This window comes from Coffea arabica, chromosome 11c, assembly GCF_036785885.1.
Source record: "Coffea arabica cultivar ET-39 chromosome 11c, Coffea Arabica ET-39 HiFi, whole genome shotgun sequence".
Lineage (NCBI taxonomy): Eukaryota > Viridiplantae > Streptophyta > Magnoliopsida > Gentianales > Rubiaceae > Coffea > Coffea arabica.
Window position 1 is genome coordinate 2,719,361 of NC_092330.1, and position 55,866 is coordinate 2,775,226.

Below are 55,866 nucleotides of genomic sequence, written 5' to 3' on the forward strand. Positions count from 1 at the left end.
CACGCAAAATTTTCAAAAACGTACTGTAATAAAAATAATAAAAATATACTGCAATAATAAAATAAGAAAATAAAAAAAATAATAGAAAGAAATTGAGGCAGGCGCGTGCATACGAAACCAGTGGTGCGATGAAGGTGGTGGCTGTGAGAGAGAAGAGTTTGCGGCAGCTGGATCTGGTGGTGCTCAGCGACTGCGGGTGGTGGGCGACGGGTTGGGTAGCGCGCGCGAGGGAGCGGCGGGCTCCAGGTGGCGCGCGCGAGGGAGCGGCGGTGGCGTCGGTGGAGCAGGAGGAAGGGAGGAGACCTGGGGTGGCGGCGGTGGGCGGCGGTGGGGTGAGGTTCGCAGCCGAAGAAGAAAGAAAAAGAAAGGGACAGCGGGAAGAGAAGAAAGAAAAGAAGAAGAAAGAAAGAAAGAAAAAGAAAAGAAAGAAAAGAGAAAAAGAAAGGAAAAAAAATAGTTTTTGATCTTACAGTTTTTTTTTTTTTTTTTTTTTAGTTCGTCAAACATGGCATGGGCATGCCAAGATTAGAAAACATTCTCTGACCTTGAAGTTGGAACTTGTAAGATTAATGCGTGCCCTCTCCGCGCGGGCACGCCATGATTACCTGTCCTGATCATAGTAGAGAAAATATTAAATTTAAGCAATACCCAGATGAGAAACGACATATTTAACGAATTGAACAACAAAAACCAACAAAATCAAAAATTGGGTTGCCTCCCAAAAGCGCCTTTCTTTAACGTCTTTGGCTAGACGGAGTCCAGAATTTGCTTAAACTAAGCAAATCGAGTCTTCCAGTTGCATCATCTCCACCCGTTCAATTGAAAATCCTTCATAATACGGCTTGAGACGGTGACCATTCACCACAAATTTCTTCTCCGTTTTCAAACTTTGGATCTCTACTGCACCAAAATGAAAGACATTAGTCACAACAAAAGGGCCAATCCAACGAGAACGTAATTTACCTGGAAATAGTTTCAATTTGGAGTGGTATAGTAAAACTTTTTGCCCGCAGACGAATATCTTCCTAGAGATCTGTTGGTCATGAAAGATCCGATTCTTCTCTTTATAGATCACTGCATTCTCGTATGCTTCATTTCGGATTTCTTCCAACTCTTGTAATTGCAACTTCCTTTGAATTCCGCCCTCCTCGATATCCATATTGCATTGCTTGACCGCCCAAAACGCTCTATGCTCAAACTCTACCGGGAGATGACATGGCTTTCCAAATACCAATCGGTAAGGGGACATGCCAATAGGTGTCTTGTATGCCGTCCTATATGCCCATAGTGCATCCTCTAGTCTCACACTCCAATCCTTCCTATCGGGTCGGACCATCTTTTCTAGAATTGATTTGATCTCTCGGTTCGATGCTTCCGCCTGACCATTTGTCTGAGGATGGTAGGATGTAGAGACTTTGTGCAAGACACCGTATCTCCTAAAAATTGCAGCGATCGTTTTGTTGCAGAAATGAGTACCCCGATCACTTACAATTGCTTGTGGCATCCCAAAGCGAACAAAAATATTAGACTTAACGAATTCTGCAACCACTTTGGAATCATTAGTACGGGTGGCCTTTGCTTCTACCCACTTCGAAACATAATCTACAGCAAGCAATATATACAAAAAACCAAAGGACGAAGGAAAAGGACCCATAAAATCAATGCCCCAAACGTCAAAAATTTCAACAAAAATCATTGGGGTTTGAGTCATTTGATCCCTACGAGAGATATTACCCACTCTTTGACACTTATCACATGACTTACAAAATGAGTAGGCATCCTTGAATAGAGTTGGCCAATAGAATCCACTCTCTAGCACCTTACGAGCCGTTCTCTTCGGTCCAAAGTGACCTCCACATGCAAAAGAGTGACAATATGCTAGAATAGATTGAAATTCAACTTCACTTACACATCTACGGATGATTTGATCGGCACCCCGCTTTCAGAGGTAAGGATCATCCCAAATGTAGAACTTTGCATCGCTCCTCAACTTGTCTCTCTTTGCCTTAGGCCATCCTGTAGGAAATTTGTCAGTGACTATAAAATTAACAATATCTGCATACCAAGGCAAGAATGAATTAATAGAAAATAAATGCTCCTCGGGAAATGCTTCTCTCAATGGGAGGTCCTTTTCGACGACTTGTACTCGACTCAAATGATCTGCTACTAGGTTCTCTGCCCCTTTCTTATCTCGGATCTCCAGGTTGAACTCTTGTAACAACAATATCCACCGTATCAATCGCGGTTTTGCCTCTTTCTTGGTCAATAAATACCGTAAAGCTGCATGATCAGAAAAAATAATAACTTTAGCACCAAGTAAATAAGACCGAAATTTTTCTAAGGCAAAAACAACTGCTAAAAGCTCCTTTTCGGTGGTTGAATAGTTCAATTGAGCTCCGTTCAAGGCTCGAGATGCGTAGTAGATAGCATGAGCTGCCTTTCCTACTCTTTGACCCAATACCGCACCCACTGCATGGTCGCTGGCGTCACACATGATCTCGAATGGGAGGTTCCAGTCAGGGGGTTGGATAATAGGTGAGGTGGTCAATAACTCCTTTAACTTATTGAATGCCCCCTTACATGTTTCATCAAATTCGAAAGATACATCTTTTTGCAAAAGTTGGAACAAGGGTGCTCCAATTTTCGAGAAGTCCTTGATGAACCTTCTATGGAAACCTGCGTGACCCAAGAAGGAACGAACTTCCCGCACACTCGCGGGGTAAGGTAAAGTAGATATAACATCTATTTTTGCCTTATCAACCTCAATACCTGTAGATGATACAACATGACCCAAAAACTATCCCGTGTTCAACCATAAAATGACATTTTTTCCAATTAAGCACGAGATTAGTTTCTATACACCTTACTAAGATCAATTTCAGGTTATCTAGACAGTTTTCAAAACTTTCACCAAATACACTGAAATCGTCCATGAAAACCTCAATAATCTTCTCAACATATTCTGAAAAGATACTTACCGTGCATCTTTGGAAGGTAGCAGGTGCATTGCACAATCCAAATGGCATCCTTCGGTATGCAAATGTTCCAAATGGTCAGGTGAAAGTAGTCTTCTCTTGGTCTTCGGGTGCGATGGCAATTTGAAAATAACCTGAAAATCCATCCAAGAAACAATAGTAAGCTCGACATGCTAATCGCTCCACCATTTGGTCAATGAAAGGGAGGGGGAAATGGTCCTTTTTCGTGACGGCATTTAGCTTTCGGTAATCGATACACTGTCGCCATCCGGTGGGCTTTCGAATTGGTACGAGCTCACCCTTTTGGTTTGATTCCACTGTCACCCCTGCCTTCTTCGGGACCACCTGTACTGGACTTACCCATGGGCTGTCTGATAGTGCAAATATAATTCCAACGTCCAGCAGCTTTAAAATCTCTTTCTTTACGACCTCCATCATGAGAGGATTTAATCTCCGTTGAGCTTGTCGTATAGGTTTAGCATTCTTCTCGAGTCGAATTCGGTGCATACACACCGCGGGGCTAATTCCCTTGATATCGGCGATGGTCCATCCTATCGCCTGCTTATGTTCCCTAAGAACTCGAAGTAGTTTCTCTTCTTGAACCTTTGATAAACCCGCGGAGATGATCACTGGAAGTGTCTCCCCTTCACCTAAGTATATATACTTTAGGTGTTTCGGCAGTGGTTTTAGTTCCAAAACAGGTGCCTGCACCACAGATGGAAGTAACCTTTTGTGAGGTTCAGGTATAAAAATGGGTGCGAGGTCATACCTTGTCTTCGTGGTTGGTAACGTTTGCAACGATCCAATCACGCATTTAAGCTCTTCACTCAACTCTACTCCAGATGTCGTTTCGGACTCGAAGTGCTTGGTCAGAACGACCTCTAACTCATCTCTGCCTTCAATTTCAAAAACCTCCTGTATAGCAGGGTCAATAACATTTACCGAGAAAACAGAGCCAACATTTGAATCGGATGGATATTTCATGGTCTCAAAGATGTTAAAGTGAACAATCTCACCATCAAATTCCATAGACAAAATACCCTTATTAACATCAATTTTGGTTCGGGCTGTGCTCAAAAAGGGTCTACCTAACAATAGAGGTGACGGACCACGGGAGTGTTCATCCTCCATGTCGAGCACATAAAAATCAGCTGGAAAAACCAATTCATTAATTTTTACCAAAACATCTTCAATCAACCCGTCAGGGTATGCATTGGTCCTGTCAGCTAATTGGATTATTATCCCAATTTCTTTCAAAGGGCCTAAGTTCAAAGAAGCATAAATAGATTTCGGCATGACATTAATCGATGCTCCTAGATCTAACATGGCCTTTCCAATCAAAATATTACCTATCCTACAAGGAATAGTAAACATACCTGGATCTCCGCATTTCGGTGGAAGCTTTCTTTGTAGAATTGCTGAAACATTCTCCCCAACTATAACTCGTTCATCTCCCTTCAATCGCTTGCGGTTGGCACACAGGTCCCTCAAAAATTTTGCGTACCTGGGTACTTGTTTAATCGCATCCAGCAGGGGTATGTTGATCTCCACCTTGCGAAAGATCTCCAAGATCTCTTTTTCCTTGTCTTGCTTCTTTGGTTTCTCTAACCTGCTAGGAAAGGGAGGTGGATTAGTTTTAGCTGTAGGAATTGGGTTCGAGGGTACCTTTGCATTTTTGTTGTCTCTGCCCTCCTCTTCCAAATCTTTCTCAATCCGTTCCTCGTCCTTGTCTTTAGGAATCACCGGTTCGGGTCCTTGAACTTCCTTGCCACTCCTCAAGGTCATTGCGCTTACATTCTTTGGATTTGCCTCAGGTTGAGATGGCAACTTTCCTTGAACTTGGGACTCCAAACGATTGATTGTTATAGCCATTTGATTCATTTGATTTTGCAATGATTGCACCTGTCCCAATTGATTTCTCATGCTTTGCAGGTCTGAATCCGTCTTTTGTTGATTAGCAAGTAATTGCTTCATCATCTCTTCCATGGACGGACTTGAATTTGAAGGGGGTGGTGGTGGTGGTGGGCGAGGATGGTACTGCTGTTGGTGTCCTTGCTGTCTATTTGGCACAAAGTTAGACTGCCTATTTCCTCCATAGCTAAGGTTGGGGTGATCCCTCCAACCAGGATTGTAGGTGTTTGAGTATGGATCATACGGCTTTCTTGGCGTGGGCGCGTGGCCAGCCATGTTCACCTGTTCTGCAGTTTCTTCTTGAACCAGTGGACACATTTCCGTAGGATGACCTACGGCAGTGCACACCCCACACACTTTGGCTTGCGAGGCACTTCCCACAGCTAATTGTCTGACGAAAGATGTTAATTCGGAGATCTGCTGTTGGATAGAGGACGTTTCTACCTTATTCACCCTACGCGTCGGGATGTCCTCTCTTGAACCAAACTGCTGTGAGTTCTCAGCCATTCCTTCAATCAGCTCCCATGCTCCTCGAGGAGTTTTGTTCACCAACGCCCCTCCACTTGCAGCATCGATTATGCTTCTGTCCCTGAAAAGCAACCCTTCATAGAAATATTGAATGAGCAGTTGCTCACTTATCTGATGCTGAGGGCATTTGGTGCATAGTTTCTTAAACCTCTCCCAGTACTCATAGAGTGACTCGCCTGGGTGTTGTTTGATGCCACATATCTCCTTCCTTAGACTTGCAGCTCGAGATGCCGGAAAGTATTTGTCCAGAAATTTTTTCTTCAATTGATCCCACGTGGTGATACTACCAGGCGGTAGGTAGTAGAGCCAGTCTTTTGCGGAGTCCTTCAAAGAGAAGGGGAAAGCCCTCATCTTTATTTGCTCTTCTGTAATTCCCGGAGGCTTCATACTGTTGCAAACGACGTCAAACTCTTGCAAGTGCTTGTAGGGCTCCTCACCTGGTAGACCATGGAAAGATGGCAAGAGATGAATTAAACCAGATTTTAGTTCAAAGGGAGTGTCATCATTTAAATTTGGAAAAGTAATGCACAAGGGCTGCTGATTTAAATCAGGAGCAGCCAACTCCCTTAATGTTCGTGTATTTGCCATAGTGACTTCCTCTTGGTCTGAATCACTCGAATTGTCACCAGACAAATTTATCGGCTCAACCTCTGGATCTAGTCCCTGAGGTGCAATACCGTATTGCTCTTCTCTGAGCCGCCTGGTTTCTTTCCTCGTTCTACGCGCGGTCTTCTCTACTTCAGGGTCGAAAACTAATTCGCCTGTACGAGAAGAGCGAGGCATAAACTAGAAAAAAATACCAGAAAATTAGAACAAAAATGAACTTAAAAAGAAACAAATAATTAACGCCAATCCCCGACAACGGCGCCAAAAATTGACAGGTGTCGAGCCTGTGCAATAATAAATATCTACTCGAGAAAAATGAATTTTCTGTGTATAGTAGTGAGTAGGGTCGAATCCACAGGGATTGGAAAAAATTCGATTCTTTTCAAGTTCGGGACACGGGGGATTTTTATCAGATAAAACTAAAAATAAATAATTAAACAATTTAACTAAAAATAATTAAACAATTTAACCAAAGATAAATAATTAATTAATACAATTGTAAATAGCAATTAAATAAATGATAAATAAATTCTAGCCAAGGATACAACTACGCAGACACAGTCCATTCATCCGATCATTGATGCAAAGAAGATTCACTTAATTTAATTAATAGGCTAGTTATAGTCGCCGATAAACTCTAACGACCAGTTTTTCCTTAATTTATTGATAACCAAGGTACGACCATTGATTACCCCTAACCAGGAAATACTCCTAGGTACGACCGTAGGAATTAATTTCCTAATTGCATTAAAAACTAGAAAAGCCTAATCCAAATTAATAACACGCTACGAGGGTTATTTAAATCAGATTGCATGTTCTCCTAGTATGTGAAAATACTAGTTGTCACTAATATTAACCAACTAAACAATTAAGGATTTAATTGATTAATTTGACAAGAGATTAATAAGTCAAATTGCACATCGGTCCCTTGATATCCAATTAACAAAATAATCCCATGGAAATTAAAATAGAAAACATGCAAATATTAACAAATTAAGGAACACGTAAAATTAATTAGATCTCACAGATATTTGGGACTGCGTCTTCGCGTTGATCCTTGACTAGAGGAGAAAATTAGCCACGCCTCATAAGAAAATTCCCACGCAATTTAATTGAACTCAAAGACATTTATCTCTTACTAATAATTAAAAATAAGAATTGTATTCTCTGTAGTCTAATACAATAAAAATAGTCTCATGGAAGAGACGGAAGAAAACAAGACACACGAGAAATCTTCACCCCCAAAACTAAAAACTTCTCTTCCCAGACAGAAGAGAAGAAGAAAAACTGATTCTGTAAAATGTCCGGCCCTCTCTCATTCTCCTCTGCACTAGTTTTATATGAGAACTAGTTACGTAGGAAGCAAATAGAAAAGCTACTTTCATCATCAAAGTCCACCTATGGCTAATGAGTACATCTCCCAAAAGAAGAACACATTTTCTAAATCAATGTTACGTGGTCCCTGCAGAATTCTCTCCTTTTGACTTCTTATTGCTAGTGGACTTGTCAGGACTTAATAATAGGAAGGCAACTCTTCATCAGCAATTCCGTTGGTTTGCACAATTTGGGCTGATTGTGGAAAGCTTTTAGAAGCTTTCACGTGTGGAGAGATCTTCTCAAGAAGGTTCCCTTTTAGCACTTTTCTGCTCCACTTTCTGAAATTATATCCAAATACCAAATATAAATATATATTGACAATTAAAGCAATATTTGGCAAGGATAAAGAGGAGAATTAACAATAAAATTACTAACAATTAACATCCTATCAGTAATGTATCAGTAAACTGGCATTTTACTGTATCAGTAATCTTCCATGTTTTAATGCTTCTTTTGAAATGCAATGTAAGGTTATTCCCTGTTTTCTCCAGTATTATCTTCTTGAAGAATTTATCGGTCTTTGCTACAACTATTTCTGCAGCAATGGATAAGTTTTAGTTGCTTTCAATTACTTTGTGAAATTACGTCAGAAGCCACGGGTGATGAATCCAAAAAGATATAGCATCAACTTACAAGGTTTCAACCTGCAAGTTATTAGGTTTTCTGAAAATATAGAGAATACCTCGCTTTTATAGTTTGTGATTTTACTATCCAGTGCAGCAGCCAGGTACATTATCATCATCGTTGCCAAATTCATGTAATGCAATGGATTTGAAGTCTTTGCATTGTCTTGAAGTTTAATGGACTTTTGGATTATCAACCTTAATCTATATAGCTCAGTGATATTTTTCCCTCTGTCAACTGCCATGCATATTCATACTGATATACAAAAAAAAAAAAAAAAAAAGAGGATTTGCATGCAATGTTGCATAAAAGAAGAATGCACCAAAATTCAATCACTCCCTTAATCCACATATTTGACAAGGCATATTACCTTTAGTCACCTACGTGCATCGCGCGTTTTATACCTCCTAGTCTTCTCTTAAGATGTGAAACCCAAGATTCTGATATAAGATTGGGCATCATAAAGAAAATGACCACCATCTTCATCTCTCTATCTCACAGTTTCACATGCACACTGCAAGCTGCCCAACCTTGAAAATCTTGATTTTATATGAGACAGACTGTGATTCTCAAGATTCAAAGATACCTGCTCAAGATGCAACTTTGGCAACCAAAAGGGAATTCAGATCTGAACTAAAGTGGTAGGAAATCCATTTATCAAGGTATTTTTTTTTATTTGCTCATTTCCTCCACCTCCATAAACTTTCAGCAGGTTTTCACTGATAGATTAGATGAACAATCTAGAAGCATGAATTGTTTCAAAGAAAAAGTTCGGAAAGATTCTATCAAAGATACACAACAGGAGTAGTCATTCAAACCATATGAAGTGGGTGAGCTTCAAGAAATGAAGAAAACATTCTAACCACAACTTTTGAAAATTTTTTACTTTGGCTTATTTATGCACATCAAAATGTCAGAACAAGATGGCTAATGGTCAAGTCTAAAGCACAAGAAGGGTACAAAGTTTTCAACAATCTACAAAAACATTGCGTAACAAAATCTGCCCAAAAGCTGAGATAAGCGGGAACAAGCTCATCTATTAAACATAGAAGACAAAACTTAAGCTAAGATCCAATCGCAAAATTTGAGGTCATTGGGACCTCAAGATGACGGACAAGCATGTCGCTCTCTCATGTTGAATTTGCAGAGGGCCGTTTACGCTGATTGTGATCAGAACTACAAGAGAACTGAAGCAAGAAAAGAAAATCAGGAAAATATAGGGAAGCTGAAACTTTACAAATAGCAGATCCCATACCTTACCAAATTGAATCACAGCTTTGGTGTGTTTCTGCATATATTTATACATAAGTGCTTGTGCAGAAGTATCATACAAGATCTGCCACGGCACAAAAAGTATGTCTCAGTACACAATTGTAAACTCAGCCAGACATTGAACGAAAAAAACGTTTTAGGAACAGAGTCTGATACGAAAAAACAAAATGTTGACTTCCATTGTGCTTGACAGTTCGTGTCACTGCAATCTTGAAGCTATAGCATCAAATCCAAACCAAAGCATTGAGAAACTAGAAGAATTGTTTTGACAAATTTGAATAACTTAATTAATGAATTCAGTCAACAGATAATATTAGTACTGTACTACTATATCTAACCTAAATTGCAGAATCCCAACCTCCGTTGACTCTCTTCTGCATCTACCAGCACAGAATAGAGGTGAACGGTTCACCATTTTAACATGTGATAAGGAAATCAACTCTCTCCTTCCCCTCTCATTGTCAAGATAACATCCAAATCTCATTGCATTTTCACTCCATGGCTGTCTGGATCACTCGCAATGACATGAGAGCGCCAATTCTTTTAAATTCAGGGGGAAAGTTAAAACCAAACTCACGTACAGAAAACTGAACCAATTTGAGTGATTCCAGTTGACTCAGAAAATCCAGCTTGATAATTTTATTGCAACTCCTCCTGATCATGTTCCAAAAGCGTTCCACGGTATCTCCTCCACCAATTTCTCACATACAGATCAAAAGTCTTTATAAGTCCTACCCTGTCTAATGTCGCTCTTTAACATCCCTATTTAATTCCTTAATATAGCATCATCTGCAGGTCATCATTTAACAGGTTGAAGCCAACCTGAATGGTTACTAAAGACTAGCAGAATGCTATTGCACTCCGCTCCTAAATTTTTCTTCAGACAAGCATGCTATATGTGTACTTACCGTGAGGAAATTTTTGGGCTTGTGCACGAGGACTATCTGGAGTTTATATTTGTATCTTACCTTCATCGATCTTCAGAAACCAGAGTGTTATTAATTGGTGCAGGTATTATGTATTAATTATACAAGCTTTTGACCTTTTTTGTGAGTTATTAAAACGAAAGATGCTGTAGTTAGTTCTTCTAAGTGTGTTACTTCGAGTTCTGAATTGGCAACTATCTCAATATCAAATGAATCTTAGAAGCATAATCATATGGTAGCTAGACACTACCAACTGTAAGCCTATAATGTTGCAGACATTTGGGTTGAACTGTTGTCAGTTGACTGACTATATTATTATGAACTGATGTTGTACATTGAGGAGATGAGTCCATTATCTTGAGTAATCTAATAAATTTTGATACATAAATGTCAAAAAATGGGGATGCATTTTTAGCTGAGGGCCTGAAGGCTTTGTAACTTACAATAATGACAAATTCAAAACAAACATCTACCACCGCCTTTCTTCTAAATTAGTAGCAGTTCTCCATTCTCTGTTTTTTTTTTTTTGGGGGGGGGGGGTAAAGATTTGGTAGTGCCGTAAGGCTGCAATTTTGATGAGGCAATTCAAAATGTGAATTATTTTCCAGAGCCATTACAATAGGATATCAAATCCGTAACTTAAAAAAAAAAAAAAGGAAGATTACTGCAGTGTAAATATTGAACTAATCTAAGATCCATGAAGCACCATAAATGAACAAAATGAACTTCAATCAATTTATCGGAGATGTCAAAGTAAAAGGTAGACAAGCCAGAAGTAAATGGGCATCAGAGGTTGAAATGAGAAAGAGACATTTTTCATGATTGATGGCTAGCATTACAATTTCCTTCAATCAAAACAGGATTTTTCTTAAGACATAGTATGAATAGAAAGTTCAACCATTTCGTAGAACATATGCAAAATGAGCAAAACACGGCTAAAGTCTCACATTTTCATTGTTCTGGATTGCTTGACATCATTGCACTAGTAATCTCTGTTATTGGCCATATTGGTTGCCTAATTTTGGTGGGCATGGCTACAGAGAAAAGAAGGGAAAATGGAAAACATTATTGTTCGGCTCAAGTTTGGGTAGTTTTAGTAATTAGGCAACGCTAATTCATCAAAATGAACTGACCTTATGAATTTTTGTGGAGAATTTTGGTTTAGTTATGGAGACTGGGGAGAAAGATGTAAAGAAAAAGAGTGAGGGAAAAAAGTGGGGAGGTGGACAATGTATAAAGTTTCCAACAGACTGTAAATTGTATATTATCATTGTAAAGTATTTTGAACAAATTGTAAATAATGAGCATTATCTTGTGAATGTTGTTGTTATCAGTATTATGCGAAATTATATTCATGTAACGAACAAAAACAGACACAAATACCATAAACAAGAACTAGAATTTTATCCTTCTTATACTTCTCAAATCTCCATCATGTATTCCAAGTTAAAGACTGAGGGGTACACACTATCCAATTCAATTCAGTATATACAGTTTTCCTTTTAAGAAAAAAAAAAACTTGCAATTCAAATATTTTTCACTTGATTACAAATTTACAACAATCATTTCCACTTCATTAACGGCAAATGAAATTTTTAGTGCTATTCTTGCAAGACTTGTTCCCCTTCCTGATGCAATTATTGAAGTAGGTTTCATCAGGGAATAACAATGGCTACTAGTGACAACTTTTTAAGATGATAATCAAGCTAGTGAGGTATGGTCCCAGAATCAAGGGATTACCTGTCAAGAACAATATCAAAAACAGGAAGGGCATGAAGGTTAAGTAGCTCATGCAAAGCCTCCAGTGGGTGATAAAATACTAGATGATCCATCCGCTGGAAATATTCAATTGAAGAACCTTGACAGCATCATAAATACTTGGCTGGTTAAGGCATTTGCTGCAGGCCAGTAGTGCATGAAGACTGTCAAGTCATTCATGCATGCTGCACTACTTTGTGGTTTTATTTAGGTTGTCCTTCTGTATATGTAGAACTCTGCTCCATTGGGTGATTGAATCAATCAAACAAACTAATAGAAGAAAAAAAATAGAGAATTGGAGCACATAAACCTGACAATTGCAGGCAAATAGCTTTGAGTATAGTTCCAATATCTGTTTAACGTCAGATGCTCATTCTTGGAGGACCTGCAAAAAAAAAATTGAATTCTATGTATATGCTGTTTTTGAGCTTTATGAGGAAATGGAACAACAGAGCAGAAAAATAAAGCCCACGAAAACCTTAAATTGGGAAAACTGTAAAGATATTTGGTAAATCACAAAGCTAACACTAAATTGGACCATCTGCTCTTGAGTATCGTCAGAAAAAAGGTAGGACTAGTACTTTTGGTCCTTCCAAATGTCTTTCAATTCTAAAGATGCAATTGTTGGAGAAGAACAGAGAGAACATATATTGACTGCAAAACACCAAGCAGGTGAAGTAAATTCCAGATTAAAGGCTAATGGAAGTATGAAGAACTACCTGAACGAATGGCTTTCATTACAATTTTCACAACAAAGCATAAGAATTAGACACGAACAAACCACTTTGGCTGTGCCAGTTTAGCATCAAATTATATTTACCCTTTGACCATTTCAGATCTTATATCAAATGGCACAAGACAAATTTTGACAGCATTGAGCATCAACTTCTTATATAGACAATGACTATCAGGCTATCTTCCAGATAACCCTCCTTTCCACTGACCGGCAAAAGATGAGAGAGAGTGAATAAGTAGATGCTGCACAAACATCTTTCATAGCCAATCCTAGAAGAGCGGAAGTTACGTGGATAATGCACAACTAGTATGAGCAACTTATAATCAATGATGTAGTTCGCCTTCTGAAGTGTTAGAAAACGACTTGTACAACAAACTTATCAATGCACCAACGCAGAATCATGGTAGAGGCATCATGGAATCATTAAATGCTAGTTTCACTTTCAGGCATCATTTGTCATAGCCATTTGCAGAGAGGTAGAGACCACTTTCCTGAGCTCACCCGTCCCATTCCAACAAGTATATATTAATGGATACTTCATCAAGATATTCATCCAGTTGGTACTCCTGCCTTTTGCTCATTTCCAATTTTCTCTAGCTGGCAGTTGATCTATGAGTCAGAAGTTAGGATATTTTTCTCTTCCATCTATTTCACCGTACTTTTTTCCCTTCTTGAAAGATCTTCTCTTCCCACTTTGATCAGCAACCAACAAATATTGGACCTCGAAAAATTTGAAGTGTTGATGCTGCTTATTCTTTCAAAAATGCAACAGAATTGCTCCTAGGATAAATCACAACAGATGTGCTTAAATTAAAGTGCAGAGATTAAATCAAAATGCTGCTTACATGATTTGTGGAAAAACTGAAAATGGTGATCATCTCTTTCACTCTCTCTCTCCCCCTCACCCAACCACACACGCACACGCACTCATTGAAACCGCCCGAGCCAAAGAAATTGATTCTAAATTAGACTCGTATTGATAGATTTAAGCCACTTGTTGAAGATGCAACTTACCAACAAATTGCAAATGGGGCATCAGAATGCATGCTAAGTCGGATGAAGAACATAGTAACAGTCTAAATACTTAGAATTTTCTGGTACTACATCCTTTCATCTAGTTTGAAATTCCACCACCCCCAGGACCTTTCAGCATCTTTTCGCTAAATCAGTGAGATGGGAAAACAAGAATCCATGAAAATATCTTCAAGCAAATTATTACTAAAGATTAAGTACACAGAAAATAGTATTTATTAGAACCATCTAACAGGGTTCATCTTCATGAAATAAAGAATATACTTACTTCAACATGTTAATTTCTTTTTGCCTACTGATCTTGGCTTCTTTATGCATATCAAGGTATCAAAAGAAGATGGATAAAGCACAACTAATTTATATACTTTAGAACATACTACAAGAACATAGTTTTTTTTTTTGTTTTAACTCTGGTAAATGCAGACATAAGCAGGAACAAGCTCATGTCTCTAGACGATAAAAAAAAAATAGAAAGACAAAACTGAAAAAGACAGATTCTCATGTTTGCCAAGCCGTCATTAACTATATACACATATTCTACCCAACAAGGTTGCAAACGCATACAGCATTCTTTGCATTAAAAAAAAAAGGAAAAAGAAAGTCTCAGGTCATTCAGCTATTTACTTCAAGAAAAGAAACCCACTCTGCATTACTTAAGCTGAAATGTATAGAAGAAATAAAAATGTGTACCTGACATTTATGCTTGTGCTCAGTTGGTTTGAAGGATCATACCAATCTGTAGCCATATTGAAGAGGATTTCAGAAATTAGATAGTTTTGATTATATAAACACATGACCATTCAAATCAAAGAACTGAAAACCTCCAGGAATTGCTTTGCGAAATATGAATGATTATATCATTGAACTGATCCAACATGTACAATTAGTACTATGGGAGTGGATCTAACCTCATGAGTGGAATTCTTCTCTGCTTTGACTCCCTTTCTGAGTAGATCTAATAATGACGCTCTTTAAGTCCTTGTTTCCCCATTCTCTCTGTTCTTGCAGAATTTGCTCCACAGAATTTACAGCAGACTCACTACACCTTTTCAACTCAATCATTTTAAGAGTGACGCTTTCCCCTAAACAAGGAGGGACCTCTTCCAGCTCCTCACAAAACTCCAAAACCAATTTCTCAAGACAGGAAAAATTATCAGAAGAGGCAGTCCACCTGCGAATGTACAACCCTGACAATTTCAAAAATCGGAGGTTACAGAATTCCCCTTCTGCCATTTCCCATTCTTCCTCCCGAACGGAACGATGGCATAATTTAAGCACTACAAGGTTGGGCAGCTTTCTTCCAATTGCAGAAATTTTACTCCACGGCCAATAATTATAGGAGAGAGTCAACTTTTTCAAATTCAAATTCAATGAGAATTCAAACTCATCTCTACTCATCCTGCTTATCTTAAGTGATTCTAGTCGACTCATGTAGTTCAGCATGAGAATCTCCCCGTGATTTCCACCAGATTCGATTGCTCGGTAACTTTCGTATGTCGCTATTGTTAGCCTGCGGGTGCTCTGTAACTTTGACAGTATCTTTTGTGCACTTTGAGAATAGGGATTCATTGCAAGACTTAAAGTGTCTAAATGTTTTAAATCAGGGGAGCCTTCAAGATTGTCCTTGGGAAATATGAAACCACAGGCGGGCAATGATGTGACAAGATGCCTCAATGTTTCAATGTTCCAGATAGTGTTTGGTAACACATAATCTTCAGCGCGTGCTTCTACTACAAAAGTTTCTAACCTTGAGAGGTTGGCTATTGCAGATGGGATATCCCCAGCAAACCTTCCAATTCTCAAGTACCTCAAGTGAACGAGGAATACTACTTCCCTTGGAAAATATGAAGTCGGATAAGAATTGTTCCAGAAATCCAGCACTCTAAGAAGTTTAGACAGCAGAAATTTGAATGAATTCTTATCCAGCTGTGTATGACTATCACCACAGAAGAGCAAACAACGCAAATTGGGAGAAAACAGTCTTGATTTTGTAGGCCCCATAGTCATGGTGGGGTGAATAGACAATCGATGGAGGTTACATGGTCCAGTAAAAGTTAAAAGGTTACCCACATGTAAAATCTGTAGAAAACTTTCTTCTTTAGCTTTCGCCACGCAAAACTCATGTACCAAATCATGGATTCGGCAAGCTTTGATCCCACCTGAAGATCTTTGTTGGGTAGCCATAACTAAACTTCTCCTAACCAGATCCATCAAATAGTCATCTGCCACATCCTCTAAGCTCTTTCCTTCAGTCTTTTGCACGAATCCTTCAGAGATCCAAATCCATAACAACCTTCGGATAGGAATTTCTTGGTCTTCTTGAAATGCACCGAAGTAAAGAAGGCATGGTTTCAAATAATCTGGTAAATTATTGTAACTTAATTCAATTGTCTTCATGCAATATTCATTGTCAACAAAAATGCTGGAAGTTAAATGTTTTACAACTTCTTCCCAGCAATCTTGCTCAGTAGTAGCAAGAATTCCGGCAACAAGGACAACTGTGAGAGGTAGGCCTTTACAGTTTTTTGCTGCATGCAGTAAAACATTACTTAATATTGGAGGACAATCTTCTTTGGCAAATAGCTTTTTCTGCAGCAATTCGCAGCTTTCATTATCTGTAAGTGGGCGAAGATGGTGAGGCTCACTATCAAGTTTAATTTGCAATGACAATTCCTGCAATCTACTGGTTAAGAGAATCCTGCTTCCATTGCAATCATCTGGCAGTGAGAGTTTCAATAAATCCCAACCCCGAATGTCCCAAACATCATCCAGAACTATGAGATACCTATTTCCCTTCAACAATTTGCGTAGCCTGTTAGCCATGTAATCTTCATCTCTCCGAAGATATCCAGCTGAGTTCCCACAATCGATATTACACAACATTTGAACTAACAAACTATGCTTGGTATATGCTCGAGAAAAACAACACCAAGAACGAATGTGAAAGTGGGACTTTACCAATGGATCACCATAAACTTTATTGGCTAATGTTGTCTTACCAAGACCAGGCATACCCACAATGGCAACAATATCCAACCGGCTTGGTCCCCTTACAAGTCCATCAATTATAATTTCCCCCTCATCATTGAGACCCACCACAGCTTCATTAAATATTGGAGCAGTAACTTGTGATGGCATGTGAATTGTAGTCTTGACAATACTCTGGGTTTCACAGTCAAATCGTATGTTATCATAAATCTCTTTGGCCTCAATCTTCATAAGCTTGATATCTCCAGCAATAACATCCAAACAATGTTGATGTTTGCCACCAAGTAGTGTAGAGTCAATGATTATTTCTGCCCTGTATGCCAGCTCACTAATACGACTCCAAAGAGCTTGGAGTTTTTCATTCCCCTTCCGCTGCTCTGCAATCTTGCCTAGGAAAGGTCTTAAGAAATCAAGATCTTCACGAACTGTGTGGATTTGATTATTTGGGAAAGCAATTGAATTAGCTGTAGAACTTTCAAGTTCCTCGAGAGTTTCTAAAAGAAAATCAATAGAGCCCAGCTCATTAGTCCTAGGGAAACTAATTGATGATGATGGTGGTTGTTGTGGACAAATCTGTTCAATTTCTGGAATAATGAGCTTGAGCAGTTCGAGCATATGAGAAGCCACAAGATCTATTTCCTTGGGCAAGCTTTCTGTCATTTCACTCTTATAAAGGGAGAAAATCACAATTCCAGCATCACAGAGTACAAATCCAATACGATCCTTCATTTCATCATTTAGCTTATCGAATTTCTCGTGCTGCTGGCTGAGAAGGACACTCAGGAATCTTGCTCCCTCATAAAGTTTTAGTAATTGATCCTTCACCGGAACCAAGAAACTGGTGTAAGATTCTGTTAGCTCCATAATAATATGTAAAAGATCATCAATAAATTCGGCCACTAGGTGCTTATTCTTCTCCAGGGCTAAAGTGTGTGATGATGGTGACAACTTGGACGCTGTCAAGACGTGGATATAAGTTTCTCGGACTTGGAGATCAACGGGATCAATCTTCTTTTGTATCAGTTGAGAAATTTCAGATTCCATCTCGTTGCACACCTTTTCATCATTTCTCTGAAACCAAGATGTAGAGATCAGGCTTGCAGCATTAATGGCCACAACTTCAATGTGAACTAACAGATCTACTAATTGCTGACCCTTAACACCATGTAATGTTGCAAAGCAAATGAAACTCTTCAAGAACATTAGCTTCTCTTGAAGGGTTCCCATTACACTTTGCAGAGCTCCATCATCCCTGTAATTTCTGGTGCAAAGATGCCTCAGATTCTCTAAAATGGAATCAGTGATATCCATAACCAGTTGGAAATCTCCAAGCAAGTAGTGAAGCAATAAACTACAGATGTTGGATTCCTTGATGTCTGAATCAAAAATCAACCGCATATTTTCCTCGAATCTGCCGAGCTTGCGTTTGGTGTCATCAAGCGATACTGCTGAGCCAAGTTCATGCTTTATTCCACTAACCAGATCCTGAATCCTGAAAGAGATACTGCTGAGCCTCAAACTGTCAGACTCAGCATCACCCCTGTCCTCCTTATCATATTCCAAACACATACACTCTTTGCTCCTCTTCCTCCTAAACTTTCTAATATACAGATCAAATGTTTCCAATAGACTTATCCCCATCTTCAGCTCCCAGATATGAGATTCGAACAGACATTTGGACGCACCGTCTAAGTCGTCCAGATACTCCCGAGCAACATCGAAGCAACTAGTGCTACTGCTGAAGGAGATGTTCGTCATGGTACCTGCTTTTCACTGAGAAATGAGATTTCTGCCTATTGTAGCCATTGATATTCAAGATCAACAACTTTCTAATGATCTAACAATATTCACAGTTTGCCGTCAAGACTCTTATCTCTCTGGTTTTTTTATTCTTTCTTCTTTTTTGTGTGTGGCAAGGTGGTGCTAAAATATTGCAAGACTTTACCTTCTTCCTCTCGAAACTTTGTCAAGGGAAGCTCGCATCGATACAACAGGCATAAGCTGTTGGGGTCCCCATATCAAAGATTAAAACATTAGAGATGCATTCAGCTGAGGCCTGATGGCTTTGTAATTTGCCACAACCTTTTTTACCGCAACAATATTTTTTACCACAAAACGTGAAAGGGAAAAAAATAGATGAAAGAAAATCAATATATAGTATTGTAGTTTCAATCAAATCCGCCAGCACTAAAAATGAACAAAATGAGAAATATCAATTAGGTTAGCGGTCAAAATAAACAATAGAAAAATCAGAAGAAAATGATCCATGGCTATTGTTTAAGAATGTATAACTAAATACATTTAAGGATTTTAGAGAAAATTGTTTTTTAATTGCTAATGTATGTGAGTGCTGATGTTTTAATGCTTCTTTTTTCTAATTTTTTAATTTGGCAACTTCTCCAAATTTAAAAAGTTGTATAATAAGAATAACAATTTTACTCCTTTTCCCGTGTGAGATAACTTGAGCCTGTAAACCATCTAAATCATTTTTTCTTTTTTTGGTTTTCTACATGCACCGAGAAATAATAACAACCTACAAGTACGAAAAATCTTGTGAAGTGAAAACAAATATTAATAGGGCACATTATAGTTTACCCTCCTGTGGTTTAGAGTTTTTTTACATAACCCTCCTATGATTTTAAAAGTTATGCATAACCCTCTCATGGTTTGGAGTAAAGTGTCAAAGTGACGGAAATTATCATTGTAATGGAACAACTAAAATATCAAAAATACTCTTATGTAAAATTAAAAAGTATTTATTAACCAAGGGGGTTATGTGTATATTTTGAAAACCATAAGAGTGTTATACGGTAAAGTATTAAACCATAAAGGGATTATATGGTAAAACATAAAAACTATATGAGATTAGTTTGTCATGTATTTATAAGGGTAATTTCGACATTTTTAAAAGCTACGAAGGACTATTTTAGTTATTTTGACACTTTAATTCAAACCATGAGAGAGTTATGTATAATTTTGAAATCATAGAGGGGTTATGTAGAAAAACATTAAACCATAGAAGGGTAAAGCATAATTGGCCCATATTAATATCATAGTTACTCATCATATAATAAATATCACATGAAATTCGTTCACATAATTGCTTCACCTAAAATCGATAGGTCAGGGGTTCAAATCATCAAGGATTAAGTGAGACACCACTATTAAATCCTCTTTTTTTTTTTTTTTTTTTTTAAAAAAAAAAAAAAGGCTTCAGTACTTTTAGCACTGTATGTATTCAAATCAAAATTTGATTTATCTAATGCTGAGTCAAATAAAAAAGCTGAAATTTCCTCCTATTACGTCCCAGGCATAAGTGAAGCGATGATATGCGAGTATGAAGTGTCAAGAACACATGGAAGCCATGTACATTTCAACCACAAAATAATAAATGTGTGGAAAAAAGAAAAGAAAAAGAAATTCAGCACTTACTTTGGAGAGAATGACCGCTATGGCAACAAGTGATCTGTTGAATCTGCAGAAATTCCATTTATATGGTGAAGCCACGTTTAAAAAGAAAAACTTTAAACTTAAAAAAAAAAACGAAATTCAGCACTCACTTGAGAGAAAATGAAATCCCTGGCAATAGCTGGTGATCTAGTGAATATGCAAAAAAATTCCCAGTATATCTTGCACCTACTCACTCAAAATTAAGTTCAAGAAAAAGAAGAACATTCCGAGGAAGATGATGATTTCAACCAAAATGAAAGAACTCGTACATGCAAGACTTTTTGCAGTGAGAAAGTAGTACTGGTAGCAGTCGGTAAGGGCTCACTATTTTGTTATAAGGAACTCTCTTTGATTTTTGCGCGTGTGGTGGGGACGAGGGATGGTGGGCGTGGCACTGATAAGTATTACAAGACTTTTCCTTCTTCTTCCGCGTGAAGCTTTATCCAGAGAAGATGCTGTGTTAATCAAGAATTTGGCAAGTGTGGCAGATGACTTTGACACGTGTGGTAGAATACGTGTTTGCTCTAAAATTTCCTTTATGTAATTCTTGGTCACTGGGTAGAACAAGCATGCTATATCAGTAGGCTCAGATTTCACGATAACTGTGGACAGATATTGAGTTAATCAATCTCAGAAATTTTGATGACCAAATGACTAGAAATTAGAGATGCAGCACAAGAAATGGCATGTTAAGTTATCGTAAAACGATCATTAGCATATTTGGTGTAAGTTTGTAGAGTTTTGATATAATTTTGAATTTTATACAAATTTAGTTATATGAGATGATAAATTTAAGGGTAAAAAATCTCAGCGGCCACTAAACTATTGGTCAGATCATATTTTGACTATCAAACTATTTTTCGTTAATAATTGGTCACTAAACAACTTAATCAGTAAACTCATGACATTTAGTCGATAATTGTTCTTAATCTGTAAAATTAGCAATTAATCTGTGAAATAGGATCGCATAATTATTGGACAAAATTACCCTGCACTTTGCCACGTATACAGCTAATTTCACATATTAAGAGCAATTATCGACTAAATGGTCACGGATTTACTGATTAAGTTGTTTAGTGGCCAATTACTAACGAAAAATAGTTTGATGGCCAAAACATGATCTGACCAATAGTTTAGTGGCCGCTGAGGATTTTTGCCCTAAATTTAAATTTACAACCGATTTGGACGATTTTACACCAAAAAGGGGAAGAACTAGACCAACCAGTTGGATTGGACAAATTCCAACTTATGAGACCAGAGACATATATGGTTTGACTAATTGTTACCTGTTGAATATCTGGTGAAAGGAGTCTCATGTGGTTTTTTAAAAAGTATAATTAATTTGAAAGAGTGCTTAAATGCAAAACATATAATAATTGGGATTGTGTAACGAATATCCATGCCGATTGGAAAAACAAAACCATATAACTATAAATATAAATAAATAAATAAATGATTGACTATATATATGTTTGTAGTAATATGTTTGGAAAAAAATCCAAATTCAAATTTATGCAACTTTCGTGTGATCTAACAACTATAACACATTGCCATCAAGATTCTCTTCTTTTGCATACACGCTGCCTGCAAGGATCTCTTTTTTGCTTGTGTGGTGGAGAGGGATGGTGGGGCATGGTACAGATAAATATAGCAAGAATTTTCCTTCTTTCACGTGAAATTTTTTGTGTATGTGGTGGGGAGGGAAGATGGTGGGGCATGGTGCTGATAAATATTGTAAGACTTTTCCTTCTTCCACTTGAAACTTTATCAAGAGAAGCTGTGTTAATCTAGGTTTACATGCGTGATTAATGCGGTAGCGAAAGCATAAAAATAGAAGGGGTTTCATGAACACCTTTCAAATGACAATCATTACACGAACAAAACCCAGCAATAAATCAAGATTCATAAAAATAAGAGAAATTTCTCAACAATTTGATAAAACCAACAATATTTGAATTATTAGGAGGAAATTCTTTTTACAAAAGCCCTAAAGAAAATAATATGTAAAGTTTTAAACAAAATCAACTACGTGTCTGATGCATTTAGGATCCTTATTGACACATTTAATACTAATACTAATATTATTAATTAAAAATAAATAAAAATATAGAAATCTACCCTAATTAGAATTCTAAATAAAGTATTAACAATATAGATGAAGAATTCCTGAACCCAAGCATGCTATATCAGAAGGCTTAGATTTGTTTTTCTCGTAATGAACCTCAGAAGCGTAATCATATGTTGCCGCAATTTCGCATAAACAGTTGACTGACTACATGAGTATGTGATGCATATTGAGTTAATCAATCTCAGAATTTGATCGGTTACAATTTCATTATTTATTTTATTATTAATTTTTCCTTTTACCTGACCTGATGTGGATTTATTATTAGATTTTACTCACTTTTCGTAATTTACATTTATTTCAGGGAGTAGAATAAAAATATCACAATCAAGGCCAATTTAACAGTCATCGGGAAAGAATTCAAATGGAAGGTCTTCAGGGATATTTTGGAACAAGGAGACACAAGTCTTTTTTAGTAATTTGCGGAAGACAACATTCAAAAAAGAAGCACAAAAGGTTGGAGTCGTTTCTCTCCTGGTGGGCCACCGCACATGAGAGCCGAGCATTAGAATAGATTAGTAATTCAATAGGTACAGGGAGTAGCAGAAGACTTTTCTTGGGCTTTGGACAATTTTGTCCTTTAGTGGTTTTGAGTCCACGTATGTTACACTTAGGGTAGAAATAAGGGGTCATCATTTTTTTTGACCAAGTAGTCTTTTTTTCCATTATTCGGTTTTCCACCTTTTTTTCCTCCTTAATTGGGAGAATGTACGTCGCAACTATTTATGCAGTTTTGTATGGGATTTTTTCATCAATAATGAGCTAAACCCCTTTTTCTAATCAAGGAGTAACGGAGGCTTTGACTCGCCTAAAATTATGAGATCGATTTAATTTTACCTTTTTCTTTTATTTATTGGTATTCGTATATTCCTTGGTTACAGTACTTATGATTATTTAATTAATTGATTGTCTTGGATCCGGATAATTAATTAATTTGATAATCTATTGTCAATTAGAACGTTAAATCCGTAATTATTTAATTGTCTCAAAATAGTGATAACTGGCATGATTGGGTTTGTGTCAGGGGAATACGCGGGTTAATTTAAAATAACCCTGGTAGTGTGTTATTTGGTTAGAATAGGACTCCTCTAATACGTAAAGCAATTGGGAAATTAAATCTTACGGGCGTACCTAAGATTATTTCTCAATTAGAGTAGTGATTAACGGGCGTACCTTAATCACCGACACAGTAAGGAGGGGTTGATTGTCATCGCTTGTTTGGCAGTTATAACCTATTTATTAGTAAATAATTGGAATTGCCTTTGTTTCAATGATCAATTAGGTGAACCATTGCTGAAATTATTCCTTGGCTAGATCCTTAATTATCATTCATTTGATTTTAGTAAATTGTTATTTAATTTCTAGTTGGCTATTTTATTTTTATTATTTTACTTTTAGTTGAATTGCTTAAATTGTCACCCCTGATATAAAAACACCCCCTTGTCACTGTGAATTTGAAAAGAAACAATTACTCCCAATCCCTGTGGATTCGACCCTACTCATCGCTATCTACAAAAATTACTTTTAGTTTGAGTAGGTTTTATTATTGCACAGGCCAACAACCTGTCAATTTTTTACGCCGTTGCCGGGGATTGGGGCTAGTTATTTGTTTCTTTTTTATTTCATCTTGTTTTCATTTTTTTATTTATTTTTCTGTTTTTTTATATAGTTTATGGCTGCTAACATTCTATATTTTGATGATAGACTGGACTTTATTCCTGAATGGGGTTATGAGACTCGTGTTTTTCCTAATGATCAATGGGCTGCTGCAAATTGTGAAACTTATTTTGCCTCAAGTTATTCAACCAACATATACCCCACATTTCAAGATAATCTAAGTACTCCAATTGATACTTTTGGAGATTTTTCACCTCGATTTCAAACGTGGTATGACCCTTACCCAAACAGGTATGATCAAGGAGGGTGGGATAATTTCAATTTTAATTATGCGACCGGGCCAATGAATTTTCAACAGCAAGAGTCTCAGCAATCATCCTCCGTGTCAGGTATGTCTCTTGAAGAAATGATTGAATTACTAATTGTTAATTCATATCGATTTCAACAGGAGATGCAAGCGATGGTGGATCAAGTGCAACTATTGACATCCGAGATAGCAGATCAAGTACATCTATTGACATCCAGGATAACGCGATTGGCTTCTCACCTTGAAGAATTGCCTGCACAAACCAATACCAACCTTGAGGAAGATGAGAGTGCAATTGTCCGGCCAAATGACATGAAACTGCAAGAGTTTCAAAAAAACAGATCTAAAGCTACAGTTGAAAAGGAAGTTGAAGTGCAAGAAATGAGACCCCAGTATCAACTCGTTCAAGTGAATGAATCCAATGAACAATCTTTAAATGCGGTGACATCTCATCCATTCCTTCATCAATATTCTCCTGACTCTTATTGTTCAATTCCTGCTAATGAAATTGACTTTATTATACCAGAAAATTTTAAATTTCATGACAGGAATAAATTAAGAGTGATCATGGCAAGATATCTTGAACCAATAAATGCAAGTGAGGGAGGAATGAATGGAGAATTCAAATTATCGTTGACTTGTTTGACACCATTTATTAGTCCAAGGAAGACCGTAGCTCGTGTGCTCAAAGATTACTCTATTTACGAGGGCTATCGGACTATATAGAGGATGAAGCATTGAAACGAGCCACAAGATTTTATCCTCCCTGAACAAATATGACAATGTCTAGCCAAAAACATTAAAAAAATGCGCTCATTGGGAGGCAACCCAATTTCTTTTAGTTATTTGTTTATTTTTTGTTCGTTAGTTTAAATATATTTTTTCTTGGATTTGACTGATTTATGGTTTCAATTTTCGTTTTTGATGATTCATAGGTATCTCTTTGACATGACGCGCCCGCGCCAACTGGGCGCGTGACACATTGCGATCTCCTGGTGCTTGGTAAAAAGGGTTTCGATCTCCTTGACGTGCCCGCGTCAAGTCACATGGAGAGTTCACGGTCAGAAGGGTTCTTGCCCTCATGACGTGCCCGCGTCCAGTCACCTAGAAAGCTCCTCCTTCCATGCCTTCATGGCATGCCCACGTCACGTTCGCGGGAGAGATAAGTATTTAAAAAACTCAAGAACGGTTGTTGATTGTCGGTTAATCTCTGCTTTTGAATCTCGAAAATAAAATTTGCCAATGAGAAAAAATTTTCAAAAAAAAAAATTTAAAAAATAAAATTTTTGTTTCACCGTAGCTTAGATTTTCAAAGTGTAATTTTTTTTAAAAAAATAAAAATAATTTCTCTTTCTTTTTCTTTTTCTTCTTTTCTTTCTTTTTCTTTCTTTCTTTCTTATTCTTTCATTTTCTTTCTTCTTTCTCTCTTCTCCCTTGTTTCTTCCTCTTGCTCGATGCAAAACCTTTGTCCGCCGCGCCAATCGATCCGCCACCATCTCCTCTGTTGCCGTGCGCCGCCACTCTCCGTTTGACCGCCATTTCTTCGATCCACATCGCCGCATCTCTCTCTCTCTCTTTGCCCACCTAGCCCGCGCACGCCGCCCATTCTTTCCCCCTCACGGCTCTCTCCCTTGCGCGCTCAACTTCTTCGCGGGCTACCCACGTGGCCACCTAGTCAAGTCACCGCCGTCGATCCCACCCTCGCACGCACGCTGCCACCACTAGCTGTCCTTTGGCCGCCAACATCATTCTCTGTCACAGCGATTATTTGGCAGCTTCCAGTGGTGAAGGTATTCGAACTCCAATTCCAAGTCTTTGATATTGTTTGGTGTTGCTTGTGCGATTAACTGTCCAACTGGAGTCATTTGATGAAATTTTTGGTGGGTTGAAATTTTGCATTTGTCTATTGATCATTGGAAGGCATCTCTGCCAGTGTTTCGATTACTGAGGTTTTGGTTCAATTATTTCTGATATTGCCTATTGAATTGGGGCCCTGTGCCGCGTGATTTACTTTGTGAGATTGGTGATCACTAATTGCATTATTGGGGACATTCTGGCGATTGGTTCATATTGCTAATTTGGGGACCATTGTCTGTGCTTTCGATTGTTTTATTTGTGCATGTGGTTGTCAAGCTGCTCGAAGTCCTTTTTTGGCTGATTGTTGACTTCAGTGGTCGGGGTTGAATACTTATCTTGTTGGTATTTTTCTTTGGGTAATCTTTCTTTGCTGGTGGGTGACTACATACTTGGCGCTATTGCTCTACTACTACTTTGCTATGCTCTAGCAATTTCTTTGGTTTTGGATTGTGATTTGCACCAGTGGTACTGGTGGGGTAATTGGATCTCAATTGAGTACCTCTATTTGGTTGGCCGAGTTATTATTGTCAAATTTCTAAGCTATTATTGTTGAAATTGCTGATTCTGAGTTAAGACATTAACTGGCCAACTGGAGCCATTTGTTGAGATTTTGGGTGTACAGAGTCTTGCATTTGCTGGTTGAATTGAGTTATGATGTCTCAGAACTTGGGCGCGTACTTCCACTACATCGGTTTCCCTCCACCGTCCCCGCCTGCCTTGTAGCCACTCGAGAGGGAAGTTTCGTTGTCCTCTTCGCTTTAATTGCTTTAATCCCTCCATTGAGGACAATGTAGGATTTAGGTGTGGGGAGTACAGCTGTGCTAGTTTTTTCTAGTTTTTAATTTTCAGATGTTCTTCTTTTATTTTTAGTTTGTTATTTGTCTAGTCTTCGTTTACTTTCTTTTTTTAATGAATACCGAAGTTTGATGTTGGATTGTTGTCTGTAATTCTACTATTGCCAAGTTTTAATAATAAAAGGGTATCAAGTTAATGTGGTTTAGTTTAGGGACTTCTTTTTGGTGAATATCAGTAATTGCTTGACTCTTTTATTTTTTGGTTAACTATTCTAGGCATAGGAAATAATTGTTGATTTTTTCATGTGAATTGGTCCGATTATTAACTTTAGTTCTCCATGTTTGAAAATTTGAGACTGGCTGTTGTTACTATTGTGTTGTTTTGTAGTTATCGTACTATATGAGTATAAATAAGAGTTGACTGTACTCCGCTAGTTGCTACTACCGAGTAACCGGGGATTTTCACCTAAAGTGTCGATTCTCTCGTCAAAAAGTAGTAAATGCTATAAGTACGTGGTCACGTGGCGATAGAACCTGAGTAACCGAGTTCTTTCATCTGACAAATGTCAGAGTTTGCGTTAAAAGGCTCCCATGGCTATAAGACTAAGTCTCGTGTTACTATTGAAAAAAAAATGAAAAAAATGAAAAAAAAGTGATGGTTGTGTTAATGTGTGATAAAAGTCAGCTTGCCGATTTATGGATTTAATGTTGAGATTTTGGTTAATAGTTGGACCATTTGCTGATAAATGTTGAGCGACCACTCCTTTTTCTTAGATTAGTTAACCTGAAATTGGAAGAGTTTATGGTTTAAAAGCTAATCGGAGTGATGTTTTTTGGACTTGACCATTGATGCTTGATTATTATTTTTCTTGGTATCTTGGCAATTTGGTGGATAGAGCAATAGCCACTATCACATATTGGTGTTTGTTTGTTGTTCTCATGCTTGAGGACAAGCATGGTTTAGGTGTAGGGGGAATTGATCGGTTACAATTTCATTATTTATTTTATTATTAATTTTCCCTATTATCTGACCTGATGTGGATTAATTATTAGATTATACTCACTTTTCGTAATTTACATTTATTTCAGGGAGTAGAATAAAAATATCACAATCAAGACCAATTTGACAGTCATCGGGAAATAATTCAAATGGAAGATCTTCAGGGATATTTTGGAACAAGGAGACACAAGTCTTTTTGGGTAATTTGCGGAAGACAACATTCAAAAAAGAAGCACAAAAGGCTGGAGTCGTTTCTCTCCTAGTGGGCTGCCACACATGAGAGCCAAGCATTAGAATAGATTAGTAATTCAATAGGTACGGGGAGTAGCAGAAGACTTCTCTTGGGCTTTGGACAATTTTGTCCTTTAGTGGTTTTGAGTCCACGTATGTTACACTTAGGGTAGAAATAAGGGGTCATCATTTTTTTTGACCAAGTAGTCTTTTTTTCCATTATTCGGTTTTCCACCGTTTTTTCTTCCCTAATTGGGAGAATGTACATCGCAACTATTTATGCAATTTTGTATGGGATTTTTTCATCAATAATGAGCTAAACCCTTTTTTCTAATCAAGGAGCAACGGATGCTTTGACTCGCCTAAAATTATGAGATTGATTTAATTTTACCTTTTTCTTTTATTTATTGGTATTCGCATATTCCCTGGTTACAGTGCTTGTGATTGTTTAATTGATTGATTGTCTTGGATCCGGATAATTAGTTAATTTGATAATCTATTGTCAATTGGGACGTTAAATCCGTAATTGTTTAATTGTCTCAAAATAGTGATAACTGGCATGATTGGGTTTGTGTCAAAGGAATACGCGGACTAATCTAAAATAACCCTAGTAGTGTGTTATTTGATTAGAATAGGGCTCCTCTAATACGTAAAGCAATTGGGAAATTAAATCTTACGGGCGTACCTAAGATTATTTTCTCAATTAGAGTAGTGATTAACGGGCGTACCTTAATCACCGACACAGTAAGGAGGGGTTGATTGTCATCGCTTGTTTGGCAGTTATAACCTATTTATTGGTAAATAATTGGAATTGCCTTTGTTTCAATGATCAATTAGGTGAACCATTGCTGAAATTATTCCTTGGCTAGATCCTTAATTATCACTTATTTGATTTTAGTAAATTGTTATTTAATTTCTAGTTGGCTATTTTATTTTGATTATTTTACTTTTAGTTGAATTGCTTAAATTGTCACTCCTGATATAAAAACACCCCATTGTCACTGTGAATTTGAAAAGAAACAATTACTCCCAATCCTTGTGGATTCGACCTTACTCACCGCTATCTACAGAAATTACTTTTAGTTTGAGCAGGTTTTATTATTGTACAGGCCGACGACCTGTCATATGTTGCCGCAATTTCGCATAAACAGTTGACTGACTACATGAGTATGTGATGCATATTGAGTTAATCAATCTCAGAATTTTTGATGTACAAATGACTAGAAATTAGAGATGCATTCAGCTATGGGCCTGGTGGCTCTGTAATTTGCAATGACAACAAATTCATAACTAATATCTGCAGCACTGCAGTATTCAATCAGATTTGGAATATGGGAAAAATGAACAAAACAAGAAATATTAACCAGATTAGCAATCAAAGTAAACGGTAGACAACTCAGAAGAAAATGAGCACCAGAGGTTGAAACGAGTAAAAGACACTTTCTAAGATCAATGGCTACCATTACACAAGTAAAAATAGGGATCTTCTTGAAATACAGCATTGGCGAATAGAAAGTTCCATGAATTGGGAATGCATACGAAAAAATGAAGAATTCACATATGATAACTCATTTTCTCATTTCGAGTACTTGACTCTTGAATTGAGACCATTCCGCTATTAATCTGTGTTATTGGCAGGCATTGTTTTACAGAAAGAAGTGGTGGTAGCGCCTGGGACAAGAAGCATCCCATCACATGAAAAAAAATAATGAACATTGTATCATTGGTACAAAATATTTTCCAAGAATTATATTTGGATAAATTTCATTTTGACCCCCTAAACTATTTGTAGTTTCCCATTTCAATCCCTAAATTTCAAAATGGGACACTTAAGTCCCCAAACTACTGAATCCGTCCCAATTAATTAAAAACATTGATAGAATCCACAAAACCATCAGAGTTTTTGCATCATGTAAAACATGTACTATTGACCAAGGGCAAGGATGGAAATTCAAATAAAATATATTTAAAAAGAAAAGGGAATTTATTTTATCCAGCACATTCGGGTCATATAATCGACCCGATCCAATTCATAAAAGGGAAGTGATGTTTCCTAAGAAAATAGAGAGCAATTGGCTGAATCTCCAAATAAGAGGTAAAAACTAAGAAGAAAAGAGCATATGAAGATAAGAAAAGAGACAAAGGAAAGATCGCACATTAAATTTATCATGATTAAATTTTTTGCATGTTAGAAAGACACTCCGCCTACTTTGCTTTAAGATGTCAAAGAATCACTATCCTTGTGATGAATTTGCTCCAACAATAAAGACAATCTTCTACAGGATATAATAAAACTGTTCTCTTGATTTCTCAAAAGAAAGTGTAAAAATCGTACATCAATTTTGATTGAATCCTCGTTATAGATGTTAAAAGAGGGTGTTTGAAGAGTTATTACTGTATTTTATATAGCGGATACAAGTACCGGAGTAGGAATGGCCAAACATTTGAGTCCAAACGGGCATAGTGTCTAGAGAGCTATCATTAAATCTTGACACAGTTCGGACTTCAAAACATTTAGTTTGGCCCACGAACATCCACTTTGACAGATTTGCATAGTTTTGGCAAACTACTCAATAATTCCCCACTAATTTGCAAAACTTATGTATCTTAACCCATGGAGTCTTCAATAATACAACTTTAACTGATGAATCTTAAGCATAATTAGAAGTATCTCTTGATTTAAACTTCCAACTGGTGTAGGTGATTTAAATTTTTAATGGAGTTGTTAGAGTTCTTAAATTGAACTATAACTCTTATATGTCAAAGACGAAAACACAACACAATTAATTATTGTCTTCTTTTCTCAAGAGGTTAATATGAGCTTTAATTAGAGCTATTTTAGCCACATGCTAATCCTAGTTTCACAATCATCTACAAAAGTATACTCAAACTCTTGTTGAAATGGCATCACTTCAATACTTATACAGGTAAAATTGTACTTGTAGAGTTCTATGTTTATGTCATGCAAAATCAACAGCAATCCCACTCATGGGAGTACTGTAAAGTAAATATTATTGACTAGGAACTTATGTTAAGCAAATTTCTTTATGATTTACAAAGTCAAAGCTATCGAACCAGTGAGGGTGTTTCTGCCTAAGTCCAAATGAGACAGATATTCGAAAGAAAACAATGACCTTGCAATATTTCCAATGAATTTATTGCTCTTCAAACTGATGTATGTTATGTGTGCGTAATTCATCTAACAATCAGGAATTTCTCTTGATAAAGAATTCTTTTTAAGATCTAGAATTGCAAGGCCTGATTTTCCATTCTTCATTTCACACAAAAAGTGAGAAATACCTCCTGAAAACAAATAGATTGAAAGGTCTAATTGTTTCAGAGAATGAGAAATTGATTGTGCTAGTGGACCATTGAATCTGTTTGACTATCATAAATATATAATCTTTCAACAATTTCAGAGATGTTGAACTCTTACCATGAAGTTGATTGTGAGAAAGAGACACGAATCCTGTTGTTGAGTTGAATAACCAAGGGGGATAGTATTTGAAATTCCTGTGGAAGACAAATTCAAATACCGAAGGGTTTTTTGAGACATATAGGAAATTGAAGACTGAGATTCCAAGAACCTAATCCAAGTCTTTCAAATGTGCTAAAAGAGATGTTGGCATTAAATGGCATGGTGGTTTTTATCCTCCACTTTCTAAGCACTGTTACCGGTCAGATTTTGTGGCCTTCAATGCCAACAATGTTTCTTATCGTCCTAACACTGCTAGCTTCGCTTATCGATATTTCCAGTGAAGAAATCGAGAAGTTGCCCCACTAATGGGGAAGGTATTTTTTCAGCAAAATTGAGCATCTTAAATTGTTGCCTTTCTTTACTTTATTGTTATATTTCAAGTGAAAGATATCATGTCAATTTATGGACCATGGACGAATTAATATGAAGTGGACAGAACTTGGACCAAGTTAAAATCTCATTTGAAATTTCCGACATTTGGTGTTGAACACCGATCATATATATGCTCAAACCAAAGCAGGCCACTGCAAATGGTGCAGCTAGTTTCGTTAGAAGCCTGATTAGGCCCTGTCGGGGCGGTGGAACAGATTAGACTAGCAGATGTCAGTCTATTGATCATTGGCATGAAAATGCCTTCTTGGATGTCTTCATGTACCAATTTCGAACTTGTGTAGCACTAGTTTTACCTCTTCTGGTTGCCAATTCTATATTCTTAACTAAAAGCTCATTTCTCCAATTTCTTATTCAAACTTAATTACAATTGAAGGTGTCCACTTGTTGTGAGTGCAATTATCCCAATCCAGAATCCCCTATCAATAAGAGGTGGTCAAATTTTTGGTCCATTAATTTGCCGTTGGACTCGAAAATTTTTTCTTTTGAATATCAACGGTTTCAATAGTTATGTAACCATAACTTTAGAATAGTAGCTGTTGAGCTGCCTTCTAAGTTATATGGAAAAGTCTGAAGTAACAATCGTTATGGTAACGAAACTGTTTTGACATGATATGATAGATAAAAACACTTTTAATAACTATTTGATTACCTGTTGAACCAGTTACCTAATTTTAATCTTACAATTAAAAACTTACTAATATTAATATTAATTATTTTAATACAATATTTAAAAAGACGCTAAAAAACTTGATGTGTCGCTAAAGTTAATAGAAACCTACAATAATAAATTATCCTAATTTCATACCATAACTATAGTCACTATAGCATTGTCCTGTATACATGTATGTTGTCAGTTATTGCTAGAGAAGGATAATAGTTGTTGCTGGCTAGTATGTAATTAGCTTCCCATTGTTTTGTAACATCCAAATGTCACGTTTGCAAGAAGATAGAGTCCAATATATTTGACATTTTGACAGTCAGCCAATGAAAATAAAATACCTCTTTCACAATAATAAAATTAGAGCTCAGTGGTAAACATATCGTACCAACAGGGATTAAAATTATTTATTTCTTTCAAAATAATTAATAGAAAGGAGGGATTTTGGAGATTAAACCAACTAATTAATTTAAACACAAAATAAACATACAAAAATTAAGTAAAATTAAATTAATAATAATGGAGCTCTAGCCAAAGTATTAACTTCTGAAATGCTTTTCTTGACTATCTTGATAATTAAAGTACGACCATTCGCTACTTTCCTAATTCAAAAGATAATCATATGTATGACCAACCATAGGATTTAAACTTACAATTGCATTAGAAATAAAAAAGCTCAATTCTAATCAACGAACACGCTATGGAGGTTTATTTAATTTTGATTATATATCTCCCTAACACAAACTCAATCAAGCCATTCACCACAAATATTGACCTATAGTTTGTTAAGCTCCTTTGTTTTCCTTCAATCTTCTGTACAGTAATCTGCTTCATTAGGTACATTAAATTAAGAATCTAGTAGGAAAGTAAAAAGAAAGAAATAGTCAGTCATTCATACTTGAAATTCACAAGCACAAAGTTTCCAGTGGAGAAAGACACAGAAACTGCTAAGATAGGATAGGATAGGTCCTACGTCAATTAAAATGTCAGATGTTCTTTCTTGGAAAACCTGCCAAAAGGAATCAACTGTGTATATGCCCTTCCTGAGCTTTGCGAGGCAATGGAACAAAAGAAAAGCAAAGCAATAGAACAAATATAAAATGTTCGATATAACCTTATATTGGGACTAGGAGGTATAATCTGCGCGGTGCGCGGAGGTATAGAAAGAGAAGATGCCCAAGACAAGCATATGATATGGAAGGAAAATATCGGAGGAGGATATAAAGCAAAAGGCAGAAAAAAGGATGAAAGGATAGACACACACAAGATTCATAAAGCATCGAAAATCAAGGCATGATAAGCAAAATCCATAATAATAAAGCATCGAATTTGCCGCTACTCATATTAGACTTTGTTAGAGCTACTAATAACCGACAAAGTTGCAGCAAATCACTAACATCTCACGGCAGCCTTTAATTCATAAAGAAGGAGCTATAAATATTTGATACAAGGTAGTCTCTTTACTCCTTTGTAGATGGGCCTTCAACTCCCTGCATGAGCTAGAACAGGAGTACAATTTTTGGCTCTATGTTTAGTTGGTCTTTGTTGAAGATGATCGGCTACTAAGGGAATGACAGCTCCACTAAATTTTACATGGTCCCAGAAATCACCCCCTTCCTTTCCAATCCCCTTCCACTGTTTTCCTGTCTTTTAGCAACTTGCACATTGCAGGCGGAGGAGATTATGAACTTCTATTTTGTGACTGCAAAAACTGCTGGCCCTTCCACCTGGAAAATATCACCAAAAAGATATTGCAAAAGAGAACAAATTTCAGCATCACCAAACCAGAGTGAATCTAAGCCATGATTTTAAGACAAGCCCACATGATAAACAATCATCTTTGACCAATAGATCCCCCTAATAAGGGACCAAATGACCTCACTGAGTATATGCTCCTGGATTTCAAAAAAAAAAATGGTTTGCACAATTTTTTTTTCTTTTCTGTGTTATTTGGCTGGTAACATAGAGAGAATCTCATCTGTTTACCATGAACTTTGCTCCCCATATTTCTTCCTCTTTAGCTGGAATTGCAGTGATCTTATTCTTTGGATTCTCATAGCTTCTCAGTTCACCCAAAGCTGTGGAGAAGAAGGAACCTGAACAAACAGACATCAACGCACATTACAAGATTGGAATTGTTCAACATAGCAAAGAAATTTGAAAGAAAAGATGTACTAACAAAAAGAAAGGAACTTTAGTGTTCCTTAACACAAGCAGTTAATGTATTCATTAATTTAAGAATCAATTCTTTGATGGCTGAATTGAGCGCCTAAGAATCAAATTTACCTTGAGGGAAAGATGCAAGGGACTTGCCACAAGCACCTTTAAGCAAGTCAGCATCATCTGCAAATGCTACCCATCCATCAGCAGTGATTCCACAATATAGAGGAACCTTAGCCTTTTCATCCCGTCACAACATCACCAACCAGACTGTTAAAACATTTCAATTAAGTCAAATCGGTAGGTAAGGAAATGCGAAGATCACTCACAGTAGCCACAAACAAGGTGGAGGTGGCCTTGCCGAAGACAATAAATGCAAAATTCCCTTCTGGGTGGCCAACAACATGGTTTGGAGGATAACGTGCCCTGTCACGAAGCGCCTTGTATGCTTCAATCATCAAAACCACCTCATTTGAAGACTTTGGAAGCCTGTATTGTTGCTTCAGACTCCCTAGATTATCAAGTGCTCCCTCAAACAAGCAAAATATGTCATCCTTAACTGCGAATGACCTACAAATTTGTATTGCCAAGTTAGTTTCACATGTCACTTTTTAAAAAAAAATTGATTCACATAAGGCCTAATTACTGCTAACCAACCAAAAATAGGTTTGCAAGTTAACAGCTTTAAAAGTTAAAAGATATATGTATATTTCATCAGATCATCGCACGGTACTGACTACAAAGGTCCCAATTTTTTGCTTCTTCCCCGCCAACTCTCTCCCCATTTTTTTTTTTTTTTAAATAGACTCTGGCCGGGAGGGGGTTGGGGAGTTGGACTTATTGGGGAGGTTGACTGACTGAATGGAAATGAATGGGAGTGAGTTCAAGTAACTTGATTCTCAAGATAAAATGAAGCTGCTAAATTTACCTCTGTGTTTTCTTTTCTGCCAATTGATTTTGTTCCGTATTAATCACTAAAAATAATAATAACAATAATAATAAAACATATTCTTACTTTAGCCGGTACTTGTAAAAGCAAGAATGTACTTTCACTTTTAGACCCAAAGGCATTGCATGTAATAATTAAAAACAACAATTGAACAAAGGGAATTAAGGGAAGTGCTGATCGATCGGACCAACTCTCTATTTCTTCTCAAAGTACAGTTTGATTTGTAAGCAATACTCATTGAGATTGGCTGCCGGCAACATATGTGATATGATATGCGCGGTGGGCTGGGGTGGAGGTCTTTCAAAATGGTGTGAACCAACTATATGCGAGTATTAACGATGTTGCTTGAACAAGCTTGAACAAGCTTGAACAAGGGACAATCCACAAAAGCTTGAACAAGGGAAATAGAAAAAATGGGAAAGCACATCAGAACAAAGAAGGTAGTACCTTAGAAAGGGCAAAAAACAGAGCAAGCTGCGGAAGATGCTTCTGCGCTTCCAACTCTATCTTAGACAGAGAATAAGAGTCCAGAAATTAAAAATCATTCTACCTGCAACCTGAAAAAAGTGAAAAAAATTCAATGCAATGAAGGTTTTAACCCAAAACCAAGAGAAAGGGGAAAAAAAGAGAGAGATCTAGTGCATGTTGATGACTGAGGAAGGGGAAGAGGACCGGCCATGAAGCTCAGTAAAGTCACTAGTCCAGAACACGTCGTCTTCGTTAAGCTCCGGAGGCAGAGTTGTCTCCAGAAAGCAGTGAGAGCGGTGCTTCGTTCAGTCAGAGCGAAAACGCTGAGAAATCTGTCAGAGGAGGGCAATTGACGATGACGGGAATTAACGGTGCCATTTTGGTCCATTTGAGTGTGACAGCTATGGTCCTACCTACTACTACTACTACTGTTGCCACCAGCAGTAGTGAAACTGCAGGACCGCGCGAGTAATCTGTTGCCGTTGGGATGGGTTTAGCTTCTGAGGATAGAGGTAGGATGAAGGAGAAGAGGAGAGAAGAAAGAAAGCGGCGGCAGCGGCAGCGGAGGAAATTTAAGAAAACCCTAGAGAGGAAGTATATGCAGGCGTCAGCGCATCGCGCGGGAAAAAAAGGCTGGTGACTCACATGTGCGGCACGTGAGAGGACGACGAAAACCATTCCAGGTCACAAGAGGCCTTCGGCTCTTATTTTATACTAGGAGATGTTCACCGTGCTCGTGCACGGTGGTAAGTTGTAGGTATGCCCATGTTGAGAGTACAGTAAATATTTATTTTAGAAGAGATTTGTTGTACAGAGAACTTATTAAGCTTGGTTGGAATTTTTTTTAATTCTATAGGTTATTTTATATTTAAAGAGATAGAACATTTAAAATTCCCTGTTTTCCTGGTGTACACTTAAGTATGCAAAGAAAATGAATATGCTATACTTTAAAATGTACACACGAGAAGTTAATGCTATTCCAATGTAATGCATTCAGTTTCAGTTGGATTGATACAAATTTTTCTTCTTCCCCAAAAACAAAGACACCATAGTGAGTCTACAGGGAGGAGAAACTCTAAAGCATCATCCACTCAATAAGCTAATAGCAAAAGCGGCTACATATTGACCCAGAGAATCCAGTATAAGCAGCCTGACATCCTATACCCAATTGCAACAGAAGGAAAAAGAACAAGGCAAAGAATCATAAATGCAAGAAACACAACTAAATAGCAACCTAGGCAAGAAGTAAATTATCACAAGGACACCAAAGCTTTCATAGTACCCTTTAATTTTCCAGTTTTGTGTGTGCATGTGAGAGAGAGGCAATAATTAATAAAAACATTACAATGCAAGTTCCAAATCACCGTGGTAAAGAAAAATGACATAATCCAAATACATTTTCGTTTTCTTATTCTATAACCTATGATATGCACTCTGGCTGCTTTTTAGCAGTGAGTGCAGAGGCATAGAGGCTAGAAAAACGAAATGTTTGCAGGCAACTTTTTCGGTGGGAGAGTTTTTCATAAGAAAAAGGAGTTATGGAGGATGGAATAATACATGAGCAAAAATAGTCCTTATACTAAACGTTGAAAAAAGAAACATGGCATAGGAAAATTTCTTATTTTGATAGATCTAAATTCACTCATTTTTCATGATGGAGTACACATGGAAACTATGATACCACGAGAACTGCTTTTCGACACCATACTCATAAAAAATTAGAACATTGTAGGTGTAAGCTGATTCAGGAAGGAAAGCTAAAATTTCGTCCAATTCCAGTTGATGCTCAGCAACAAAGACGTCCCAGAGATTATCCTTCTTTTCCTGTGGCATTTTTGCATAACGCTTGCGATGCTTGGCATTTCTATCCATTAAGCTGGCACCAATGAAGTAAATAATTCACACACTCCCAAACACAAGTTAGCTATCAGCCAAAAAATGCCAGAACAGTAGCAAGACATGAAGGTGATATATATGGCTACTCTCATACCACATAACATCTATAGTAGACAAACTATCCAAGCAAACTAACAGAAACAAGACCAACAAGAAAGGAATAGCAAATGATAGCCAAAAAAGGAAGGAAAACTTGCAAAATAAAAACAGAAGAGGCTAAACGAATTTACCAAAAAAGAATGAATGAGCAAGGAGGTTTAACAATAAAAGTCACATAGTTCGAAGAGTAGAAAGTGGTTACAACTCCAGGAGATGCACATACAATCTACATGTAAGAAAGGGAAGCAGCACATCTAGTGCAGCAACAGTGCGAAACCAAGGAAAAAGGAGCAAACATCTAGTGCAGAGCAGCTAACATAAATTGAAAAGGCATAAATACGTTTTCATTGCTCAACTAACAGCAAATGGGACAAATAACATAAAACACTGACGATTTATATCTATAAAAGCGAGTCCCAGTGAAAAAAACACACAACATTTCCTGAAAGAGGCAAGAGAAATAACAAAGAACAGTTCAAAGAGCAACGACATATGCAACGAGCAAATAGAATATCAAGCTAGACACACCGGAGGAACAACAGTCACTCAAAAACATTAGCATATAAAATAAGAACGTCACGGAGAAACGAGAAAACAAGTCATGAGTTTACAAACGCAATGCACACTATATAACCAGATAAGCAGTTGACAACCAGCTAATGCAAACCATTTAAAAGCAGTTACCATGGCAAATCAATATAATAATAGCCACTAATCTATTAAGGAAAACTGTTAATTAGTAAACAAGTCAAGCTGAATGCAGATTGGTAGAAGAACAACCTCATTGAGCTTTAGAACCTGGATAGCCAAGAAACAAGAAATATAATTTGATTAAAAGAAGTCTAAAGTAGAAACAGGAGGAACACCTCTTCCACCTCATGGCAACAAGGAGTATACTGATGCTGATGCCAAGAGTCAGAAAAAAGGAGCACACGCCTCCAAAGCAAAAGGATCACCAAGAGGAACAGGGATGCCGCAGCCAATAGCTACAGGATTAAAAAAAAGATCAAAACTTCAGCATGCACAAAAGAACAGAAACAAGGCAGAAAAACACGGGCAAAAAGTAAGAAGAAGGAAAGCAGGTCACAGAAGGCACTAACAAGCATTACAGCAAACAAATAAAGCGTAAAAAGAAAGGATCCGAAAGAAAACTGAGAAATGAGGAAAAAAATAAATAAAAAAGCAAGAGAAAATGAGAGAAAACCGAAAGAGAAGGAAAAAAACATCTGGAAGCAAAAGAAGAGTGAACATGTCACGGCCCCACCTCCCCCTAAGGCAAACCAAAGGGTTTGGCGAGTCGTCTGCCCGACTCTCGCCGGGACTCAGTCGTTCCTTAATCAAATCCAGAATAAATCACAAGAATATATAGGGCAGTAATCCAAACTTAAAGCGGAACTTATATACATTGCTATCTCAAAAGGAAGTACAGCCATCAAATGTACAAAGGTTCTCACTTCACCATACAACCAGCCCGTGCCAAGCACTAGGGCGAGAACCATTACAAAAGAAACAAAATACCTAGACTAGGCTAGTCTATGCTCTCATCCTGCTCGCCGTCCCCTATTAAGGAAAACAAAACTAAAGGGGTGAGTTAAAAGCTCAGTGAGGTTCCGAACAGATAATCAACAATCAATTCAATACATTAAACATGGAGTATTAATAATTCAAGAAACATTTACAATGGAAAGCAATAGTTACATTCATTAAAAGGATACAGGCTGACATGGAGCTATTCGTTCTTTCGTTCGTTCCCCTAACATTTCCCCTTATTCCTCCAATTATTTGAAAATTTCCTTTTTGAGAAATAAAACTCTCGTGCCTTTGTTCGTTCATTCATCCCTTTCCAGACATTGACCGGACTCCACCCATCTGGACGTTGACCGGACTCCACCCATCCGGACGTAGCCGGACTACAAGGTAATACTCGAGTATACCAAATTCACCCAGGGTCACCATATCGCCCGATCGAGTCCGCTTCTGGCTCGAGTCGATCGGTAACGAAGGGTAGGGCCCAATTCAGCCAAAAAGGCTTACATCATGCGCAACTAATGTTTCCATCATTAAATCATTGAAAATTTTACGTTTCATTAAGGTCGAGCGCGATAAAGTACACGCTCGCCTAGAAAACTCGTTTTAGAAATCCTTGAAAGCACTTAACACATTATCAAACAACAACAACAAGTCATGAAGTCAGGGAGAATATAACAAACAAGGAACACTCACCTAGTTATGCAAAATAACGTGCAAAATATCCTTCCGGATATTACCCTTAGTCACCAATGAAACCTAAGGTTGAACAAGAGAACATATTACAGTTTATCGAGCAAAACATTTAAGGGAAACAAAGAAACCCGACTAATTAGGAGTAAATCGTGTAAAGATGACTTTCAAGTAAGAAGAGGGTTGTTTGAACCCAAGGATGAAAAATCATGTTTTAAAATGGAAAGCCGGTCATGGTATTGGCCAAACAAAAGTATTCAAGTTCAAATAGGAACCTAACCCTCGAGCGAAAATTTGGGCAGCACGCCCTTTGTGTTTACCTAATTTTCCAGCCATTTAGGCTTCATTATTTTTCCTCAGCCAATCCCAAAGTCATATATATCATAAATGCAAGTCAATAGCCATTCCATAGGCTCATAACATCATAAGAATAAGAATCAAAGTCGTAACAAGTGTGGAAATACAATCTAGCAAAAGACAGATTTGACGTGTGGTTGTGGAAATAACACATCCGAGGCTACGCTTATCGGATTGAGGCACAACTTATACCATTTCGAAGGTAAGACACAGGGCTACAATGTTCATGAATATCACTTAGTCCAGTTTCCAATGCAACCTAGCCAAATCCTCAATTTACAGAACCAAAATCTCACTCGTCGGCTATTTAACCGATCTGCACTGGAATGGTCATATCTTAGGTTACCAAGGTCCATTTAGGGTGTTCTTATAGGTGTTAGAAAGCTTAAATAGATTACTAAAACTTTCATGTTTTGGAAAAAAGCTAAATCAGCATGGATCCTAGTGAACAAACATGATAAACTGGATGAACTGACGAAAACGGAACACTGGAAATTTCCTAAAATAGTGAGGGTATTTTGGTCTTTTCACAGGCTACGTTGCTCCGATTGAGCTGAAATTTTGCAGGCACCTCTAAAATGTCATTCCCTACAACTTTCATGTTTTAAGCTAAGGCCAATTCGGCCTCTAACATAGGGCAATAAAAACAGGCAGAATAGGATGAAAATTTCCAGAAATCTGAAATCTTTTGGTTTCAATGATAGTTTTCTTAATTTCTTGCTACACTTGCTACCAAAACCCCCTATATAACCTTATATACAACATATACTAATTATACAACAAGTTTAGGCAGAAATTAATCAAACTCTAACTTACATATTTCATCCAAAAATCACCACAACAACTTGCATCACTTGTAATCAAACCCAAAACATGGACTATTTAACATCTTAAACAAGAATAAAAGGATCAAAGCCATAGATCAGATTTTATACCTCAAAAAGAAGGCTTGCAAGAGTGATCCTCCACTATTTCTTGAAGTTTTTGGTTCCCTTAGCTTCCCAAGCTACCAAACTTACAATCAATCGGTTTAGAATTCGATTTTAGCACTTGGTTGGTGTAAATCAAGAAGGAATTTGTTTTCTCTTGCTCTCCCTTTCTCTCTCTCTTGCTTGGCCAAGACCAGAAAAAATGAAGAAGAAAGATGGCTGAAGTGAAGGATAAAAAGGCAAGAAAAAAAATTAATTAAGGAGCCATGAGGTGGTGACACTTGGCGCCACCAAAGCCATGCAAATTTTTCTCTCTCTCCCTTACATTTTTTGCCACAAATTTCGGTCAAAGGCAGCTGGAAATGAAGGGATATTTTGCTCAAATATCAATGAGCTCATGTGGTAAGAAAGTGGTGGTCCAGTGGTGTGTTCAATCGGTAGTGTGCGGTACACGTCGGTTCACACCGTTTTTCTTTAAAACACCCGTACTAGGGTTTTTACTTCCTATTCACTAACCTTATATCATTGCTCCTAATCACGTATTATTTCTCACTTAAAAGTCACTTTTAATCACCAAATTTGATCATTGTTCCGTACCAAAAAATCATCCGGCGAAAATCGCGAAAACCCTAATTTGCTCCAATTTTGAAAACGAAGAGTGAAACCCTACTTTCTAGGTTCATGTGCACTTATTGGAGAATGATTGGGTAGTAGGGCTATAATAAAGGAATAATTTCTAAATAAAAAGGCATTTTTGAAAAAAATATAAGAAATTTGCGAGTCCTCACAGAACATGCACAGCATAAGTGCAGGCAACAGGAGACCATCTCACTACAAAAAAACAGAGCGAAAAAAGATTAAGAACCCGGACGCGGGTTCACAGAAAATGGCAATGCAACAGTAGACTAAAAAGCTAACAAAAGCGGCTAACGAAGAGGTGAAATGATCTAAAAATCAAGAGAAAAGGTAGGAAAATCTTTGGAAGCAAAAGAAACGGGAACTTGCAGAACATCAATGCATCATAACAAAGCAGAGGAAGAAAGATTAAGAACACGCACCTGTGGTTATGGAAGGCGGCAATGCAACAGTAGTGATAGGGTATACTTTGTTAGTAATTTTATTATTGATTTCCCCTTCTATTCCTGACAAATATTGTGTTAATTGCTGATATTTACTCATATTTGGTATTTGGAATCAATTTCAGGAGTGAAGCAGAAAATTACCAAAAAGGAGGGATTTGTATGGAAAAATGTAGACTTCTAAGGGTTTCAACCTTTGGGCCCTTGAATTGGTGGGGACCACAAGCTAGTGCAAGGCATTTAGTCATTTGGGCTTTTCAAAGAAAGCAACGTAGAGAAACTTGGAACAACAAGTACTTTGGAGGCTTGTTCACATGTGTGGGGACCACAGGGAAATAGCTTTTAGGCATCTTTCTTTTAGCTTTTTAAGTAGAGACGTACAGAAGCAAAAGGAGATCCCTTTTTTTTAGACGACTTTTTTAGTTTAGTTTTTAGTCTAGTCTTTAGTTTTTCTTTCTTTCTCCTGACTGGCCTCTGACACACGCCAGGTGTTCGACAATATTCCCCAACGGGAAAAACACCTTTTATTCCTTGCTTCCTAATAGAAAACGCAATGCCTTTGCAATTTATTAATTCGTGGGGTGATTTAATTATGTGGCGTGGCTAAGTCTTCCATCTAGTCAAGGATCAACTCGACGGCGCAGTCCCGAAAATCTGTGAGATCTAATTAGTTTTCACGTGTTCCTTTATTTATTAATATTTGCACGTTGTCTGCTTGAATTTTCATGGGATTATTTTATTAATTGGATGTCAAGGGCCCGATGTTCAATGTGATTTATTAATCTCGTGCCAATTTAGTCAATTAAATCCGTAATTGTTTGATTGATTAATATTAGTGGCAACTGGTGTGTTCACACACTAGGGGAACGTACGATCTAATTTAAATAACCCTCGTAGCGTGTTATTGATTAGGGTTAGATTTTTCTAGTTATTAATGAAATGGGAAATTAGTTCCTATGGTCGTACCTAGGAGTATTTTCTGGTTAGGGGTGATCAATGGTCGTACCTTGGTTATCAATAATTTAAGGAAAAATTGATTGTCAGAGTTCATCGGCAACTATAACTAGTCTATTAATAAATTAAGTGAACCTCTCTTGCATCAATGATCGGATAAGTGGACTGTGCCTGAGTAGTTGCATCCTCGGCTAGAATTTATTCATTCTTGATTTAACTCCTGCTATATTTGTGCTAGTTAATTATTTATTTATTTCTGTTGAATTATTCAATTGATTTTAGTTTCATTCTGGTGAAATCCCCCCTTACCAATTGGCATTTAAAAAGAGACAAATATCCCCAGTCCCTGAGGAGACGACCCTACTTGCCATTGTCTACTATTCAGTAATTTTCGTTAACTAATTAATTCTGGTATATCGGGTTAAGCAAACTCTTCGGGAACAGGGTGAATCAAGTAACCCATTGCACACCTAGAGTCCCTGCTCCAGTACCTAGGATTAACTATTGACTGCTTTTAGTGGTAGTTGGGATTTTATTATTATTATTGCACAGGTTTGACGCCCTGTCAAGTAGCCACCTATAAAGCTAACAACCAGAAACAAAAAGAATATAGGATAAACATAGGTAAAAGACACAACAAAAAAAATGAAAACCAGAAGCAAGCATGAGGACAGACCACACTAACCATAAGCACAACAAACAGCAAACAAGCGATAGCAGAAACCAGCGAGCAGGAGGCAGAATGAAGAGAAGCAGCCCAAACGGAACCCAAAAAGGAAAATTGTCCAACAGAAAATTAACGGAATTATCCAACGGTTACGAGAGATCCTGCCATAGCCGTACAGAGATGAGCTGTTGAACTGTAAAAAAACTGAAAGTCTCAGACAGCGGAAATTTGGCGGCAAAAGTAATTTTACATAGATGGACACACCCCCACAAAATATTACCAACGAATACAAAAAAAAAAAAAAACAAGTCACAAAAATAAATCTTGGTGGGGAAAGCGTAATTTCACCATTGACCAACAAGTTTGCTATCCCCAAAAATGACTAACTGATGACTGATGACTGATGACTAATGACTATGACTAATGACAAACAAAAACAAGGACAGCATCACAATTGTCTCTGAGGAAAACAAAAACAAAAGAGGCCCATGAGAAAAAAAAAAAAAAAAACTACCTGGCAGCACCACCGGCCAATCCCCAGTTGCCACATGGGCGGACGACCATCCTAAGTGGCAGGAGGCTTCCCCTCTTTATCTATATGTTTAATATGTTGAAAAATTGCAAAAGTATTTGGTAATTACAAATCTAACGGTAAATTGGACAATGTTCACCTAGGTTTCATCAGCAGCAGATACAAAGGAATCCTTTAGATGCTTCCATATGTCTTCAAGTCTAAGCAGCAGATACAAAGGAATCCATCAGATGCTTCCATATGTCTTCAAGTCTAAGTGCGTAATTCTTTGAAAGAACAGAAAATACATATGTAGACTTCACAAATGGAGTTCATCTGTTGAGCATCTGCAATGAATTGAATCCTCCACTAAGGGCTAATTTAAACTTAAAAGGACAACCTGAATGCATTACTTTCATCGATCTGAGCAATAAAAATTAAACATTAGACATGTACAAACTTTTTGGGAGTGTTAGTTTAGCAGATGGTGTTGGTTTTTTGGGGTATAAACTAAGAAACAACAACTTAATGTTGCATAAAAAGCTTAAAAGAAACTTGTATTGAAAGTGGAAAATGACCTTGTGTTCTACATTTATCAACTCATTATTTATAGTGATTACATGAAACAAACTAGCAAAATATTCAACTAACAATTATCCTAAAAATCTCAACAAGATATAATCTTTTTCTACTGTTAACATATTTGTTAACAAACCAACATGATCTCTGGTTAACAAATATCTTTATTCTTCTAATAACTAAATTATTTTGATATCAAACATAATCTAACAAAATTTGTAGGAAAAGCTGGCATACATTATAGCTCAAATGAGAATACTTTTTTTTTTTTGTTTGAAAACTTTCAATGTTTATTGGGTGAAGATAAAATTTTGTGAGTCTAACTTGGGGAGGTGACTCCTATCCAATCTCCTCCCCGGAGCCCCTAGGCTGGTCCGCACATAATTTGCTAGTCATTAAGTAGGAAAAATCAACATTTATGATGACTGGTGCTATTTTTCTGTTATGGCTGCTATCATAATTCATGGCTAGAGACCACCACACTAATTTCTGCTCCCACCTCCATGTGTGTGTTAGCGTGTTATGAAGATTTCCATGCTCTTCTTCAATATATATGATTTTTTTTTGTTGTTGATACCAATCTTTGTGAGCATGGCAATGGGCAAAATTCACTACTACTCCTTAAATTTTAGCCTAGTTTCGTATGCTATAAGGGCTGCCAGCAACAACAATATTGCTATGGATCAATCAGCGCTTCTTGACATTAGTAGAGAAAACAACTTCCCTGGAGAACACCTTAATTTTGGTATTAATAATTTTGGTGGAGAGCTTCCCTCTTGTTTTCGTTATTTACAGAAACTCCAGCAACTTTTGACTCATAAACAAAAGCTTTACGGGCTCTATCCCGTCTTCTAAGCACTCCAACAGGTGTACATTACTCAGTATATTGCAGCAGGGGAATGATTTCAATGTTCAAGGATCTTTTGATGTCAAAGTTATGATAAATTTTGCCTTGTAGTCATGACATATTACAGGAATTCAGAGTCATTTAAGGACATGGGCAAAGCCAAATTGAATACATTTCTTCCACCAGCTAAACAAATACCTTACTGTCTTTACAATACGAGTGTTATAGAGATTAAATACTTGCCTATGTGGTTTCACAGAACTTAAACTGTAACAGTGTATTTAATATCTAGACAAGCCAATGTTCCACATATCATATACCAACCAATGAGTAAAAGGCAATACTCAAAAGCTTTATGTGTAATAGCATTTTTTCAGCGTATATATATATTTGCTACAAGTAAAAGTCTAACTATATGAAAGTTTCGTCAACATGTATTTACAAGGTTTTTTTTTTTGGGATAGCAATTTGAAGTGATCCCAGTATATCTCTAATTAACTGCATTGTGGCTAAGGGTGTAAATTTTTTAGTAGGAACATACTAGGTAACTTTAAATGGTTAACTGCTAGCTTAATACGAAAATATTTACCATAAAATAAACAATCAAACGTGCAACGGACGATATGGGAGTGCCTTTCACCAATAGAGAGCCAATCACATATTCATGTCAAGCAATTATGGAATAACGGAAAAGAAGCGACTTGAGGGACGACTTGAGGCGGGAGACAAGTGCACGTCTCCTTCATTCCACCGCACATGACAAAAGAAACAGACCCTAACTTGTCTTGCACGGTGGACACCCGCTAACCTTGATGCTATGGTCTCCGAAGACTATTCTAATGTCTACCGAATAGCGACCTGATATTGTGCAAAGTTCTAACCCAACAAGAGGTTTAAAGAAGACTCGACTCGACGGTGGCCCTTTCCCCAGTCCGGCCCCTTACGTCCGTCCTTACATAATTTGGTAGTAATTTTAAACTTGGTTAGAAATAAATGTAATGAGTTTTTTTCAATGTGGTGAAACTTTTAAAGTAATGACGACTGGATATGAAAGTGTTGAAAATATGCTTGAATTTTCTAAGAAGCAATGACGAAACCAAATTAATGAGAAAAACTTGTATTTAGAATGGGTATGTAAAAAACAACCACTTATGTTTAATTTGCATTTTGGCAGAGAGTATATATATATAAAGAAAAACTACTATTCTGATACTTTATTGGAACAAGTATTTGTCCGATAAAAAAGGTGATAGGGGTTAAAAGAATAGTTCATAAAATATTTTTCAAATAGTAGCAGATCAAACAAATATAGCTTGCAAAAAATTGTTTTTTCATGATATACTAAACTAGTTCATCTACTTTTTTAATAAAAATTTGTGCAATCATATCATCTGTGCGTCTTCTAGGGGTTTCAAATTATTTTCGTTGAAGTGATATCATTCTTCCATAATGCTCGGATAATGAATTGATTGCCCAAAAAATTTTTTTGATTTCTTCCACAGGATTACATAGTTTCCCAGCTTGCAATGACTTGAAATTCAAAAGGAGTTAACAAGCAACGTCATGAATCCAAATCGAAGGATATAATAAATTGGGCAAATTACATTTTACCCCCTTGTGGTTTACCCTTTTTTTATATAACCCTCCTATGGTTTCAAAAGCTATACATAACCCCCTCATGGTTTGGATTAAAGTGTCAAAGTGACGGAAATAGTCACTCGTAACGGAACTTCTAAAAATGTCAAAATTACCCTTATAAATACATGACACATTAGCCCCGTATGCTTTTTATATTTTACCATATAACTCCATTATGGTTTAATACTTTACCATATAACTCCCTTATGATTTTCAAAATATACACATAATCCCCCTTGGTTAATAAATAATTTTTAACTTTACATAAGGGTAATTTTGACATTTTAAGTGACACCGTTACGAATAATAATTTCCGTTACTTTGACACTTTAATCCAAACCATAAGGGGGTTATGTATAACTTTTGAAACTACTGGGGGGTTATGTGAAAAAACGCTAAACCACAAGGGGGTAAAGTGGAATTTACCCTAATAAATTGGAAGAGAAGAAGTCTAGAGCTCACTTTCAGGGGAGACTTCAGAGACGACTAGAGGTAAGATAATTGAGCTGCATCTTCCCCGATATTGACATTATATTCTCCGAAGACTATTCTGCTAAATTGAGCCAATCCTGACCTGGTAATGCAAAAAGTGATCAAGAGACTACTTAATAATTTGAAGCACTAATGTTCTACCCACCTTGGGTACACAAATAATTTGAAAGCCGTTTAAATTGTAATTGACATATTTTGCGAGAATGATAGACATCTATGCTATTTAGTCATAGCAGCCTCTTTCTCGATTTGATGCATAGACCCGATGCAGAACACATTATTTTGGGAGGGAAAATTTGATTTCATATGAACTAGATGGAATAATAAAAAGATCTTGCAAAGTTTTGTAGAGGAGCAAATATTTTAACTCAAAAAAAAAAATACTTTGAAAACTTTAAGACATTTAAGGGACGAAAATGAAATTTTCTGAATCTAACTTGGGACGATGACTCCTATCTAGTCTTCTCTCCCAAACCCCTCTAGACCGGTCTGCCGTAATTTGATAGTTAATAAGTAGGAAAGAGAGAAACACAACATTGATATTGACTGGTGGGTATTTTTCTGCCATAGATGTTATCATAGCTAGAGACCACCACATTAATTGCTATTCCCCACCTCCATGTGTGTGTTTTTTTGTCATGAAGACTTCCACTGATACGCTCCTCGATCCACACGTTCGAGACACGTAGCACGTTTGCCCAAGGATCTAGCGAGGATGTCCAACGCTTGGAATTCCGGGATCTAGAACCAAACGGACGACACGATTTGATTCAAGACGGTAGGACGACGACTCCAATGAAGGTGGATACTCCACGGGATAGGTCGGTAGAACAATCTAGGACGAGACGCAAGACTGCTCAAAACCCTTGCCAAAGCAAGTAAAGGGGTCGAATCTCTCTCTCAAGAAGAATCGAAAATATGCCAAACTTTATTGATAAAACGTCTACCCTTAAACCTTACAAAGCAAGCCTATTTATAGGCTAAAGTGACTAAAACCCTAAAGGCTAGGAAAAGGAAAAAGTCGGCCCATGTTTTTGGAACAAGATGGGCCGGCCCATGCTCTTACTTAATCATTAACTAATTGCTAACTAATTGATGGGGCCTAAGGCCTTATTCTCTTGGTGGCCCGCTTGACTCTTCGTGGACTTGGATCATGGTGTAAATGACTCGATTGTCTCTCTCCAAGCCCTCAATATCTTAGTTAACTCCATGTTGGTCTTGAACGTTCCTTGAATTGCTTAGCCCGTGCACATGTGACTGGGCCCAATGGTACTTGAACTGGGTCATTGGTGGGCCAAGGTCCGTGCACACATCAGTCCCCTCCTCTTAAAAAGGATTTGTCCTCAAATCTAGATGGGGATGGAAGATACTAACAAGAGTTAGTAGTATGACAACTCCAATCGATAGTGCGTTTGGAAGTCAGCCACGTTGGGAACAAATGAAAGATCACGAGCCAAGTTAAATGTCGTTTGGTCAGCTTCATTAGGCTCTCAAACAAGGACATGCGCCAAGATAGGAAAGAGCCTGTGTAAGGCTCGCGAAACTTCCAGGTAGCAATCCAGAGCGCTCTAATCATCCTTCGGCCATGCATTGGTATAGTGTCACCATTCTCATGCACAAGATAAGGATCTTCAGAATGATGCTCATGGGAGCAAGAGAAATTCCAAATCGGGTTTTTCAAGGTGGTATGACTCGTCCCTGGTTGTTGCTGATTTGGCACAGCTTGCCTATTTGGAGGTGAAACATTGAACCAATCAGGTTGCACTTCCCTAGAAGTAAGAACCAGTGATGTAAGACCAACGTTCGGATCTTTATTGACACATTTGTGGGTATCACCCGACAAAAGTGGCAGCAATGAAGTGAGACGCACTCCATACGAATCATATGAATTTGTGCAAGTTGGAGTTGGTGAAGTAAGCTCGTGGTGACCAGCTTTTGGACATGTGAAGAAGCACGAACGTGCTCCACTTTCAGCAGGAATAAGCACGAAATCGAGTTGCAAGTCCTTAACCATAGTTGAAAAATTTTGGACAGCGTTACAACCTACAAAAACAAAATAACCTTCAACTTGAAGCAATTCGGAAATCGGGTAAAGAACTAATGGTACATTATTAACTAGATGGTAAGAAGGTGTAGAACAAGATGGAAATGAGAAAACTCCCTTTGACACTTCAATATTCCTTCTACCAATTGATTCAACTTGAGATGCCAGTGCTAGTCCTTTACACTTCTCTTTAACACCTACATGAGAGCGACAAGAGTTAGTGCTAGTATCATGCTCAAAATAAGGCAAAGGTGAGGAATGAACCATAGGTAGAGAACAAGCAGTAGAATCTGAAATTTCCCTTTTAAGACGAGCTCGAATCAATCCTCCAATGGTGTGGACAGGTTTGAGTTGACATGGTTCCATGAATTGAGACCAAAGAGATTTAGCTCCTAGAAGACAAACTCCATGGAAACTCGCAAAGTGTCCAAGTGACGTGGGAATGGAACATGCCATGACCAACTCTACTTGACTTTGTTTAATCTGCACAAAAGAAGAGGTACTAAACAAAACACATGTTAGCTTGTTAGCAAACAAAACGTCCACACTTTCAACTTTTGCGAACATGGCCAACTCCTCCTTTTTACTCATCAATAAGGCCAAACTATTCTTGCCCTTTCCTACTCCATTTGTCTCGGACCATTGTCCATTCATTGCACTTGAGTTCGGATTATGTTCATGGCTTAGCTGCATCTCATTCATAGAGGGCTCTTCAATCGACGAGGGACTAGGATGAATATTTCCTTTGTTACCACCGGTCGACACATGATTAAGTTGCTCAAAGTGGGAATCCCATACTTGGCTAAGTCTTTCCATCATAGAATCAACCCATGCTTTAGTTTGACTTCGGAATTCATCCTTTGCTTCACGAAGCTTTGACTCAATTCGAAAATTCTCGAGCTCCTCGTCTTGATTGTCAAGACGCTTCTTAGATGAACCTTGTTTGCATGAAGTTGACCTTGATTTAGATGCTCTACGCAAACTGCTTTGCTCCTTCTCATACTCATCACAATCTTGTTTATACCTTTCATATACACACAAAATACGGTGGCGTTGCATCTCCTCCCGGAGTGAATGATACCCATGTTGTGAACTGGATTGCATGGAACTAGAGTACTTGTGAGTAGGCCTCTTGAGACCCCTCCTCCTGAGAGGCCCATTCTCCAAGAATTCTTGGTTGTATGGGTAAGACGCAACTTCTCTAGGCATGAGTGTGTGACCTGCCAAAATGGTAAGCAAAGAAAAGGAGATGCCTCACGTCACACAAGCTCACGTGTATGTGCTCATCCCTCGTGTATCTCTCGCAGTGTTCTAATGGACTTACCAAATACCTTTACCTGTTGGATTAGGTAGTTGAGAAATGCTGCTCAAATCCAACAACCGTTACCAACCTTTCCACAAGTGTAACCACAAGAACGTAGGAGAAAATGTAGGAAAGTGTTCCTAAAATCTAGGAGAAAATATAGGAGCAAATGTAGGAGAAAATGTAGAAAAGTTTCCTAAAATGGGGAAGAGAATATAGGAGAGTTTCCTAAAGTGGATGAGAGAATATAGGAAATGACCTAAAAATGGATGAGAAAATTTTAAGTGAGTTTCCTAGAAATGGATGCGAGAGTTTAGGAAAATTTCCTAAAAAATGGATGAGAGAATTTAGGAAAGTTTCCAAAAAATGGATGAGAGAATTTAGGAAAGTTTCCAAAAAAAAAAAATGGATGAGAGAGTTTAGGAAAATTTCCTAAAAATGGATGAGAGAATTTAAGAAAGTTTCCAAAAAAAAAATGGATGAGAAAATTTAGGAAAGTTTCCTAAAAAATAGATAAGAGATTTTAGGAAAGTTTCCAAAAAAATGGATGAGAGAGTTTAGGAAAATTTCCTAAAAATGGATGAGAGAATTTAGGAAAGTTTCCAAAAAAATAGGTGAGAGACTTTAGGAAAGTTTCCTAAAAAGATAGGAGGGAGAGTGTCCAAGTGAGTACAAAGAGTTATCCAAGTACTTTACTTAGTTTCCTAATTGATTTTGGAAACAAGTTAGTTTTTGGAAACCTTTTGAAAATCCTTTTCCTCTTGAACAACTTTTGGTAACCTTCTTGAAACAACTTTTGGTAATCTTCTTGAAACAACTTTTGGTAACCTTCCTGAAACAACCTTTGGTAATCTTCTTGAAATAACTTTTGGTAACGTCCAAATTCTACTCCAAGAAAGATTGCACAAATCAGATTTGGTTCCCTATTCAAAACAATTCGGTTGCCCCTTTCTTTCCTTTCCTTTTTTTTTTCTCTTGCCAACCGATTCCTCTTTTCTTTCCTTTTTTTTTCGTTTTCGTTTTTGTTTTCTTTTTTTTTTCTTGACTACAACTATCAACCACGACACAAAACAAGGAAATCCACAAATAATAACTACCAAAAACTCCAAGATATTTCAAGAACTTCTCAAAGAAGTTGTCAGGAACTTCAGAAATTTCAAGATTATGGTCAAGAATTCAAGAAGCTCAAGATTATTGTAAGTTCTCTTCAAGATTCACAAAATTCCAACAAGTTTTGCCAAAATCCAGATTTGAAAACCAAGTAAACAAGTTGGATAACACAAACAACAAGGCTGGACAGATTTGTATTCGGATGAACAGTACGATGAACAGTGTCGGTGAACAGTACGATGAACAGTAACGGTGAACAGTGTCGACTGAACAGTACGATGAACAGTACCGGTGAACAGTGATTTTTTTTTTTTTTTTTAACAAGGCAGCGGACAAAACACAAAGACCCTACGACACAACTACGAAAAAATACGGATATAACGAAAGATACCTCTACCAAAGCTCTGAAGCCAACTGATACGCTCCTCGATCCACACGTTCGAGACACGTAGCACGTTTGCCCAAGGATCTAGCGAGGATATCCAACGCTTGGAATTGCGGGATCTAGAACCAAACGGACGACACGATTTGATTCAAGACGGTAGGACGACGACTCCAATGAAGGTGGATACTCCACGGGATAGGTCGGTAGAACAATCTAGGACGAGACGCAAGACTGCTCAAAACCCTTGCCAAAGCAAGTAAAGGGGTCGAATCTCTCTCTCAAGAAGAATCGAAAATATGCCAAACTTTATTGATAAAACGTCTACCCTTAAACCTTACAAAGCAAGCCTATTTATAGGCTAAAGTGACTAAAACCCTAAAGGCTAGGAAAAGGAAAAAGTCGGCCCATGTTTTTGGAACAAGATGGGCCGGCTCATGCTCTTACTTAATCATTAACTAATTGCTAACTAATTGATGGGGCCTAAGGCCTTATTCTCTTGGTGGCCCGCTTGACTCTTCGTGGACTTGGATCATGGTGTAAATGACTCGATTGTCTCTCTCCAAGCCCTCAATATCTTAGTGAACTCCATGTTGGTCTTGAACGTTCCTTGAATTGCTTAGCCCGTGCACGTGTGACTGGGCCCAATGGTACTTGAACTGGGTCATTGGTGGGCCAAGGTCCGTGCACACATCATCCACGCTCGTCTTCAGTATATATGATTTTGCTGCTGACACCAATTCATGTGAGTTACGGTCAAAAAAATCTCAACTTGATCAATAAGCAAGGCCATGGGCAAAATTCACTACCTTTTCTTGATAAATTTTAGCATAGTTTCGTTAGCCATGATGGCTGCCGGCAACAGTAATGTTACGTCGGATCAATTAGCGCTTCTTGCGCTAAGAGATCGCATGATCAATTCAGAGCCTCGAGAAATCTTGGCAAAAAACTGGTCCATTACCTCCTCTGTTTGTGATTGGATAGTGGTCACCTGCGGCTCTCGACACCGCCGAGTGACTGCCTTGAATATCTCAAACATGAACCTTACTGGTACCTTACCTCCTCAACTTGGGAACCTGTTCTTTCTGGGTTCCCTTAACATTAGCGGGAACAATTTCCATGGAGAATTACCCTGAGTTAGTTCAGTTGCGCAGATTGAGATACCTTGATTTTGGGATCAACAATCTCGGTGGAGAGCTTCCCTCCTGGTTTGGTTTATTACACAAACTCCAATACCTGTCTCTCAGAAACAATAGCTTTGCGGGTTCTATCCCGCCTTCCATCTCTAACATGTCAAACTTGGAGACGCTATGGCTGTCTTTCAATTTCATTGAGGGGACCGTTCCAACAGAATTTCAGAATCTTCATAATTTGAAGAATTTGATTATTGAGTATAATCAGCTTTCTCGTCCTTTGCCACCCCATGCATTCAATATTTCCTCGCTGGAAAGCATTTCCTTCATGAATAACAGCCTATCTGGCATTCTTCCGGACAACATCTGTCAGCGCCTTCAGAAACTTACATGGCTTAATCTAGCATATAACAATTTGATCGGTCCAATACCTTCAACAGTGTCTCAGTGTTCACTGCTTCGGTATCTTGCCTTGTCTGAGAACCATTTAAGTGGATCGATACCCATGGGAATTGGGAACTTGACAATGCTGGAGAAACTACACCTGGAGAGCAACAATTTAACAGGTAAAATGTGGTAGTGATCTGCTTTTATTCCTATTTTTTAAGCATAGATTAAGCTTATGCTTCTGTTCTTGTATGTGGTTGTCACGCCCCGAGCCCGCACGTGCCCGTCACATGACATCTGCCGTACTCTCAAGTCTCACTCAAGAATACAAGACTATATTAACTAATTTAACTTGAACAGTACTAAATAATTTAACTAAATAAAGTGCGGTACGAATTACATATAAAAGGAAGTCTACGAATATTCAAAGCGTTCGTACATTTATTCTCCAATTGAAACAGCGGAAACAAGAGTAAATAAGACTAACACTAGAAGTAACTAGCCTGCCAACTTCTATGCACCTAAACTAATAAAAGTCATCCTCAGGGTCTTCTATATAAACCAATTCATACTCTTCCGAATCTGCAAAAATGGTAAGAAGTGGGTTGAGCGACACATCGCTCAGTAGGTAATATTTACCCCTCTGTTGGATCATGCACTCTTAATTTTATAGGTACACAAATGTTTGAAAGTAACGTTATTTATAAAGCAATCAGTAGTAAAGAATGACAAGCAATTCAAAAGCATCTCGTTGATAGTTGTACATGAGAAATCGTAAGGTCATAAATCATTTCGTCTCAAGTCACAAACCTCTCCATAACCATTCGCAAATCAACTCATATCAGTTCATAAGTCTCATTTCAACTCAGTTCATAAATCATTCCATCAGATCAGCTCATAACAAGTACATGCAATGACCGGCTACTGAGTACTCAGCCTAGAGATTAGATCCCTTCTAGGTGGGCGACCAATAGATTTCATGACTATCGATTGATCTCATTTCATTCTTGGGTCAATCG

The 55,866-nt window shown here is 37.6% G+C and overlaps 3 protein-coding genes and 1 non-coding gene across 21 annotated transcripts; 1 reads left to right on the plus strand and 3 right to left on the minus strand.

Annotated features, from left to right (window-relative positions):
- Window positions 1-1,942: 1,942 nt before the first annotated feature.
- LOC140016857 (uncharacterized) lies at window positions 1,943-8,265 on the minus strand. Its single transcript, XM_072070898.1, has 6 exons — window positions 8,080-8,265; window positions 4,352-6,200; window positions 4,155-4,237; window positions 3,275-3,890; window positions 2,152-2,769; window positions 1,943-2,055 (listed from the first exon to the last, which is right to left on the minus strand). The coding sequence occupies exons 1-6, from the start codon at window positions 8,263-8,265 to the stop codon at window positions 1,943-1,945; spliced, it is 3,465 nt and encodes a 1,154-aa protein (XP_071926999.1).
- LOC113717436 (small nucleolar RNA R71) lies at window positions 5,524-5,630 on the plus strand. Its single transcript, XR_003454367.1, has one exon. It is a non-coding gene; the product is annotated as a small nucleolar RNA R71 (small nucleolar RNA).
- A 625-nt stretch (window positions 8,266-8,890) lies between the features above and the next one.
- Window positions 8,891-20,685, minus strand: LOC113717304 (putative late blight resistance protein homolog R1A-3). 18 transcript variants are annotated; one of them, XM_072070840.1, is made up of 9 exons: window positions 20,294-20,684; window positions 20,166-20,208; window positions 14,654-18,496; window positions 14,436-14,481; window positions 13,215-13,493; window positions 12,288-12,362; window positions 11,960-12,197; window positions 9,277-9,357; window positions 8,891-9,208 (listed from the first exon to the last, which is right to left on the minus strand). In XM_072070840.1, the coding sequence occupies exon 3, from the start codon at window positions 18,489-18,491 to the stop codon at window positions 14,655-14,657; it is 3,837 nt and encodes a 1,278-aa protein (XP_071926941.1). In that variant the 5' UTR covers window positions 18,492-18,496; window positions 20,166-20,208; window positions 20,294-20,684; the 3' UTR covers window positions 8,891-9,208; window positions 9,277-9,357; window positions 11,960-12,197; window positions 12,288-12,362; window positions 13,215-13,493; window positions 14,436-14,481; window position 14,654. The 18 variants fall into 18 exon arrangements, with proteins under 18 accessions (XP_071926941.1, XP_071926940.1, XP_071926932.1 ...); XM_072070839.1 differs by having other exon boundaries at window positions 11,960-12,213; XM_072070831.1 differs by adding an exon at window positions 18,679-18,815 and having other exon boundaries at window positions 11,960-13,493; window positions 20,294-20,685.
- A 13,337-nt stretch (window positions 20,686-34,022) lies between these two features.
- Window positions 34,023-35,874, minus strand: LOC113715608 (uncharacterized). Its single transcript, XM_072070899.1, has 5 exons — window positions 35,819-35,874; window positions 35,133-35,373; window positions 34,930-35,053; window positions 34,630-34,739; window positions 34,023-34,370 (listed from the first exon to the last, which is right to left on the minus strand). Exons 1-5 carry the CDS (start codon window positions 35,872-35,874, stop codon window positions 34,335-34,337), a joined length of 567 nt encoding a protein of 188 aa, XP_071927000.1. The 3' UTR covers window positions 34,023-34,334.
- Window positions 35,875-55,866: the final 19,992 nt, after the last annotated feature.

Coding starts and splice junctions, on each gene's coding strand:
- LOC140016857 (XM_072070898.1), bottom strand. CDS start 8,265: ATGGCAGTTGACAGAGGGAAAAATATCACTGAGCTATATAGATTAAGG. Junction 3,891..4,154: donor GGTTGATTGAAGATGTTTTG/GTAAAAATTAAT, acceptor CCTGCTATACAG/GAGGTTTTTGAAATTGAAGG. Junction 2,770..3,274: donor AGTGGAATCAAACCAAAAGG/GTGAGCTCGTAC, acceptor TATCATCTACAG/GTATTGAGGTTGATAAGGCA.
- LOC113717304 (XM_072070831.1), bottom strand. CDS start 18,491: ATGACGAACATCTCCTTCAGCAGTAGCACTAGTTGCTTCGATGTTGCT.
- LOC113715608 (XM_072070899.1), bottom strand. CDS start 35,874: ATGCCTTTGGGTCTAAAAGTGAAAGTACATTCTTGCTTTTACAAGTAC. Junction 35,374..35,818: donor TTTTACAAGTACCGGCTAAA/GTAAGAATATGT, acceptor ACAAATTTGTAG/GTCATTCGCAGTTAAGGATG. Junction 35,054..35,132: donor CCACCTTGTTTGTGGCTACT/GTGAGTGATCTT, acceptor GTGATGTTGTGA/CGGGATGAAAAGGCTAAGGT.